The following is a 69,744-nucleotide window of genomic DNA, read 5'->3' on the forward strand; positions in this document are numbered from 1 at the left end:
AATCCCTACAATGTGCTGGATGTTTGCCTTGTTGGTTGTAGCCAGTGGCGGTCCATTCTCGCCCTTTTTTGACTGGAACTACCCTTCCCAACATCAATACCGGAATTTGCTTGGTGATGAGGAGTTTAGTAGTCGTTTCTGCCAGTAGATTGCTTCACATTGTTTTGGGATTCGTTTCCTTATTTTGCGAGTCTCTAGACTAACGACAGACGTTACAGTGAAGATATATGGCTTAGGATTTCGTTTTCTTGAGGCAAGGACTTCGATCAACCTTTTTTGAATCATGAGCTAACTAATCTCTGCGTAGGCCCTGAAGCCGGCACCGCTCGCTGGTTGCTTTGCACAGTGTTAGGAAGGGATAGTGGTAGCCAAGGTGCACATTCTACCCTCTGATCTACTTTTTCATTATCTCAATTTTTCTGCAGTCTTCCTTACACCGGCCATGTCGACGATATATCTCCCCCGCACACAGACATCCCGCCACAAGACGTGCCGTGCCGTTCATCTTGAGGCGGATTTTAAACGAGGATTCAAAGGTAAGGATAATCATTTTATTGTACGAACACAAGGCTAATGGTCTATAGTTAATGCGATGTGCACCAGTCAAAGTGGCACTGAATAGGGAGATTGACGAAAGTAAGTCCTGTCACTGCAAAGGTTTTCATACTAACGAGGCCGGTTCTAGTCTGTGCGGGCGTGTAGTTGGGATGTGTGTACGTGTAGAGTGCGACGAGGACGGGACATGCATGCGTATGAGAGGTGCACGGACACCCGGAGAGAGTGCGCGGGAGGGGAGGTAGGGTAGACGGACGAAGAGGTCTTTACGGAGAGAGGTGATCTGTTGCTGTACCATGGAACGGCCGTAGGTATATGGAAAGGGAAGGAGAGAGATGGCAGTCGGGAGTCGGATGCGGGTAGCAAGGTTACGTTCAGATCTTCAGAGGTGGTAGGCAAAGGGCGCAATAGGCGTGTTGGGATGCCTGGACAGAATATTTACTTCGTTGTCGTCGATGTAAGTCCTAGTCATGGTTTTTCATCGACATCACGGAGCTGAGCTCGCATATATACAGTCGTCGTTGTCATTACCGGTGAAAGAGGGAAAACAACAAGGACACACGGACCAGCAGGTCGCCATCCGTCGAACGACAAAACAGCATTACATCATGCCTGGTTGCCGACCAGCTGAGTACTTGCTGTGCTTGCCAGCAACGCACTCGAGTCGACTCGGATTTCGTCTGACTGACATAGCCAGGATTAACTTGGAACAAATTCGTGTGAACAAAGATGCGGCTTGAAGTATCATATATATCAAGCCTCAAGATTCGACGGGACAACTCTTTCATTGACGATCGTCATTCACCGTAACCGAGCCACCCTGCATGAACTTGGGAGAGTAATTTGAGTGGGAACATCATCCTAGTCCAGCTTATTACAAAGTAAAGTTATTACCCATAGTCACGTACAAAGATATTGACTATGTTCAACCAGATACGCCTGTTTTGGTGTCTCTAATATGCAGAAACGTATTCAAAGCAAGTCCAAATCTCCGGACCTTAAGACATCATGCATTTGCAACCTTACTTCAGGCCGCCAACTTCATACCACTCCCCACTCTCCTTTTGACCATGTTGTGGAGCATCTTCTACCTTCTCTCATTTCCGTTCCCCCATCGGAGCTGGAGGATATATACCAGTCGACGCCAAGTACTCCGAAGGCTAACGCGTTACACGCCAAACTTGTCACCTACTTCTCATTTTGCATTTGCTTGCAAATTTATTTGACAGTGAGGGAAGACGAACCGTGGCCGTACGTTGGCCCGTCCGGTACTCATTGATCTCCTGCTTGCTATGGCCATTGTTCACGGCTGGGCGAAAGTCATGCTGGGAGCACGTTTGACATGACTCGTCGGGTAAGACCCTTTTTTATAGTACTTTGTGCGACTAAGGCCTATTTTCACCTAGTATCACACCCGCTATCAGTACTATGAAGCTTGAAACTGTCGACGCCTTGGAGGATGGGCCGTGTACTTGAGGTGATGCCCAAAGTAAGCCAAGGAGGTCTTGGCGGTGGAGAAGAGGACGGAACAAAGGGGGGGATAGTGCCGTCGAAGACGAGGAAAGGCCGAGCTCGGATGCCAACGTCGCCTTCACCCTTGAGCTTGAGTCCAGCAGACGCATTCGCAACACTGTCGTTAACCAGATTCGATAATGTCACCTTTAATTTCATCCATGAGTCGTTGCCGACTTCTCCAGAGATGAAAATCAACTGGTTCGACGCCGGACACACTGAGTGCAGAACCATTGGAGGATATGGCCGTTGATTCTTGGGAGCGAGCCCCGCACTCGCTGTTGAAAACGTGTCTGGCTACTCCTCCCTGCTGTACACCTCGTCGTCGAAGCAGCGGGCTAGATCGTTTGTTCTCGTGATCATTATCGCCGAACTGGATTTTGTTCGTTGATAATACTATGTTTCGTAACTTTGACAGTGACCACGACGACACGGCGAGTCCTGTTCTTTTCCCCTCGGTAACTTCATTTATTCTAATCTTGCGTAGGGAAATCAACATTACTGGGGTGCATACTATTCAGTCCAGGACTCGACTCGTAGGCTACTACTCTATTTCAATCTGTAACTGCTCATATTGGCTGAAATTTCTCTTCAATTGGCGATAGGCTCGTTGAATAGGTACGAAGTACGTGTTCTATGTTATACTTTCCACCGTATCTGCTGACACTGTTTCTTGCTTGGTAGGATGTAACAAATGCAAGGCTCTCGGCTGTGGGCTTCGCGATTCGAGTGGTGTGATCCCAATCTCACGCTCCAAGGTAACGTCGCCTCGTTTCACTGTGTTTCCATCTGCTTACGCGTCGTTTGATATTACAAGACTCCAGGATTTGGTGTGCGTCGAGGGTTGCTAATATGGTGGAGATCGATAAACGGCTGAACGTGGTGAGTTGGGTTCGTTGTTGTTTCTCTTCTAGTATCTGACGTCGTCTATCACGACCTCAAGCTCGGCACATGGCCACTTTTACGAACACAAGTTCCCCTCGTTAGGATTGCCCGGGACACCGCGATGCTCCCTTTCCCATCTGCTTTCCTTATGGTAGAGGTAACATCTTGGATTCGGACTTGCACGATGATAGGCGTCAACGCTTTCCTCGCGGATTGGAAGGGATAAATTTTGGAGGCCGGGAGGGATGACGGCTCGTCGAAGGGTGTCTGTCGAATTGGATCCAAACTACGTTTTGGTTGCCGCACGTGCACAGGATTAATGTGGTGCATACGGTAGTAATTATCGCTGCCGAGGTGAAGCTATTGATTCCTCCAGATATGATTGACCTAAAAGCATAAATACAGACTGTCTCATTGAAATCCTCGAAGCTTGGCAATCACTCTTCCTCAGTGCTGAGCACTCGGGCTGGTGAATATTGAGGATGTGCTCAGTATCTGGACTTTGTTCGGCTCCGCACGCTTCTGACGTACTCGATGTTGGCGAGAGCGTCTCGTTCTCGCCATCATCTTGTTACTGTAGTCGGTGATGGCTAGTCCTCGACCTTTTTTGACAGTCCTTTCCCAATGTTAGCGCCAGGCATGGCTCGCAGATGATGATCTCTAGTAGTCGTCTTTAAGTCTACCTCTAGTGGGTTGCTCCACTGCATTATTTTTTCGTCCAAGAAAAAAAAGGGTGCGAAGAAGCGGCTCGAGAAATCCAAGAGAGATACCTGCCCCAGTCAAGCTCCGCGGGTTTTCAGCTTGGGACCCTATCGATTCGTGCGTCAGGGGGTCGTGTCCCTAGAGAATGATCAGCAGAATTTGGTGCTGCAAGAAGAGAGCACCATCTCGCTCGGGTGCTGCGATATCCCTCTTTCACTGAGCGAACTCTTCATTGACATGGTCATCACCATGTTCCGAGGCTATAGTGTCCATTCGCTACAAAAATACCCTATAACTATAGTGGAGCGACTTTTGTAAAAATCCCTATAACTATAGTAATGTCAAATTATACGTATCTTGTAGGGATGCCATCACTTTTTGATTCCTAATTATACGTATCCCTTGTAGCAGTGAGGCCATATAGCCAATATTGTGTACAATTGCCCTGTAAGCACAGGAATTAAATTGTATACAATCCCATGAGGCCTGAGTTGTATACTTATATGACTCCTGATATGTAATGGCCTAAATCCGCATTTTCTCAAATATTAGGCACATTTCCCATTGGGATGGGCTAGAATTTTCTGTGGGACCTTTCATAAAAATCTATAATTAGCCTGTGAAGTCAGCCCATCAATATCTGGCCGAAAACGGCTGGATGCGACCAAATGAAAATGGATGTAGTGGCAGTGCCGAATTTTTGATGGCATCATAGGGGCTATTTTCCGGTCAGAATAGGATTTAGGCTGGTTTCTGGGTGCTCGGTGGGTCAGGGAATGGTACTGGAATATTCATAAACCTGAAATAACATAAGATCTGACCTACTGATGAGGTATGGGGGCTCTGGAGAGCATGTAATATAGGATTTTCGCAAAAATAGCTGCAATATTTGCTTTTTGGGGGTTTTTAGGGTGATACATGCATTGGATCGACCGGGGGACTTCACCAATGAATTTCCTGACCTTTAAAACCCCAAAAGATCCCTCTATAGCACTTGTGGCACATTTTATTACCAGGATTAGACGAGCATATTGGATTTTTAGGATGCAGCATGCTTTGGATTGCTTTGAAAACTATACCAGTCAATTTGTACACTATGAAAACCTTAGAATACATTGTCTTCTATAATATTTGACCTGTATAATACTGTAAAAAAGTGGGGATTGGGGTGCACATATGGTTTATTTTGTTTTCTGTGCTTCGGATGAGTCTGGGACTATCACCAATAGATTCCTTGACATTTAAAACCCTTAAACGACTATAGGAACCTTTTATTGGGCTCCATAAACGATGGTAATAACAATATTACAGTTTAGGAGGAGCACATATGGAAAATCACTTTTCTGTACCTCGGAATACTTCGGAACTTCTACCAGTGTATTTCTTGACCTCGAAAACCCTCGGATAACACAAGGATTTAAAGAAAACCTACAAAAATACATGTTAAAAAAGAGTAATAGGGGATGGAGGAGATATACCTTGTATTACGCATTTCTAGGTGGTTGGAGAAGGTATTCCTGTTATATAGAGACGATATGTATTGTATAATCATTTGTACAAATTCCCACATTCATCCGAAATGTATTGGAAGAGATATAAGTAAATCATTCTGCAAATGATGAGGAGCACATCCCCAATTTCGATATTCTGATCATTCTATAGCTTGGAGAATGTCAGAATCGGATTCCTTGACCCAAAAAAGGGTAGGATCACCAATCATCCATGGTCATTTTATCAAGAAAACATCTGGTGGTAAGAACAAATCAGACTGCAGCAATTGTCAAGGAAAGTCCATATTGTACTTCGGAGTGTTGACACTTCACATCCCATGGATGATTGGTGATCCTACCATTTTTTGGGTCAAGGAATCCGATTCTGACATTCTCCCAAGCTATAGAATGATCAGAATATCGAAATTGGGGATGTGCTCCTCATCATTTGCAGAATGATTTACTTATATCTCTTCCAATACATTTCGGATGAATGTGGGAATTTGTACAAATGATTATACAATACATATCGTCTCTTCATATAACAGGAATACCTTCTCCAACCACTAGAAATGCGTAATACAAGGTATATCTCCTCCATCCCCTATTACTCTTTTTTAACATGTATTTTTGTAGGTTTTCTTTAAATCCTGGTGTTATCCGAGGGTTTTCGAGGTCAAGAAATACACTGGTAGAAGTTCCGAAGTATTCCGAGGTACAGAAAAGTGATTTTCCATATGTGCTCCTCCTAAACTGTAATATTGTTATTACCATCGTTTATGGAGCCCAATAAAAGGTTCCTATAGTCGTTTTAGGGTTTAAATGTCAAGGAATCTATTGGTGATAGTCCCAGACTCATCCGAAGCACAGAAAACAAAATAAACCATATGTGCACCCCAATCCCCACTTTTTTACAGTATTATACAGGTCAAATATTATAGAAGACAATGTATTCTAAGGTTTTCATAGTGTACAAATTGACTGGTATAGTTTTCAAAGCAATCCAAAGCATGCTGCATCCTAAAAATCCAATATGCTCGTCTAATCCTGGTAATAAAATGTGCCACAAGTGCTATAGAGGGATCTTTTGGGGGTTTTAAAGGTCAGGAAATTCATTGGTGAAGTCCCCCGGTCGATCCAATGCATGTATCACCCTAAAAATCCCCCAAAAAAGCAAATATTGCAGCTATTTTTGCGAAAATCCTATATTACATGCTCTCCAGAGCCCCCATACCTCATCAGTAGGTCAGATCTTATGTTATTCAGGTTTATGAATATTCCAGTACCATTCCCTGACCCACCGAGCACCCAGAAACCAGCCTAAATCCTATTCTGACCGGAAAATAGCCCCTATGATGCCATCAAAAATTCGGCACTGCCACTACATCCATTTTCATTTGGTCGCATCCAGCCGTTTTCGGCCAGATATTGATGGGCTGACTTCACAGGCTAATTATAGATTTTTATGAAAGGTCCCACAGAAAATTCTAGCCCATCCCAATGGGAAATGTGCCTAATATTTGAGAAAATGTGGATTTTGATTGGATCCAGGCTTTCATACATGTGTATACTTATCATGCCTGCAGGCCTCACAGAATTGTATACAATCTAATTCCTGAGCCTACAGGAAATTGTATACACAACTGGCCTTATGAGGTGTAGCAGTCTCGCCAGCCCTAGCTAGGTCTAGAAACTGTTGCCGTATGGCTGCCGAGTTAGGGTCCACGGGCACTGGATCAGCGTTCGTTGCTTGGGCCTGAAAAAAAAATCGCAGCCCAGAAAAATAATATTTAATGATTTACTATTGCCTCCCGACCCTATTTTGGCTGGATGCGCCTGTGCATACTTGGACATATAAAACTGTGGGAAAATATCATTCTCAATGCGGTAGCAGCTCTGTCGGCTTTGAAAGCTGGGTAAAATTCTGCATTGCACATGGATTATTTAGGCTCGATTTAATTAGAATACATTTATGTGATATATAAATGCTTAATAGAGTGCAAATACTGTCATTCAACTGATATGCAAACAGGAAAATGCCACTCTCACCATGGTCGGAATTTGCCGGATGTACCCCAATTAGGGGCGTAGAATAGAATACCCTTGCAATCCCGTACTCCTAGGGCTTTCTGTATCTCGAAAATATGATAGTCATATCTACATTTCATGATTTTACATTTTAGGCCAATAAATTAGCCTTTAATTCATGTTTATTCGACCAATAAATGCGAATAATGGTGAGACAATTGTTGAATTCAACTTTTACAAAAGTATGCAGCACAATGTGCATCTAAATAATGATATAACAAATGAGAAAAAGACTTCTTATGTGAATTTTCAATGATACAAATGCATATATGGATCTGCCCTGAAGTGAATATATTATGAACACTCGTAATATGCAAAACGAGCTTGTGAACTTTTGTCTGATTCTGTTTTCACTTCTTATGCATGAAATGGTATAATGGTGAGACTATAAGCAGATCGGGGTGGATCGGACCATTATTTTGACTTATACTAGACATAACCTTGCATTTTCAACAAAAAACATACCTATTGAGATGGTGCACAGATATATAGAACTGGTATTTGCTTACAAGTGCCCTAAAATGTGGGGCAACCAACGTAAATTGAGGATTATCATGAGATGAGGGTATTCTATTGCATTAAAAATTATATATACACAATCCTTATACCTATAATACAAGATTCCGATACACTTTGTGGCATCGGAGAGTGTACATCGAGCAGTGGAAGCATCCCGATGATGGATTCCACTCAGTCGATCACCCCGGACTGCACAACCGTACTGTGATTGAGTGGCTGTGCAGCACCATTTTCTGTTCCTCTCCACCATGTCCACTTCCTTTCCTGCCCTCTCACTCGTCTGTTTTGCCCATTGTCATGGGTATATGGTACGTTTGAATTGTTTTTTATACTGACATGTCAAATTTAGGTCTTTTTGGCATATCTGGCAGCCCCAAGATCCCCGGGTAGTGACCATTTCATCCCCACCCCACACGTAAGCCCTTGCCCGAGGCAGCACTGCCAGATATGACTGCAACACTGTACGTTGACGACATGACCCATGCACCCCTGCCATTGCCCCGATACGACTCATATTCTGCCGTGACCCATCCCATGCCCCCCACATGCACATCGACCTCGATCGTCATTGGACATGCAAGCGCGGCACGATGATGACACAGGATATCACTAGGGTTTCCATATTGGACCTCATTATGCAGCGGGATGGCACCTGTAACAGTGACAACCACAATGACAACGACGACGGAAAAGCCAGGAGACTTCGAGCACGATGAGGGTTAGGGTGGATCTTAGGCTAGGGATGTAGAGGGAGACTGGGCAGCATACTGGGGAGGAAGGGGGAGGGCAGGAGGGCAGGATGGAGACCGGGCCGCCAACGTCCAACAACAGCAGCGACACTGACGTCCGTTTGGGCATCAAATGTCCTCCAAGACATGGGGGATTCGATGGTGGTCTCCATTTTCTCTCACAAGCCTGCCATGACGTTCATTAGTGCCATCGATCCCTAAATCGCTCCCTAGCCCATGCCGCCTATATGTTAATTTATTTTTGTATTATATAGTATTTTATATTTATTTATTTGTTTTACAATGCTTTAATTATGAATACTAAATATTTTATTACTGATACCCGTAAATAGGGAGTGCAAGAGCAGCAAACCCGAGGTGGGAATTGGTTGGGCACGTGGTGGGGAGAGACCAAGAAATGGATTGCATGTGAAAATTCATGGCTACGTATAACTTCGCTTTCTAGTGGATACATGAAGTTGACAGGCCTATAGTTATAGGGATTATTACAAAAGTGGTTCCACTATAGTTATAGGGATTTTTACGTAGAATGGACATGAAGGGATGATGTTCCTTTACTCAGACCCAATGGAAGACCCCCAAAAAAGCTCTGTTATTGATGTCGAAGGCTATCGGAGCCACACCCTAATATACATCCTCTTTATAGATGTGGAGATCTTCTCGAAGCTGGTCTTTGTGCTCGCCGTTCGTCAGGGCATTCAGTGGCAGTGTATTCCATCAATGATAACGAACGCGAGCACAAAAAGCCCGATTTCTTGACAATGATGAGCGTGATAAGGAATTGGAAAGCAGCGAGTTGTCCTTAATACTAGTCGCATACACAAGTAAAGAGAAAATGTCAAAGAATAGTTAAAAGTTAGGAATGAGATCCCACTGTATGCCCCAAAAAAGAGTGTCAGTTGGGAGATTATGATCCTACATGCTCTGACTTGACTCTGACTGGAGGGTGTTTCATCGCGTTTCTGTGCAACAGGGATCCCATCCTGTTTTTTATTGCCTTCTGGCACACAAACTGTGAGCCAGCCTCAGTTTCCCATTGGAATGGTTTCAAGTGGAGACTACGCTTGGCCGGAGCATAAACGGGAGGACACCCCCTCCTTACTTAGGCATGACACACAAAATGGGGACAAACGAAGGTGCAGCTCCTGCTTTCAAGCTTACGACAGAGTCGAGTAGAGTCTGAAAAGGTAGCGTAAGTTAAGATTCAGGATTTTGGGTACAGAAAAGCTCAGTCATCAGGAATATTAATTTAGTTCAGGGACTACACAGCTGAAGAGAGTGGGGGTTAACATTGAACAGCAGGAAAAGGATGGGACGAAGATCCATGCTGATTTCCTCCTGGTGGCGCCGACACTGGATACAATTAGTAAGAAAAAGTACCATCGATGGAGATCATTAGCTTTAAAGAAGTACGACTCTTCGGAAACATCTACTTGCCCATACCGCATTTGCCGGACGTCGATACATCGTTGCAGTGCAAAGGACGTCATTAAAAGAGAGTGTTGGATGGTAAATGCGTCGTTCCTGTTGAACACAAGCCTTGAAGCTTGACACGTGACGAGTTAACCTGGATTGTAATGATTAACAACGAAAACAGCTACTGAAGTGGTAGGTACATACCGTCTTCCTGCACATCCTCCCCAGACTCCACACACCTCAGAAACACACAGTACAGCATTCACAACGTCATGCCTTTGCTCGCCAGATGTTGACACGTCATGGTGGCGCAAAAGCCATTGTTCAGGGAGAACCTTGGGTGGGAGATGTATCGTTCGTGTTGAAAATGAGTCTTGCAACTACCAACGCTGCATCCTTGCTCGCCCGAATTCGAAATGGCATTGTGGTGCAAAAGTCGGGCCAACCTATCCTGTCAGAAAAGTGTATTTTCTCCAGTAGTTATAGTGGAACCGAAAATACATTTTCTCCAGTAACGATAGGGAGCTGACAGCATGTCAAATACCAAATTAAATCTGAAAAATTTGAATTTTATCCAATGATTCGCAATTTCACGTGCTCCAAACCAAACCCACCATATGCCATGGTGTTATCCCGACACTTGCCTAGTATGTTACTATCCCATCGAGATCTGCTGCCTCAAGATCTATCTAGGCGATCTGTGCAGGCAGGAATGACCACTGTCAGATCTTGCTCACGGAAGCCGCTCTCAGGTACGTGACTGACACGTTCGGACACGTGCTTTGCACCTAGATCTTTGAGGTTTCCAGCCTTGTTGTCCGTTCTCAAAATTCGGGAGAGTGAAGAGTCCATCGAAAGCTTGAAAGTAGTACTAGTAGTACAGGGAGTAACAGAGAAATTGTGAGTCTGTCACTGTGTGATTATCTAAGCACGTGCTCTTGACCATCGCCATTACTGTCACTCTCGCTCTCGACGGCGCTGTTTTTGACACTACCGCCAACGACTCTGATATTCACTCGTCGTTGGCTCCTAGCCTCTCATCTCCAGCCCCTCCACAGTCACCAGGCCTATCTGAGTCTGTAAAAAAGGTGAGTTTCACCATTTTCATCTGACATGTCATCAGGACTTACCATTTTTTCAGAATGTCCTCGAAGTTCAAGTCAGCATTAGAGTAAGCGAACTTCCGTGGTACGCATCGTGGTGGTAGACTGACTGGCGCAGGCATGTGAAGGTTTTCTTGAAGGCTGTAGTGCGTCATCCAGGTTCGGGTTCAGGTGAGTCCTCCATTGTTCTTGTGTCGGCAAAGCTGAAGTTATTGTGGGGAAAGGCAACTATATTCCTGCCGCGCTGATCACCCACACCGCTACTCCCATCACCACCGATCCAGAACCATCGTCGTCTACACTACCTGCACCCGCTACCCAAGTTGTTGCGTCCCTACCAAGTCTCATACCGTCATCCACCAGCATTAACACTGTCACTGCATCCCCGTATCCTGCTGCAGAACTGTCGTCCGTTCAAAGTTCCATGCAGCCATTGACCACTATTGAGATCGATACTGCGCTGCCCCCATATTCGTCCATTCCCATGCAGCTGTCCACCAGCAATGAGTCTGACACTGCGCCACCCCCATATTCTGCCACTCAAAATGTCGCATCTCAGTTACTCATTCTGAATCCCGCACCGGTGTTCACAGCCACCAACTCTGTACCGTCGACGCATCCTGCTGCTCAGGGCATCACGGCTCAGTCATTCATTCCGACTAATGTTCCCATCAACATCCGCCGCCGTGGCACATATTTCCCTCCCGGCTCGGTGCCCCAATTTTGATGAATCAAAGCAGAGGACCACAATTTTGAAAAGCGTTGAAGGAAATATACCGTTGATTTACTGTTGATTTACTGTTTCAGATGTGTTCTGTTAAAAAAGAACAAAAAATATACCTTTGATTTCGGGTCGCCCTGCTCTATCCCATTCCTGTAGATTATTTGAGGACTAGCCGATGCCCAGAGAGGGAGGAGGACCGGAAACCAGGACAGTTTCTTTCTTGGCAAGTCGGCCCTGCAAAAAAATGAGGCAGCAATTCTCATTTTGGTGGTAGCTGTCGATGCTGCTGTCAATACCGGCAAGTGGCACGCATATGCCAAATTAAGGTATGTCGTCCCGACAGAACGACAACGCTAGGGGACCGTGTTGCAGGCTTTAACAGACTGAATATCAGACACCAAGCCAGAGAAAATGATACTGAAAACATACCTTTGCGCTGGATGACAGTAGATCCCGCAGAATAAACGTAGTCTTTATTAAAGCTCCCAGTACCTTTCAGCACGGACCCCAAAGAAATGCTTCCTAAATTTTGCAGCATTAGACTATATGGTAAACAGCACAAGCAGAGTCTTCTTACACAAGATCCAGTAGTTCTGGGACACCAAACATCCAGAATCATGATTGAAAACCCCACTGCAGCAGTGAACAAGAAAGCACAGAAATATAGGGATGACAAAGTTTAAGCTGGCGACGAGAAAGATTGCACCTGAGAAGGTGAAGTAAACTAATCCTATCCTTTCGAGAACCTGAAAACTGAAATGGAAACTTTACATCAATGAGAAGGTAGGGTGAAGAGAAAACGCACATGTACTATCATCATGGTTCAAAGCCTTGCAACAGAGAAAGCACCGCTAATGATAGCGGACTCGGCTCGCACACTAAAGCATGGTTCTTGCGTTCTGCTTTCTGCATAGTCATCTTTGGCTTGCCACCAAGGCTGCGAGAACAGTCGTAGAAAGTGGAGAGGGCAGGACAAGTATACTGTTTATACATTTTTGGAAAGCCCATTTCCTGCCTAAGGGACTCTTTTTTACAACAGCACAAGTATATTTATTTGTCCAAAATAAAGAGATTATCAACCCTAAAAGCTATGATGAGAATATCTACAGCAAGTATAAGAAATGTTAGAAGCCAAGAAGTGAAATTTGTGTTGTACATTATGAGTTCCAGTATGGTAAGCAAGACAACAGGGGGGAATGGACAGTAATCACGTACTGTGCAAGACGTCGAATGTCGAAAACAACCAAGAAGATATAGACAAAAGCAATAACTTACATATACGCCATCTCCTGTCCCGCACTGGAAGATGCACTGCCTCGGTCTTCTCTGAGCTGTTACATGAGAACGTCGATCGTCTTCGATACATCCGAAACCATTCGAAACCACAGCTGCTCCATTCCTCTACATGCGTGACCCCACCAAAATAAACCAAAAATGACAGTAACAATGCCTTGACGCCCTCCTTTCCGAAGACACTTCAAAGGCTTCGAGTAATCCGGCTTTGGAAGCCCGGAATTGTCGTTCGAACGTCTCCAGGCAGGGTTGAGGTGGTTCCACCAGTCAACCAGCTGTCTACCATAACAAGATGCATCCACGATGAAGAGTTCAACATTGAAGTAACGGGTCCCATCGAGCCACTGGGTGAGTTCTTGAGGTCGTCGCTTCCCAAGGGAGTACTTACCCTACAAGACAATCAGTTAAGATCATACATGTCGAGTGTGGAATATATACCTCTGTTTTTGCCTTGACTTTCCACATGTCAGATTCCAGTTTATACCACTTTTCGACAAGACTAAGCCACATGGGGCCCAAAGATTGATCTTGCATAGCCATCAAGCTCTCTTGATGCCACTGTGGTGGACCCAAATCCTTCTCGGCACCACAAAGGGTGATCACTTCCCTGGGAGGGGGCGCTTTACGCTGCCTCACTTGCCTGGGCAAGTTCGCGATGTCGGGAAGCACTGAAGGAGCGGAAAGGGTCGAGCGAAGGTCTGACGTTGGTGTCGCTGTCATGTGGTAGTTGGCGGCCGGCTCGCTCTCATGCATAATTACATCAGCAGCAAGTTGGTCCGACAGGGCCTGTGAGTCAGACAAGGTAGCAGACAACACGGTGGCAGCATAATGAGATTCGGTAACAGTTTGTGCAGATCGATCAGGAGAGGCAAATATGTCAGACAATCCTAAGGACTCCATGAATTGAGACAAGTCACCATCGGAACCAGATACTTCAGCATTCCAAGATGAATTGGATTCGACAGTACCCAAAAAGTCAGGCCATTGCGACTGGAGCAAGTCCACATCCATGTCAAAAGAAGAGTTGGCTACATTGGCACCGAAATGATCGTTGTTGATGCCTGATAAAGCCGGTGAAGATGACATAATCAAATCCAAGGGTTTCATTGAATCGTCAGAATGAGAATATCCCCACAAGACATTGTGCAAATCAGGGTTGGTATCCATCTCGACGCCCTGACCTCCGGATTGGGGAGAGATGAGCGCTGTCTCTCGGGGGGGAGCTGCTTCAGTAGTGATCAGTGACGAAGAAATAGATGCTGAAGATGTTGTGACTGGCGAAGAATGAACTACTGGTGATGGGATGCAGGACCAGGGCAGGGGTTCTGATGACATTTGAGCTGGTGGTGCCGTTTGTGACTGGGCAACAGGAGCGGTTGCTTCTTCAGGAAGCTGGAATGAATCCTGTTCTTTGGAAGCTCTTGAGACTGCAACACCATTTCCAGCAGCATCGTCATGTACCAATGTTGCCGGATCAACATCCGCAAGACTCTCGATGTGTGCCTCTGGTATAACGGCAGGTGCAGGTCCATTGCGACCTACTGTATCCCTTGGTTAGAAGGCTAGTAGGTAAAGACGATAGCAGAACACATACCCTGGACTTTTTTCATGTGATACATGAAGGGGAGACCATAGTACTGACTGAAAGCCCTGCTCTCTCCCTCGGGGGTACCAGGGATGTGCCCAGTCTCTGCAGCGTCATTGAACAAATTGATGAAGTCCTTGCCATCACTTGTGGTACAGCCATAGTTGAATCTTTAAGATAGTCAGTTTGATAACACCAAGAAAGAAATGACTCCACCTATGCCATTGTTCTGATTCTTCCTGTGCGAGGATCAACGCCGCCAGCAATAACTATGACGCCCCACTGGAGGTAATTGACTAAATTTTTGGTCATGCCTTCAAATTCGTGATCAAGAGAATCGATGACACTGTGAAAATGAGGGTTAAAATAGCGGCAGAATTAGCATATGAGACATGTACGATGCCTTTTTGTCGCTGCTGAGATCTGAAGCCCCCAGCTTGCCTTCCCTGAATGCTGTGATAAGCTCTCTTTCCTTCTCGACGCAATCGTTAATATCTTTCTTGATCTCTGGTGTCTCATTGTCCCAGATATACTTGGTCATGTCTTGAACGAGCAAAATATTGTTGGTAGGGATACCGCATCGAGCTGCCTCCACGGCAACGTGTGGATAGACTCTAGTCAGGTAATATTTGCCCGAATACAAGTGAACGGCTCGCGGGATGCATGGCGGGACGACGTTAACTTGTAGTCATCCGATTTTTCCTACCTTGGGGATAGCACGAGTGATGCGATTGTTATTAAACCAATTCTTCAGTTGCTAGCAAAATATTATGAGTATGGAGACAAACAAGAGGATGACTGAGCTCACATTGCAGCGCATCACAACGAAACGGAGCAGGACAGCAAGGACTCTGTCGTAGTCGGGTAATTGGGTCTTGTTGACTAGCGGACAGTTGTCATAACACAGCTTCATGGCGGGACCAAAGTCCAGACACCCTTCCGACATCCTTGGGTAGCTCGCACCAGGAGGAGAGTCATGCACACCTATGAGGTAAGATGGAATAAGGCGAATTTTGTCGTCACAATCCAGGAGGTATGACCCGAAACTCTCTGGAAACCACCTGTGCCATCTTCCATTGGTGCGGGCCCTAAAAACGCGCAAGAGGCCATTAGCAGAGTGATAGTGGTATTCAGGCAAGAGTTCTTTCAGAAGCCCGGTCTGCATATGGCTCGTCTTCCTGTTCTTGTGAAATTGGATGGAAGCGTTGACGTCCGTCGAGGTTGCCGAATCTGTTAACAGAGGGTCGGAAGGATTGTAGACTTCAGCAGTCTGCTGCTGCTGTAGGCATTTTACAAGTGAGCGCCGGGAATTTTCATGCGATATGCTCCGATCCAAATTACTCTTCAGCTGCTTCCGAGGGACACGGGTAGTAGGAATAGCCTGAACTCGTCCCATGGCTGTACAGAATCAATTGAGCTAAAGCCTCAAGAATTATGATGAAAGACTCTACTTACTTGCGCGTGGTATATTCTGTTCTTGGTTTTTGTCTAATATTTGTCTGACTGTCGCCCTGTGAATACGTGATCAAAATAAAATCTGCGACTAGCGAGAAGGGGACGAACCGCGAGGAATGTCTGAAAGCAAGAACGGGGAATCGACTCGGACGCTTGCCATTTTATATTCACAGGATTTTTGGAAGACGTGCTTTGCTCTGTCAGACCGAAGCATGCGAGTCCATCACAGATAAAGTGGGTTTTCAAATTGTACTTCACTGTGTACAATTGAATTAAATTCAATGGTACTTCGCTTTGAATTGAATTCAATTGTACACAGCGAAGTGCAATTAAATTCAATTCAATTGTACCCCGAAACTGTATATAATCTCGTAAAAATACGACTGGTGCCCATCACCAAACTTTCCTGTCTACTGCAAATCAGCCTTCAAGCTTCAATCATGACACCGATCACCACTGAACAACTTGTGGCAGCTCTCGCTACTTTGGGAATCCGCCCAAGCGGTGCATGTTTGTTGTTATTCTAGTCATTTTGTGCTGATCCGTCTTCACCAGCTTCGGGTCCTGCCATCCACGACGCTCACAACAACAACTCGTCTGAAGTTGTTGAAGGCCCACTACACAGTTTCTATTGTCTTAATTGTGCTTATCCGAATGTCATCTCTCTAAACGCTATTCCAACACTTATCGCCATCGCCAACCATCACAAGGCCCCGCCCTCAGCGTCTCCTGCACCGCGAAGCAGTGTTCAACCTTCAGCCCCATCCGCGGGTGTAGCTCCCGCTTCCGCTGGAACCCCTGCCACCAGTGCCAGTGCTTCCCAGGTCGCCGCCAATGCGCCACCCAGTACCCATGCGGTTCATCAGGGTTCAGCACCTCCTTCCATTACTAGCCCTTCTGTTCAGGCAAACATCGGACCGGATGGTCCTTGGTATACCATCACTAAAGGCTGTGCCATTGGAGTCTACAGTGGCTGGTATGTTTGGCCTCTCGCCTATCCTATTCAGCTGCATTCTCACAAATATGCTAGGCAAAATGTAACCCCCCTGGTGACTGGCATGGGGAGGGCTTGTTTCTTTCGTTACCCTACTCAGGCAGCTGCTCAGGCCGCATTCGATGAAGCAGTCTGCACTGGAGTTGTGGAAATCCTGTAAGGTGTGGTATTTCTTGTTTCCCTCTGCCTCCTAGCACAGATATCCTTCATATTTCACACTCCTTTTCAAGACAGTCTTTACTTGATTTTTGGTATATAATGTTCAGTATCTACGCTTCTTGGACCTAGTGTTACGTACCTCCCCAGTTTGTCCTTCCATACCTACCGCCGATCAAATGTTATCCTCTTGTCTGCTATACCTCTTCTTTCCGATGTCATCCCTAGGTCGGGTTTGCCATATGCCGCTGTTCTCGCAAGTGTCTGCCACGTTCTCTTGGCTTTACTCCCTCTTTTCAGATGTCGGAATAGCCTACTCGAATGGAAACCCGAAGGAGGGGACAATGCGCACCAATGATGCAACCTTTGTCTGTTTCATCTGTTTTCATTGCGTCTCGGGTTCTTCGAAGCACCGGTATCGGGTTCCGCTTTGTATAAGGGATTCTTTGCCTTGTGCTGATCGCCTGACATCTCCTGACAGATACTGGATGACTCTCGAACATGATCTAGAGCAATAGCGTTCTGAAGCCTTCAGTCTCCTTAGGTAAAAAGCTCCAAGATTTATTTATTTTACTTCATGGAGAGAGTATATGCGGTGCAACGTGCTGTCAAGAAGTATCTATCTGTTGGGAAAATATAGGCCCCAGCGAGAAAGTATGCAAGTGGCACAGCGCATAGTTAAGACATATCTTTTTGCTGACAGGCTGTAAAAATATGTACTCAGAGAGTGTGTATGCAGTGCAACGCATTGCCAAGAACCATCTATTTGTTAGGAAACGTGTAACCCGTCAAGAGTATATGCACGCGGCGCATTGTCAACTTGTTATATATCTTTATTGAGAAAATATGTACCCCATTGAGAAATAAGAAGTTCATCGAGACACCAACACGAGCCCAGACACGCCTGATTCGAGTATACGTAGTTACTTTGTGCATCTAAAGTAAGAGTCTCTCATTAGGAAGAAAGAAAGTTTATTGGTCGTCGTTGCTCCTGGAACATACAGCAAGCTATCGTTAGAACACAGGGATCATTCTTATTCAGAGATACATGTAGACATAGACATATCAAACAGAACAGTTCTCTGCTTCAAAAACAGTAGCCACCCAGAGGGCAATAGCAGCACGACGAGCTTCATCTCGTTGCTCCTTGAGTTCTACCACGAGAGAGAGTCGGCTCTCAAAGTCCTTATCCACCACACTATCTGTAGTCTCATATGCCGACACCCTCCAACTCCTAATCCATGCGGTCGTACCACTATCAACCGTTCCATCGGACTCATCAGAGACAGAACCTTCCACAGTCACTCTCTCAGCGTCCACGCTCTGCTCATCTTGAAGGCCTTCCGATGCTTGTTGGGTGCTTGGGAGAAGCATATGTTGCTCGAGGGCATGCCCATCTTTGGCCAGGCCACTCCTTTCATAATCCATCTCCTCCTCTAAGTGCTGGCAGTTGTGTCAGCAGAGGAGTATCAAAGAAGCTAGAAGATACTAACCACTTGCAGCGACTGGACAGTGTCTGGGTAAAGTGCAATAAACCGTGACAAAAAGAGGCTCTGCCACGCCCTTCCATGGCCATCAGAGACAGTGTGAGCGTAGTCATTTATGTTATCCTGGAAGGCGCGCTGGTCATATTTGAGTTGAAGAGCAGCCTGAATTCAACCATCAGCAGTGCACTACGAGATTGGATTCAGAAGAGGACCCACCAGTAATTGTTTCTCGTACTCTTGTATCAAGCAGAAGCCCATGTCGTTGCCTGGTGAGAGAACATTTCTGCCGGAATGCGCGTGCTCAGCATTAGTAAAGTAAGGTGAGAAAAGACTCACAGATTCCATGCTCAGAACAGTCGCTTCGACGCGTGAGTGAGAGACAGCATATACAGGGAGACGTGGCGAAGTTGAACCTATACAGGATCACGTGAAATGGCACCATGAGGATTCCTTCGAGAAAGTGAGAAACTCACTGTATGCAGCAAATAAGTTGGTAATCATAATCAACGACGATGCATCTCAGACTGAGACCACTACTGCCAACTCACCCAATTAATCTCCTGCTCCGATGAGTCCAGCTATGACCGCCATGTCAACAAGCGAGCCATTTCCTTCAAGTTCTTTGCCAGTGAATGATATGTTCACGTGTAAAAATAGGCGTCCATGCTACCGTGATGAGATGTCCCGATTTCCAGGTAAATATCAATAAGAAAACCGAGCTTGAAATCCTCTGTAGATCGCAAGGAATAGGACCTTTAATAGTACTAGCCACTCAAAGAACTTGAATAGTGTTGATACACCGACACTTGCATTAGCTTCCAACTGAAGAGAAACACCTTTAAATCTGAGTCTTCATGCAACTATATTCACCACTGTGCACCGAAACTTCGCCAAGTAGTCCCGACAGAGAAAAGCTGAGACAGCCTTTCCTATGCAATTAATCTATCGGACTGGGTTAAATGAGGGACATACCGAGCCCTTGCAAGTATTAATGCATTAGAGATGTATAATTTAACTCAAAATAAGTTTAACTGTCACCAAAGGCAGTAGAAAGATGGCATGAAGAGTTTCGGTGAGACAATCAGATGAAAAACCCAAAATGGATGAAAGAGAGTTAATAGTCCCGCTTCAATTCTTCTTCCATAACTTCTTCTCGCATGGGCCGTCCCAAAAAATATCACACTACAGAAGAAAAGCTACGCGCTATTCAAGATAAAACTCAATGTTATTATGCAAAGTAAGTGTAATTCTCTATGTATGTAGTATTCAAAAGTAGTGCTTATTTTTGCTAGTCATAGACAGGAGATATCTGCTTGGCGAAAACTTAGCTATCAACCCCAATCCAGTCGCTGCGATAGGTACACTCTTAATCCTACTTTGACGTTCTGATATGGAATACACTAGGGATAAGCAGGAAGCTTTTCGGACTGCCCCACAAACTACATCACTCTCTCAAATTCGAAACACAAACCGGTCAGCCGCCCACCAACCAGTCCCATCTTCGACAAGTAAATTCACAACTCGACTGAAGAAAATACGGAATATCAGCCAATACGAGGTTACACCAATGTAAGACACTCATTTCTTTCTGATTACTTTAATCTGAACTCATTATTTCTAGTCCTGTCACCATACCTACGCCTGCCCCTCCCCCAGACCCCTTCCCAAAATTCAATGCAGAAGCCTTGACGGTCCTACAGGAGTTTGAAGATTTCCTTGTAGGCAAGGCACCTTCCGACTACGTCAAGTCTCTCCTCTGTCGCTATTTCAAGGACAACTCTCGGCGGCAAGGCGAGATAGGCCTCTTTGTGGAGCCTTTGGATGACCTTTATGAGATGCAGAAGGCATATGAGTCTATTTTGGCGAAGGCACTACAAACGGACAGCCCCAGTGAGCACCAAAAAAAATTGGAATCTGCAGGAGAGAAGATTGGACAGCTTATTTCGTGGTTGGAGGACATATGGCGCGTTGCAATCGATGGTCCTTATAATTTACATGTCACATACAACAACTACAGGCTAGTGTGGCAAAGAGAGGCGAAGATGTATATAGCTGTGTAGTGAATACATGTTGAATTCTTAATCTATCAGAAATGCGAGCTCCCCTGTTCTTATATTTCTCCTTTAAACCAGCAGGACTGATCATCGCCTCCAAGAGCATCTCCTCCAACCAGCCCACCAATGTGTGAACCGGATCTAGTACCATGCGAAGCCGTCTCATCTCCTTCCCGACACCCATCGTATTTAGAATAATGTATTTGTGCTGCAACATTGACCGCTCGATGGCGGATATCTCCAAAACGGCATTGTCGAGGAGACTGCGGTAGCCTTTAGGGCAATCGACGGTAACAGTTCACTGGTATTGCCGATACATGGAGTTGGCGAAACCTTTCAGCGAGTCCTGTGTAAGCATTCTAAACCTAGCATAGAGGCGTTCAATCTGATCCATCGTTTCAGCTAGTGATGAACAATGCCTGTGAAGCTCAGAATGACTATATGATAACTGCTGAGGAAGAAACATGCACTCAGCATGTGAATGACCACTGTTCACTTCGATTTCGACAAGGCGTGCCGCCTGTCGAACCAGCGGCTCAAGCCTGTTAATTTGGTAAGAAACGACTGCCTCCATGGAGGGAATTCATGCACCTGCACCTGTGTCTTTGGTTTTTCTTCTTTCGATAGTTGTCCCGTCGTTTCTCATTGATCAAGTTACGGTGCCTGCAAAAGAGGTCAGCAACCCAATAAATAGAAAGAGTAGGCGTACTTGGCAGTAGCTGCGAATGACTACTAGCATTGTGCTGCTGCTCAGCGCTCCTCCGTATAATCCACTGCGACCATCTGAAACGGTGAAAGAGAACCTAGTCGAGACCAAAAGTGGCTGGTGTCCCCCAACCGAATAACGAAGTTGAATCCACTGGAAACGTCAAAAATTGACTGCTGGAAACGTCAAAAATTGAATCCACTGGAAATGTCAGAAATTGAATCTGCTGAAAATTGAATTTACTGTAACGTCAAAAATATATATTTACTGTAATGTCAAGGATACATCTCTACTGGAGCAAATTTAAATCTTACTTGTGCCTGATCCCCGGTGGTTCAGGCTTTTAAAAGGGGACAACCAGCAAAAATTAGATCAGACTATCCACTTTTGAAGCGGCAAGCAAAATGTACGTACTCCTCCTGGTTTTCGCTCTGCAGAGGCTGTTGACATGTCGACCAGGTCTAGATCTTCGTGGGTCGGCACCACCAAAGAACAGCGGGAATTCTTGGAGCCGTATATCGCCTACTATCACCGCCTGAAAGCAGATGCCCGCAAACATCCAAAACCATACTCTGTCTTTCAATCCCAGCTCTGGCTACTCTGGAAGGATCGTTTCCGTGCCCAGCTGCAACCGCCCGACCCTACCGATAAGGATGCCTGTAAACACTGGTACGCCTGCCGCCAGAAGGTAAGCCCACGAGCTGGTTGTGTTTGAGTGCCACTGAAGTCATTCACTCCCTTCACAGGATCTTGCTGCAATCATTCGTACCCTCGAAATGTGGGAACCCTTCTATGCCACAGGTCGTAAACGGGAGATGGCCCAAAGAGTAAAGATCAGAGTGAAGGTCGCAAAGGCTGCAAAGGCTGCAGCACAGACGCGTAGCAATGGGCAGGAAGAAGGGGTATCGGGTGTTCAAAGGAGTGAGAGGATGCCCAAACCATGGAAGCTCGTTGATAACAGTCGAATCAGAACTCGCATAGGCCCCTATCTTTATCTCTATATAGTAACATCATGATACCAACACGTGTAATCATGCTTATTCGGACTTGCCCTCTTACTGCTCTCTACTGTGTTGCTGCCTCACATACTCTCAATGCATCTGCGTGACTTGAAGGTACGACACATGGACTAGGAAGATTGATTTCAGATGACCATGTGTTGGTGGTAAGATGGCAGATGCCCGAAGTTCTGTTTGTCTCTCGGATTCGGATTCTTACCATTGGGTTACAGGATGTCAGTAGTTTCCTACTCTTGTATAAGAGAGATACGTTCTTTCAATAAAATCACGAGTTACTTCTCCCATCTTTCTCAGAACCTACCAACCCTTTCCTTTCATCTACCAAATCTACCAATATGAATTACAATCCTCGCAAAAAGGGTCGACGGGCTCAAATGGATATCCTCGATACCGCAGACGATGACAATACGGTGCAGATAAACATTGATCTCCCACTGACACAAGAATATCACTGGCATACTGACCACTCACTATCTGCGTCATCCGCCACAAAGCGACATACCGGCAGAAGCGCTCGCGTTACAACGACCCATCTTCCTTTAGAATTGGCCTCTGACAATATTGTTCCCACTTCCCAAGAAAGTTTGGCTTCTTCTGCATGGGATGGCTCGCTTGCGGTGGGCATGTCCGCATTATCGTTCCTTGATCCAGACCACGAAGTTCCTACTGAGTTCGCATTGGCATCAAATGACAGCGAGGGGGCACGTCTTCCCAGACCAATGGGCATGAGTAAATTCTTGTTGCTGACCTGCTTCTTATAGTGCAACTTATCTCATAGGACCACCCATTGTTGGTCTGGAAATCCCAGCGCAAGGAATTTCTCGAGGAGGTTTTGCAATCAGAGTCGCCGGAACATACAAACTGTACTGACTGCGATATGTGTGGGTTAGAGCAGGGTAAACATCGCTGTCTATCTTGTTTCGATGGTCAGATGCTGTGTCGTGCATGTATCATTGAGCGTCATTGGGGTATGCCCTTTCATAGAGTGGAGGTAGGCCCTTACACCTCTTTTGTTCGCTTTTCTCATGAAGTTTTTCAGGTCTGGAATGGGTCCTATTTCAAGAAGATTTCGTTGGGTGACCTTGGTCTCGTTGTCCAGCTAGGACACAAACTAGGGCAGACATGCCTGATTCCTGCGGTTGTTCATTCTTTTGTCGTGATCGACGTTGATGGGATCCACATGCTTCAAATGGGTTTTTGTGAATGCACGCGAAACGTTGACTTGGACCGCTATCGACAGCTTCTTTGAAGCCATCTCTGGCCTGCCACGACTGTCTATCCTCAAACGGCGGCAACCTTTCGAGTTCTTAATCTGTTTCAAGTTCTATCATTTATGTCGAAGATTTCTGCTTATGAGTTCTACCATACTCTAGCTCGCTTATCGGATAACACAGGACTCCATCCACCACCGGTATGAGTGTTATTTATCAAGATGACAGATAACAGTCCTAAACGTATTCTAGGATCGCTATGATTCATTTCTTCAAATCATGCATGAATGGTGTCACTTCCGCGCACTGAAATGCTTTGGCCTGAGGACACGAGCAAGGAGGTATTGAAGAGACTCAGCCAGGCGAACTGGCGCTTCATTGTCTGGCATGTCCACACCCGCACGTTAACTTGCCGGATGGGTGGTCACACAATTTGTAAGGGAATAATATCCGCTTTATGTGTAATCAAACTAAAGAATAATGGTTCAGGCAGAAGTGATGGTTGTACCGCTTATTCATCATGGTCGATGCGAACTTCCATCTACGTCGTCTCAATGTATCAGATGAAATCAATGATCCGAGCTTGAACCAGGGATATGCCTATTTTGTGGAGGAGGAAAGTTTCAAAGCTCACCTGGAGAAATATAGTGGTGTCATTCCCGAGGAGGAGAAGAGTACGTGCAACAATCACGACACAGTGAAACTTGCAAATAGTCACGGAGGGAAGGGTGCTGTGGCAACAGGTGTCGGTGCCATTGTATGTGGACGCCATGACATGAAACGCCCTCTGTCTGTTGGAGATCTGCAAAAGGGCGAGAGGTATATCAGGTCTTGTGTCAAGCATTCATGTCACTGACTGTCAATCCCATAGATATATCAACATGGATTACTTCATTCTATCGACGCTCTCATATGACATGCCCCCTGACCTGGTCATCTCCTACGATATAGTGTGCCAATGGCACAAGAAGTTTTTCGCTCGCATGGAGAAATATCCGGCTTCTTTGAGACTGCATCAAAGTGAACATAATATCTTGTATCTTGTCCCGAAGTTCCATCTCCCAGCGCATATCTTGAGCTGCCGCAACGACTTTTCCTTCAATTTCTCGGCTAAGGTTGGATGGATGGACGGGGAGGCACCTGAGCGGGGCTGGGCTACGACGAATGCCTTGGCTAATAGTACGAAAGAAATGGGTCCAGAGTCTCATCGGGACACGTTAGATGATCACTTTGGCGATTATAATTGGCGAAAAATCATCATCATAGGTGAGTATGCATAAACACAGGAAGTGCATGCCAACTGATACCACAATACCTAGCGTCGACTATCTGCAAGAAATATAAGGATGCTGTTACTGCCAGAGCTCAACATGTTACCGAGTTTATCAGTTACAAAGATGCTTTGTGGGCTGACCATTCGACCGCTCTTCATCAATGGAGAATGATGGTCCTTGCATGGGAAAGTGATCGCACAAAACCAAATCCATTCTCTCCTACATTACGTCATGAGTCTGTCCATGATCTGAAGTCAGTACACATGCTGACGGTTTTTCAGCGGTAACCGAAAATGCTGTACGATTAGAATTGGCTCGAGAAGAAAAAGCCAAAAAAAGCATTGAGATTCACCATGATGTGAGTCCTAGTGAATTCATTGCTCAAGGTTTACAATTGGAGGAAGCACAGTATGTCTATTCATTGAAAGCTCACCTGAATATTACACTGAACCGAATACGCTTGCAGGGCATGCTTAATTGATGACATCAAGGAACTCGGGACCCATTCAACTGACTTGCAATGAACCAGGATCCAACAGCAAACCAACCGCATCTCCCGCAAAATCGAAGCCTGGATCGAGATTCAAAAGGTGTACATGCCAAAGACAAGTCTACTCTGCACCCGGGATGATGATTGGTGCACTCCTGGTGTTGAAATCCATCCTACCAAGATTCCATTGTATCTGCCTTTGGCAGCCTTGCGACTCGGTGCAGTTGATCCCAGTCCAACCAATACTGTTCTCAACGACGAGTGTCGCTTGTGGCTAGCACAAGTGCATGACACGTTAGCCATTTTACGTGATCATTTACTCCTCAAGTCTTATCTCATGATATGGCATGAGCGGTTCTCACGAGGTCAACGATATGGAACGAGAGCCAACAATCTTATGCGTAGGGTGGAAATGAAAGTTTCAGCAGATGCAGCCCGATATTGAAGAGTGTACGCCGCACTAGATGCGGTATCAACTCATCTGGGTCGACACGAATGGAAGTCGGGTCTATTTCCCTTAAGAGATGAGGATATTCGTGGTCTGGATTCTTATGACGATATGACATCAGAGGGTCATCGTTCACTGTCATGGATCTGGAAGACAAACTTGCAAAGCAGAGAGGAAGGGCTCCAAGAAGGTCAGATTCTTCTCAAATCCTCGTGCCATGACTAACATGCATTCCACAGCCTTACGTATCGAGTGGTGCAAGTCTCGTGCTCAAGCGCAGCATTGGCAGGAAGAGTGTGAACTTTTGACAGAGGAGATCCGTTGCATCAAGGTGACGTTCCAGTTCTACAATAATGTATGGAATGATAGGGCAAGGAAGGTAAGCTTACCTGGTGCGAGAGCATATGCGTTGAAGCAGGCTGCTCTCTGGCAAGAACTTGGTGAGAATGCCAGCAAACAATGGAGCGACACACTGGCCTCCCTTCCTCCGGTATCCCATGAAATGCCTGACCCAACGTTGGACCTTGATTCCCCTGGATGTATCTCGGCATCGTCCTCCTAGTGTATTGATTTAGCGTGTTATGGACTTTGGTCGCAATGTTATTAGTGTTTACTAATGCTTCTTAAATACATGACTGATTTTATCATACTCAGCAGTGATGATCTCTTCCAAACGATCCAACTTTTCGAAGACCTGCTCGATAGTCCACTGCCGGGGTTTCAGCCCATGATCAATCCATCTGTATTTGAGTCCCATGATGTAAAGGGTGAAGATCTCCTGATTATATGTATTAATGTTGTATTGATGGGCCTAGACATTGTAAAGACGTACTATTTTTCGTTGCTCTCGTTCAGCTTCGTCAACGGTGGGCCACTTATGAAACCACAGCAAGTACAGACATTTAAAAAATGTCAACGTGCAATCGGCAAGTACAGCGCTCTCGAAAAGAGGTCCCTGATCCGCCAGCCATAGAAGCTGTTCACCAGAATAGTCCAAGCGAACGGCATAGTGATAAAGACCCGGAATGGGCAGCACACCAATGATCAAGCTGCCGCAGGAATATGTGAGTATCAGATTGAAGATTAAGCGAAAAGGACCTACTCTTCAATGCTGCCAACATCCAGGTAAGGATGGCACCCATGGAGATCCCCACTGATGGTTGGTACAGAACTCTCGATGCTGATCTCGAAATCACTGTCGGAGTCCTCATCCAAAAAGAAGTAAGTCAAAGATCTGATCAAAACCAAAGGGGTCTGGCTTGTCGGGTGGAACGCCAGTAGACGGATTCTCATGGGGGGCTGGGCGAGACATAACTGCCGAAGAGTTGCGCATGCATTCTCTTTTATAAGACCTAGCTATCCAAGAAGGGATGTCAGAAATATATATTTACAGTAACGGACATATGTTTCCATAAAATACAATTTCGATCAAATATAAATTTATAGTAACGGACGTATGCTCCAATGAAGTACAATTTCGATCAAATATAAATTTATGGTCACGTATGAACGCCTAGGTTTCAATGAAGTACAATTTCCATCAAATATAAATTTATTGTAAACTCACCATAGCGCTTCTGTTCAGCATTTCATTTGTCCGATTTAGATAGCTTTGAATAGGTTCATTGATTTTACATTGACATCTATATAGTACAGTCAACAGAGCGATCCATAATATGGATGTTTGCACATACCATCCGTGCTGACATTATTTCTACCAACGACTAACGGTGAAGGTATCTGTAGCACAAAGCTAGGGCACTCCTTCGTGTGGAGAAGTGAGTCTGGGATGGGATGTAGGAGGGTTACGGCTGATGAAGGGAGTACAAAGAATGGTGTCTGATGTACACTACAAGATGTTAGTATCCCATTAGAATAATAGGGAAATACTAGCACCTGTGATGGAATGCCGAGATCCTGCCTGTAGAAAACCTGCGGAATGGTACAAAGCTTGATGCAGTTGACGTGGAGGCTGGGATGCCATACGGTCTTCCAGAGAGCATCAAGGTACCTGAGCAAGCGAGAGAGTGGAGAGCAGTAAGAGCGCAGCAGAGAAATGGATAATGGGATTACTGGAGCAGACCATGATTATCCCGATGCTCATGACGCAAGCAACATCTGGGGAATTCTCGCTATAGGATAGTAACTTGAGGCATGGCCGTTAAAGTTGTGCATGGAGGGATAGGGAAAACTGATGAGAATGGTGGGAAGGAAATGGCATACCGCTCCAGTACCGCCCCACATGCATCGATGACAAAGCCGAGAAGCTGGGAAGGGTTGGATCTACAAGGTCAAAGGTACAAGATCAGATGTGGAGGAGTGAGAGGAGACGGGCAGAGATCCCATCAAGGGAAGGAACAATGCTGGATCGGTGACAAATATAGGATACAACGGAAAGGGAAATCCAAGGCGCATCGGTCGGCCAACAGGCGGGGGCAGGAGCGGTATACGAGGGTCATGTGACAGCCGGAAGAATACAATTATTGGAAACGTGTCAAATATTAATATATATTTGAATCTCTATAATGCATGTATTCTGACAGCTTCTTGACAGCTTCAGTAGTTACTGGCTATTTTATATTTCACCTTCCCCAGTAGTTACTGGGATAAATTGTATTAAATGGACAGTATAGCTTCGGCGGAGGTGATACTGCTATCGGGAAGTATACCGGCGGGAGTGTCTTACCTCGACCGAAAGTCATTGGCGAAGAGGGCGCAAAGGTTCCGTTGAGGATGAGGCGCGTATGATGTGACACCTGATCTCGCGATGATGTAGACAAAGTCTAAGAAATAAATGGACAGCCTATACATTTCGTCCTGCTCCAGTTTCTGACGTTCAGTCTCTTTGAGATGCCCCAGAAACAAGAGCACGTCGACGTCAGCTCCCCTTTTCCTACAAACATGGTGGTCGGTATGTGGTGTAGTAGAGATATGTAACGGATCATTATGGCGGTTAGCACAAAGTTAAGGCGTGCATAATTCTTTAACCCGTAGCGTCGGAGAAGGACTAAGACTGTGCGAAGACTTCGGGTTTATAACAAGATCTCTATTTGAGTACATCTAAGGACTTTCCTCAACATGATACGGACAGATGTGTAGCCCACACAAGACACTATTAGCCATAACACGATCATTCATCCGTGGTAGGCGTGATATCGGAAAAGAGTGCTACTGTCGCTCGTCACCGACGTATACCTGGAGATATCACTTCTTGAGTGTGCACTTTTGGGGGGAACCATCGATAGGATCCATGCAAGTGATGACGGAGACTAGAATTTCTTGTCCTGGAACAAGCGTAGCACCAACATAAGTACGGAAAAGGTGACACAAACCAAAAGAAAAACATATTGTTTCATTTTCCCTCAGCGAATACCCAAGGTGTGATCGATCCGTGATATTATAGCACGATTTGTAAGGCATTGCCGGCACCATGCCCTATCCGCATATCGCAACGATTAGGTTCTGCCGTCTTTCGAGCCGCAATTCCTGGACGCACATATACATCTTCAGCAGGATAACAATCGAGCATCCCTCCCGTCCCCACTCAACTAGGCGGTTAGCGTTGGGTGTGAGTACGAGTATGGTGCTGCCATGTCCGGTGGGGATTATTGAACAGGTGATGCCGTTGCTGGAAATTGAGGAGTTGGGGGCGAACGTGAAGGGGAAACTTGAAGGTGAGTGAACCACTGATGGAGTCCGTGATGACGTCTTTCGAAGAAATTGAGGGGGAGGTACTGCAGATGGATAATATCATACGGTGTTTTTCCAAAGGGTGCGCAGATGGATCGCGGCAACGAAATGAGAGGGAGCATCGAAGATCTAACGGCGTCGTGGTGGGTGCCGGATCAGGCTCTGAAACACGAGTGAATAAGCACATTGGAGTGCATGAACGTCGTGGTCGAAGGATGGTAGCGTCAACAAGACATGGAGAAGGACATCGACTACGCGACCCAATCCTGCCTACCGTCCTCGTCTCGCCGCCGAGTCTAACGTCCTAGACGTGCACGCCCCCTGTTAGAGGATCCTCTCGTGCATGGCGCGTCCCAGATAGCCTCTCTCCGTTTGGATTACGTGTACTTCGATACCCTCTCGGGGTTCTTGGGTGTTTCGGCGACATTTTCGGGGCCAAACATATTGACACGGGCGGTGATTATGGCGCCGCAGGGTGCTTTCAGAATAGGTGACAGTGCCGCTGGAGACTGAGTTAGACGTGAGCATGGGGGGAAGCGTGGGATTGGTTGATCTGCTGATAGCGAGTCTGGATGATGTCGCTTGGCAAGTTGAAGAAGCTGAGGGTCAAGGAGTGCAGATAGAGCTGGTAAGGGTGTAGGCGGATTGGTTGAGAGAAGGAATGGCTGTGCGCCAATCAGAGTCGATATCGGTAACGTTGTGGTCGGATTGTTTTCCAAGGTGAGGGCACTGGGAGGGAAGGAAACGTCGAAGATCCAGCATAAAGCATATAACGCTGACAGCGGAGCATCGCATGACATAACATCGGGACGGCGGAGAGACTGATGTTCCTACGCGCCTAATAGTGTTGGCTCCTCCTTCTCCTCGAACAGAAATGACATCTTGAGTGGGGTCGACCTACACAACCATATCTAGATAGGAATGAGTATAAGATTCAGAATGAGTTAACAAGCTGACGCACAAAACAATACTAGTCGCCGCACCAGCTAATAATCACCCTCTAGTACCATCGTTCGCCCATAGTTTATCGCAAGTGAAGAAGCTTCTAAAGACCCTTGCTGAACTGATGCTGACGTAGCTGAGATCGAAGCAAGCAATTTCGCTCATGTTTGAATGCACGGTGAATTACTAGTCGACACAGATAAGATTGGACGCACTCAAAGGACCGAATCATCTACTGACACCAGTTATCCCAATCCTCGATCCTTGCAAATCGCGTCGTGTTTCAGTGAAGGTTTACGATGGTGCTAGTACTGACGCGGACGGTTGAAGAGAAGAAGTGTGGCGTGAGAACACACGTCCTTCCGGACATCAACTTCTCATTTTCATCTGTTTGCACGAGGTAAGAATATATCTTTCTTTTTATCTCTTCCTCACGTCAATGCCTGCTAGAATAAAGTACAGGAAACACGTAGTCTACGGCATTGATGGCGCACGAGACGATCACGTTGAACCGACAAATACTCAGACGAGGACACCCTCGAACGCACCCGGCGTACATCAAGGACGTAACCGCAGAGGGAACCCTCGAGTTCAGTGTGATGGCTTCGGCAGAAGAAGGTGCGACTACACCAGCGCACGCACTGCTAAATATCTAGCCTTGCTTACAACATAACCATCGGTGAGTTCGCTCCTTCTTCGCCTCCGTCCTCCTTTCCTTATGGACAAGCCAGACCCTTCCGCTGTTACACATAACACTCGCTCTTGGCCTCGGGTAGTCTATAAGTACCACCAACACTCGGTCAAGAAATGGCGTCTCTTCTGCTTCCATCGAACAACGTTCACTACCGAATGCTCAAAAATGTCTCTCGTCAACGAGACAATGTTGAACTAGGCGCGATTCCGTGGTGGGTGGAGATGGAGAAGATCAATATCAGGGTAGCACAGCTGCAGAGCGACAAGTTGGGGACGGAGCAAAGCACAAGCGTAGTCCGCGAGCAAGTGGGTTGCGAGCTGTCGAGGACGACCTCACAGGAGGAGAGTGGTCTCCCAAGTGTTGTACGCTCTGGTTCCCCTTCCCTCGAATACTCATTGAAGCGTTTCGTAGGGCCGAACATAGCCTAGGTCACAGGTCATCGATGCACAAGGGAATCATTATGGACATCCTCTCTCTCTTTTTCGTGGAAGAACTTGCACGATTTCGTCGTGGATTGAGAAGGCGAAGATCAACATCGGGGCTGGAGATTGACAAGTTGCGGATGGAAGGATGGGTTAGCGTAATCGAGCAAGTCTTCCTGAGGGTGGGTCGCAGTGCCGTGGAGCCGTCGAGAAGGAGGAAGATGATGAGTTCCCTTGCCACGAAATCAATACATGCTCATCCAACTCGTAGGGGCGAACGTGGTCTGGGGAGTAGATCATTGGTGCACGAGGGAACTACAACGGGTGTATGAAAGCATGCAGATTTCGTTCAGAGCTTTGTGAGGATGGGCGAAGGGTGTGAAACGACGTGCTTCTCTTGCGAGGTATAATCGTCGATGTTCGTAAAAGACGGTTTGCCCTAGAATAAAAGTGATCTGTATTGCCATTGCTTTTGTCCAGGAAGACACAGTAAAGGCCTTTCGGAACGATACGTCAGATTTAGACAATGCGACACCAGACAAATACGACACGTACCGTGGCTCTCTTCCCACTGAAATGAGACGAATTCTCTTTCACCGATCCCTATTGACTAGACTGATTCCCCGTAAAGTCGGTGAGGTAGAGCAATATGCTTGATACAGCCTTGCAGCGTGTCCATCCGATCTAGCCGAGATTTATACGTGTATCGATTCGGTTGATGATGGTGCAGAAGAGACAGAGATGCGTCGCATGTGGTCTCTATCCAGGCCTCTGATCAACGCGTCATATCGAGCTTTGGACTAGCTATACACGGAGCCTTTGCAGGCACTCGATTGCTTGGTGCAGGGAGAGGAGGCATACGATCCCAGCAAGCAGTCAGAGGCAGCCGGTGACGGAGTTTGCTAAATTGTCGCTCCATCGTAGGAGCGATATCGCGGCGCCTATGCTGCAGGTTGACGAGAGCCATCTTCTCCATCTACACGAAGCACAACCATCGAAAGGAGACCGTAGATCGAGCCGCAATACGACCAATCTCGACCTTCCTATCTGTCATATCCCCGAGCCATAACCCTTTTCCTTCTTTCCACCACGTTGAAAGACGTTCTTCGAAGCAAATAGCGATCCTCCATATCTCGATGATTATGGTGCAGATAGCATATGCGCTAGCAGCTAAGATGGTGTTGTCTGTGAATATATGATGAGGAGAGATTATTATGGCGAAGTTAGCGAGGAGAGTCAGGTCTTGGGCAATAAAAGCGTGCTCCAAGGCTTCGAAGCCTCCAAAGATGGTGATACTTGTGGAATGTGGTAGCCAAAAGCAGAGTACGAAAACGGTATTCTCCTCCAACGAGCGGTCGCTATCCTTCTGAGCCTGACGAAATGACACGTCAGGTATGGATATGGGAGTCAAAATAATAAGATACGCACCGTATGTTCCTTCAGAAAAAGAAACAACTTCTCCTTCGTCTCTTGGATCCACGGCGTATCCTTGGCTGGATAGATGGACGAGTATCGGGGATATGTGCGATGAGGTGATTGTTGTGATAGTAGCAGGCCAAGATTTCGCAAAACTTGTATGTGCATCGTATCACGTAGGAGAGAGTAGCGAACTGAATGCGTGGCTTCGAGATCCCTTCAACCCTTGAACGACCATTCCTGCCACCACCGTGCCATTCGAGCGCCAGACCAACTGTTCACGGTACATCTCCATCGATAGTTTGAGCCTCCGAGCTTGAAAGTCGTCACTCGAGGATGGCAACAGCTGACGACGCCCATGAATTCGCGTTATGCAGAGGTGTTCGATGGTCGAGGTTGAACGGCAAGAAACCTTGATACGTCGTCACTTGGGAGGAGTTAGTCTGGAGTTGTAAATACAGACACCGTAAAAACATGTTCATCTTGCCGGCCTCAGTAAGAAATATAGGTAGAAGAGAAAGCCTTACATGGATTGCAACACCTCAATGGAGGATGGGAGATCGCGATAGTCGTATGGGGGGAGGGGGAGGAGGGGCACTCCCTACGTCAATTTCTGACGTCGTTCCGCCATTTTCCATTCGCAGAGCGCATCCTTCAAGGCCCGCGATGTTGCAACTGGACTTGGGCGAAGGGCTCGCCGTGACGGTTGATGTAGGAAGTAAGGACATGACTGCGAGCGGCTGATGGGTAGAGAGAGTGAGACCAGAGATTCGTGGGTCGAGCACGGGCGTCCAACAAGAGTAAAATGAGTGTTATCCGTCCCTTCTACTGATGACCCTCTGGACCCGTTGCCTGCCGTCGAGACCACGGTCGTCGGAAAAATGCACGTGTTGCTTGTGGTCGATGGAATGGGTAAGATGTAGAGCCCTGAATGCTTCAGGCCTAGCAGGATCGAGACACGAGAGTTCGTAGGAAAGGATTCTGCCACATAATGAGACTGCAACCCAGAGAAAACACGAAATAAAGCAGGACGCACCATAGCACACAGTCCTTATGCACAGTAAGTAACTGCCCGACAGAGCACACATTCATTATCGAAGCGTACGATGTGCAATAGATCCTCCTTATCCTCGAACCGTCTTGAGCGGGCGCATATCGATGGCTTTTCTTGCGTCGACACAAAGGATAGCAGCAAATTCCGATAGGAAGAAAGATTATAATAATTGAGCGATCTTCCCTTCGCCCCGGGGATGTTGATGAGATTTCGTCCCGATCGACATAAACGTCCCCGCATAACTTGGTCGGGCACATCGACGAGCGGCTTGCACCGTGCTGTATTCTTCCGATGACGCTCTGCTGACTCTGACAACAACAGTACCGGAGGACGGAGAAGTGTAGCTATCTCGCTTCAATGCGGGGGGTCTCATACACCGGCCTAGTGAGAAGTGCTTGCATAGAGGAAAACAGAATTTCCACGATCTAAACAAGCGCCTCATCATCCTTAAGTATTGGTGACGGCGATCTGACTTTGGATCACGACTATTGCTGGACCAACCGGGCATAGCATCGGGGCGAAAGTAGAGCGAGCCCAGTGTTTTGCATAGCAAGTTACAGTTCGAGGCCAGGCAGGTCACGAAATCGTTTAGGCGGTTACCACTGACCACCGACTTGAGAGGCCCGGGTGACCTGTTATGACGAGAGGCAAAAGTTTGCATGAGCTGGAAATCTAGATGCATTATATCGCATCTAAGGATATCTTTTCATTCTCGTATGCGGACCTGCGTATTAGATTAGCTCCCGACATAGATTTATACTGGGCAAGAATTACTTACATTACACCCCATACACCGTCCTGGCACCTTCCCTTGTTACATCCAGCGAAAACGGAAACCTCGACTGTTTAGGCTCTAACGCGCCATACACGTTTGCCGGGACCAAGGACGACGCGTCGGTCTCCAGCAGGATCCGCTTATCGGTGGCCGGCATTGTTCGGCAGCGATGAGGTTTGCTGCGTAGCAGAGGGCCTGGCCTGTAGCAGAGGACGCCTGTCACATCGATGTGAAGTACTCCAGGAAACTGCGGCCGGATGCGGCGGTGTCGGTGAAGCAGTGAGTATGGACCTGTACGGTAGATTTAGCAAGAATGCATACAGTGAAAGCAGACGTACTCGATGATCCTTGGGCACGATGTCCTTCATGATTCTCGCTCTTTTCTCCAGCCTCCCGTGCGTGTAAGCACCATAATAGGTATGCGTTCCACAGCTATCCTACCCTTGTAGAACATCTGGCGGCGACAGCGTGCAGTGGTAGTCGAGTCCGATCTCGCCCAGGCGGACGCACTATGAATGTGATAGTGTAGTGAGAATCTCGGATTCCTGTCTGGACGAGAGCCGTGGTAGAATGTACGGGTGAATGCTTGCTTGCGAGTTAGCAAGAAAGTCAGAGAGGAAAAGGGATGAACGTACTATGTAATAACGAATCGATAGTGAATGCCCTCCCACCAGCCCTTGGGCCTTTTCACATCTCTCGGAACACTTCCGGCTCGTACCACGCGTCGACTATGCCTCCCTCCGTTATCCACATACACGCCCTTGACAAAGTCAAACGTGGTCTCATACCCCCTTTCTGGGTATGTTGAGCGATACAAAGTAAACGTGGAGAGAAGATGTATATGGGCGTCGATTATCGTGAACTGTGAAGTTCTGAGCTGCTGATAGCGAGTCTGTGACGTCGCTTGGCAGATTGAAAAAGCTGAGGTCAAGAAGTGGAATAGGGTGCAGATGGGACTAGTGTGCGGGTGGATTGTTGAAAGAAGGAATGATCGTGATAATTGTCGTAGAATGTGCACCAATCAAAGTCGATGTCGGTGACGCCGTTGTCAGACGTGATGTGGTGGTGACTGACGCGCTTGATGGCATTAGCTGCTCCTTATCCTCGGCGGAAGACAGGGATACTACTTCAGCGAATGGGGAGGGGATCTGTAGAGAATCGGTGGAGAAGTGGGCACACATCGATGCGTCGACCTATGAATAAGAATGAGTACAACATTCAGAAAGAGTGATCAAGCTGACGCACTGGACCAAAACCATACTATCAAGCCGCTGAGCCCCCTCACACCAGACTCCAACGTCACATTCCTAATCCATACTGATGTGCTGAGGTCAAAACGGGCTATTTTGACGTAGATTCGCAGTAGCTATTATCAGCCGTGTCTGGATGCACCATGAATCGCCGGATGACAGGATCAGGATTGAACGCACTCGAAGAGTCCAATAATTTGCTGAGACTAGCCATCCGAATTCACGGTCCTTGCATTCGCGTCGAGGGCCGGTGAAAGTCAAGGTGCCATGGAGGTCGAAGAGAAAGAAGGGTGGCGTGAGAACGCTCTGGACTCCGTATAACTCGCTTTACGTCTGCTTAAACAAGGTAGGAATATATACGTCTTTTATTGCTTCCTCTCCTAGAAGTAACAAGGAGACACGTTCTACGAAACCAATGACACACATTGAACTGACAAAATACTCGTACTGCTCACAACGTGACCGGTAACCATCGATGCCCTTCTCGACTATCCGCACCTTCTTCGCCTCCGTCCTTCCTACAAGCCAAACCCATCTGCTGTTACACAGAACACCAGGTTTCGGTAAATGTTATAGTCTTCAAGCCCAACTGACACTCGGTCAAGAATCGATGTCTCTTCTAGTCCCACGCCCGAACGACGTTTCCACGAATACGTCTCTCAAGGAAGAAACGACGAGGACTGAGGTACGATTCCGCAGTGGGTGGAGATCGAGAAGATCAACATCAGGGTACAACAGCGAGAGTGACGCGTTGGGATGGACGGAGGCATGAGCGTAATCGGCGAATCATCGAGGACGACATCACAGAGAAGCAATCCCAAGTGTGTTAATACGCTCTGTTCCCCCTACTTCGAACACCCTTCAAAGTGTTCATAGTGGCGAACACAGCCCGATCGGTGCAGAAGGGAATATGACCGGCAATCTCTCTCTTTCGCAGAAGAAACAGGCACGATTTCGTCGTGGATGGAGAATGGCGAAGGCGAAGAGTAACATCAGGGCGAGAGATTGACAAGTTGGGGATGGAGAGGTGGGTTGGCGTAATAGAGTGAGTGTTCCAGAGGGTGGGTTGCAATGTCGTGGAGCCGTCGAGGAGGAGGAAACTACTCCAGGTGCAGTAAGCTGTGGTTTCTCTCGCCACGGAATTAATCTATGCTCATCCAAGTGCTTTGTAAGGGTGAACGTGGTCTGGGGAGCAGTACAACGGATACAGGAAAGCGTGTAGGCATCATATTCGGAGCTGTGTGAGGATGGGCGAAGGGTATGATACGACGTGCTTCCCTCTCTTGCGGTGAGGTATATCGTCGATATTCGTAAGAGGGCTTGTTTGAGAATAGAAACGTTTCTTTCCTCAGTTTAGGAAGACACAGACAATGCCTACCAGAGTGAAGTGTCAGATATAGCCAAGATGTCAAACGAATAAGACACTTACGGCGGATACCGGTCAAGTAAACAAGACGAATTCCTTCGAAACGCCAGTGATGTAGAGCAATATGCTTGATACAGCTTTGCAGTCCTTCCGTCCGTCCAATCTAGCCGAGATGTATCATGTATCGATTCGCTGATGATGGTGCGGAAGGAACAGAACAACGTCACAGGCAGGTCGCCAGCCGGACCTCTGCACGAGCTTTAGACTAGCCGGTACACGGAGCTTTGGCAAGCACTTGCGAAGCTTGTGAGGAATATGATCCCAGCGAACACTCGAAAGCTGCTGACGATGGAGTTCGGTAAATCGTCACTTCAGCATCATAGGAGCGTGCAGGGACTGACGAGAGACCCGTCTTCCCCATCTGCACGTGTAATGCACCTCGTGATGGCACTATATCGTAGAAACGAGTGGTAATGGACTGAGACTGAGCCACGTATGACCAGCCTCGAAATTCCTATCTGTCAAATCCTCGTGCCATAATCCTTTCTCTTCTTTCGGCCACGTTGGAGCATGCTCTTCGACACAGACGGCGATCCCCATGTCTCGACGATTACGGTGCAGATAGCACATGCTCTAACAGCAGAAGCGGCGGTGTCTGCTCTTTCGGAGGGATGCGTGCGAGGGATTAAAAGGGTGAAGCCAGTGAACAGGTTCAGGTCCTTGACAATGAAAATGTGTTCCGAGGTTGGGAGGTTGAACAGGGTATCCTAAGCCTGCGAGACATGTATAAAGGGTGACGCGGAGCTCCTCCAACAAAAGTTCTATGTGTAGTGAGCCTAGTGGAACGACACATCAGATATGGACATGGGAGTCAGAGCGATAATGCACGCACCTTCAGCAAAAGACAACATCTTCTTCATCTCTTCGCTACACGGTGTATCCTTGGCTGGATAGAAGCTCGCCATCCCATCAAAACGTCGGGGATGTGAGCGACGGGGTGATTGTGGGATCGTAGCATTTCCGTCCTAGCATACGAATACACGAATGCATGGTCTCAGGGTCCTTTCATCGTGTTGGCGCTGTACCATTCGAGCTCCGGACGACCTGTTCAGAGAATGCTTTTGATAAGTAGTCGAGAGTTAGACGCGACACGAGCCCGGCGAGCTAAATCTCGTCACTTGAGGACATCGGCTGGTAACGATGCTATGCAAAAAAAAAAGCCTGGAGGACAGGGTTTGATGCATCGTTACTTGGTCGTGGCAAGGCTCGTACTTGAGAACACGGGTACCATAGGAATACACCTATTCGATCGTTAATCAACAGAAAATGGACGAGGTAAGATAGAAAGCTGACATGTATTGCAGCACCACGACGTGGAAAGGGAGATCCTGACCATCGTCTCTATCTCATCGTTGCGCGACATCCGAAAGGAAAGCCGTTATCTCTCGACCTCCCATACCAACCCGCCTTTCCTCTTCAACTGAGCACTGCGGACTGCGTTCTCTGGGGTGATGACGTCGCAGGTTATGTGCATGGGCACGTCCTGATGGTTGTCGATGCAGGAAACCTGGCAAAGAGGACGATGCGACTAGGGGCTGCTGATGGACCGAGCTGGAGCGAGTTCAGAGATTTGTGGGTCGAGCCCAGGGTGTCCAACAAGAGGAAAACGACGCCGTTCGTCCCCGTTACTGATGATCTTCTGACCCCTTGGCCTCCTCGAGGGCCAGGCATAGTCGTTAGAGAGGTACATGGATTGCCTGTTGTCGATGGAAGGAGTAAGAGGTAGAGTCAAGACATAAATGCTTCAGGAGCGAGGACTTGGAAAACGAGGTTGCAGTCATTGCAGGAGCGCTTCTGCTGCATAATGAGAACGCAACGCAGGAAAACAAGAAAAAAAGCAGGACGCACGATAGCACACCGTCCTTCACGGTAAGAAATTCCCCAAAATAATTGCTCGTTCAACTACCCTTGCCATCGCCTCGGTTTCTAGCAATATTTGGTCCTCGACTCTATCGAAACAAACCACGTCTTCATCGGAAAAAGAACGAGACAGCATGAGGCAATAACGGCCCGGGCGCCAGATAAATGATGATGGTGGTGGAAAGCTGTGAAGCGTGGGTGAACTCGCACAGCCCGTAAATTAGTATCACCACAGCACATACTACTTCCACTCGTACCCTCACCATCGACCATACAGCGTAATTCAAGAATGCAAGCTCCATCCCAATCTCTCACTCAGTCTCCAAGTGCAGTGGCACCTGGTCGATCTGCAATCCTTGCACCTCCGAATCTTGCCTCTGATGATACAGACTGGATTTCGAATGCCAGTGTCACTCTCAAGGTGCTTGCAGGTGCAGGTGAACTCGATCACACGGGCATCACAAAGACAATTGCAAATATTGCTCTCCCAATTCTGGAGCTGGTTCAGGTGCAAATCTATGGCTATTTACATCAATGGAGCATACTAAAAAGTTCATGTCATCCAGAATAATAAGAAAGCTCATGAAGAGCTCAAGGATACTATCAAGTACCTTGATCATATGCTCAGCTATGTCTCTGAGGAGATCAAGCTCCTTCAAGAGGGTCAATCCTTGACAGATGCTTCAACCTGCCCACTAGCATGCCTACAGCAAATGGGTGATGAATTTGTCATGTCCGTCTTTGCTTTTATGTTGTTTAAGAGCCTAGGAACTGACATCTGCTATCATCAGTCACCTTGGGGCTTTGAAGGATGACTTGAACAAGATTTATGGGAAGAAGGGGTTTCAGGCTACTATGAAGAAAATGTTTCAGAGAGAAGCTATTCTCAAACATATCAACCAGCATAAAGAGTATATCAAGGAAGCTCAAGACCAGCTTGTTGTATGTTCTTCTCTATTATAGCTTATTAAAAGGATATTGACATTTCTCTAGACAACTACTGTGCTTTCAGTTGCCAAACAGGTTGGAGAGATTCATGATCATCTGGTAAATCTTTTTCATTACTGCATTGATGTATACTAATATCCTCATAGATAAGTTCTTTAAGAATGATTCAACCTATCAAGTATGTTTCTGTATATATTTTAAAGTATAATAGATCTCATAATAATCCACTGATTAGTAGCTTTATGCTCTCTGCTATTCCACCACCACCACCACCACCACCTCTTATATTTAAGGGTCGAGATAATTTAGTCCAAGAAGGCATAGCTAATCTTCTTGCTGACTCTCCTCATCCTATTATTATTATGGGATTTGGATGTATGGGAAAAACATCATTAGCACTGAAATTGCTAGATGATGCAGCTGTACAAAACAAATATGGAGAATGCAGATACTTCATTCCTTGTGATGAAGTCTGCAGTGTTGAGTCTACTATTGGAATATTAATGCAGAGTGTAATGAGATTGATGAGGTTGCAAACTACCAGTGATCCTATACAACAGCTATATGCTATATCAAAGCCAGTAGTCCTACTTTTTGATAATTTTGAAACTGTTTGGGATAACAGTAGTAATCAAAGTGTTCAAAGACTTTTAGAGCAGTTGAATACTATAAAACATATTACTCTGATGATTACTATGAGAGGAAGTGTTTCTCCAATAGACAATATTGATTGGCTAGAACTACCACATAATGGTCTATCACAACTAGCTGAATCTTCATCATTAGATGTGTTTATTGCAATTTCAAGATATAGTGATAATATGAAAATTGTCACAAAGCTACTTGAAAAACTAGATGGATGGCCATTAGCTCTTATATTAATGGCTCATCAAGCTAAAATTATTCATCCAGAACTGCTTCTAGAGAGCTGGGATAAAGAAAGAACCTCATTATTAGAAAAACCAGGCATTCAATCTCGGTTAACAAGTGTTAATATTTCAATCAAAATAACTCTTCAGTCACCATTGCTTTCAAAACCCAACATTCTCAAGTTGTTGAGTGTGATATGCTATCTTTCTGATGGTATTCCTACATGGTCAAAAATGTTGAGCAAAATGCTACCAGATCTTTCAGAAAAAACAGGAATTATATCTAATTTGTTACAGTCTGGAATTATATACAAAGATAATAAAGATGGATTGAAAATATTGCAACCAATCCAGGAATATCTGAAAGTATATTTTCCACAGCCAGATATATATATAAAACAGCAGTTTTGCTCTTTTTATTTGAATGAAACTAAAGACAAACAATTACATTCCTTGATTTCACCAGAAAACACAAAGTTTGGTTTAGCTCATTTAAACAATTGTGAATGGATATTCTATGAGATTTTAAAGAGTTGTGATACTGAAGAAGAACTGAACATAATATTTAACTTTTGCTGCTTTCAATATTTTGCTGGAGGATCATATATTTTATTGCAAAAAGTTATAGCTATAACAAAAGATCTAAATATACTATATTTGAATGCTTATGCAATATTATTATTAGGCAAAAGATTAGATATATCTGATCAACAAGTAGCACAAAAGAAAATAAGTGAGGCAAAGCAAATATTTGAGAGCATTGATGATTCTTTTGGAGTAGCACAGTGTTTGCAAAGCTTGGGAAATATCCTGCAGATGATGAGTCAATATCCAGAAGCCAAAAGCAAGCTAGAGAAAGCCATGAAAATGTTTGAGACCATTGATCATTCTCTTGGAGTAGCACAGTGTTTGCAAAGCTTGGGAAATATCCTGCAGATGATGAGTCAATATCCAGAAGCCAAAAGCAAGCTAGAGAAAGCCATGAAAATGTTTGAGACCATTGATCATTCTCTTGGAGTAGCACAGTGTTTGCAAAGCTTGGGAAATATCCTGCAGATGATGAGTCAATATCCAGAAGCCAAAAGCAAGCTAGAGAAAGCCATGAAAATGTTTGAGACCATTGATCATTCTCTTGGAGTAGCACAGTGTTTGCAAAGCTTAGGAGATAACCTGCAGATGATAAGTCAATATCCAGAAGCCAAAAGCAAGGTGGAGAAAGCCATGGAAATGTTTGAGACCATTGGTGATTCTCTTGGAGTAGCATAGTGTTTGAAAAGCTTGGGAAATAGCTTGCATATGATGAATCAATATCCAGAAGCCAAAAGCAAGGTGGAGAAAGCCATGGACATGTTTGAGACCATTGGTGATTCTCTTGGAGTAGCACAATGTTTTCAAAGCTTGGAAGATATCTTGCAAATGATGAGTCAATAGCCAGGAGCAAAAAGCATACTGAAGAAAGCCATTGTAACATGCATGCTGACAGAACTCAGATATCAAGCCAATTCCAACAAAACATATTTTGGAATCCTATGGATCCCAATTTCCACTTTCTATTTCATATTCTATTTTATATTTCATCTCTCCATTTTAATTTATCAATAGCTCAACATTGGTAGCATAGCACATCATCAGACTCCATCAGCTACTGACTGGTAGACTATAACTTCTGACAACCCTAGAATGTAGACCACACCAAGTAGAAACTAGATTGGACTCCTAGCTAGTATATAAACTGTAGAATTACACTGTAGATACTTAGTTTAAATATCAACTTGGTTCAGCCCAATCTCTCTCTCTCTGACTCTAAGTCTAAACCCTCACTCTCCAGTCTGCAGAACTCCAATCCATTGGACTTATCTCTTACCCTGTCTCTGTCACTCTGCAGATTCTATCCATACTTATCTTAGGGCTTTGGCTCAGGAGTGACATTGCTAATAGCTTTGCCTATGCCCAATGCAATCTATGGCTTCTGCTATATGCAACTTCTGCCGCATTCCTATTGGCATGATCCTAACAGTATATTTGAACTCAAACCATTGAGTTGACATTTTTCTCACCATGTCTTCTACCTTTACTGTTCCTCCAGAAACCAGCTGAAACTTCACAGCCACCTATACCATGGATGACATTCTCACCTCTGCCTTGAAATCAAGTTGTCTTTCCTTTGGATCAGATTCCACTCTGCCTCAATATTCTTATAGGGAAACCTGTCTTCATAGTGGTTTTACTGCCCACCAATCCGATGTCAACAGCAAATCCCTGAACCCCTTCATAGCCTAGGAATCAGAATCCACTGGTTGGAGAGAATATTGCAGTAACCCCCCACAGAATCTGCCTTCTACTTCCTTGTTCGACAACAACCAAGGTTGAGACAATAATGATCTAGGCTCAGATGACAAAGGTGATGTCTCAGAAACTCCAATGAATAGCCATGGACATCTGTCAGGTAACTCTGGTGGCCCTGGAGGAGGTCCTAATAACAATCCTGATAACAACCCTAACCCTCCTAACAATGCCCAGATCCTCATTCAACTCATGAATGTCCTTTGTGGCATCTCTGATGCTGTCAATAGCAACCATCAGCATGCTGTATGCACCAAGGTCAAGGAACCTGATACCTTTGATGATTCAGACTCCTGAAAACTTAAAGCCTTCATTGTCTCCCTCCAGTTGAAATTCAATGACTGTCCCAATGTGTTTTGATTAAACACCGTGAAGGTCAACTATGCTATCTCCTTCCTGTCCAGTGTTGCCCTTGATTGGTTCAAACCAGATATCCTCCACCCTAATCACCGCAACCCTCCTGCTTGGGCATACTCCTATACTGCCTTCCTTTCAGAACTCCAAACCAACTTCAGCCCCTTCAACACTGTTGGTGATGCCAAAGATGAACTCGAAAATCTTCAGATGTGCAATGGAGACCACATTATGAAGTATATTGTCAAATTCAACTAGTATGCCACTATCATCAGCTATGGTGATAATTCTCTTCACCACGCTTTCTACCATGGACTCTGCCCCTGCATCAAGGATGATATGGCTCACCATGAAAAACCTAACAACCTCTATGATATGTGGAATCTCACTCAGGAGCTCAACACTTGCTACTGGACTTGGAGGGCTGAAATCTCCTGAGAAAATCACAGTAATCCCTCTTTCTCCAACAACAGCAACAAGGCAAAGGGTTCTAACTCTTCATCTTTCAACTCCAACTCCGTGAGCCAGAAGTCCTCTAATTTAGACTTTGCAGGTTCATTGTCATCTTCATCCAACAATTCCTCTTCCCCTTCCAACCCCAAGCCCTATGCTGACAAGCTAGGTAAAGATGGCTGTCTTACTCAAGAAGAAAAAGACCACTGTTGGAAGAACAACCTCTGCATGTTTTGTGGAGATAAACACAAGACTGAAGATTGTAACAAGTGCAAGGCCATGGCCTCTGCTTATGGCTGTGCCACTGATGTTGCCCCTGCTCCCAAGTCTACTGCCTCTATTGAATCAGTTCCATCAGAATCAGAAAACTAGAGAGCAACCCTGTATTCTCTGCACTAGGACAGAGTTGCATTGACTGTCATTGTGCATTGAAGATCGTAACCCTCAACACTGCCACTCTTTCCAACCATTCCCTAACTGTATCTCTCTCTTCTGAAGTTGGCTCTGGATCAGAGTCTGATGGTTCACCCATTTCCATTATTCTTTATTTTCTTGCACTCATTGATTCTGGCTCTAGCCACTGCTTTATTGATTTGAAGTATGTTGAGGATCACAATCTCCCTACCAAATTCATTCCTCCTGTCCAACTTCAGCTTCTTGACAGCTTCATCAGATCTCACATTTCTCATTCCATTTCTCTCTCCATCCATTTCCCTTCAGGAGACATTCTTCCTATTGACTTCTATGTCACTCATCTAGATTCATCTTGTAATGTCGTTCTGGGATACAACTGGCTCTCCTGCTATAATCCATTGATTGACTGGGTAAAGCACAGTATCACTTTCTGTTCACCATTATCAGTTGTTTCTTCTTCAAGTGCTTCCACAGCTGCTGACACATATGTGCCAGTCTGCTTAGACTCTTCCAGTCCAGTCCAATCATCCCAATCCTCATCCACTACTCCAAAACTGAGATCCTGATGGGCTCTGCCACCCTATAAGTCTATCTATTCCTACCCTACCACTCCTTTCTTCAGTGCTTTGGCCTCACCCAAGATATCCATTATTTCAGCTGCTGTATTTATCCAGGCTTGTGCAGAAGAAGGTGCTCAGCAGTTCATACTCCAGCCTTCTATGCCTAGTGTTAGTGGCAATGCTACTTCTGCAGCTCTTGCTGATTTGACTGATGTCCCTCCAGAGTACCATGAATTTGCTGATGTATTCAGTGATTCCCTTTCTGAAAAACTCCCCAAGCATTGCCCCTATGACCTCAAGATCAATATTGAGGAAGGTTCCTCTTCTCCACTTGGTCTCATCTGTTCCCTTTCTGAATCTGAACTAAAAGCCTTACATGAATTTATTGATGATAATGTCCATAACGGTGATATGCTAGCCATGTGTTCACACCTTGATTTTGCAATTTTGTAATAATACTAGTGCATATCTATCCCAGACTAGTCATAACTAGAGGACTATAGCAGAGGCTTCGAGCTGATAGTCAGGCCAGGAAGCTACTAGTCGAGCCAGGACTTAGGCACGATACCACTAGTGGGTCAAACCTATAAGCCGGCATGACTAGTACCTCGAATACTAGTATGAGTCAGTAAATAAAGATCACTAGTAGATGAGAGTAGCTATGAGAGCATCCAACAAGAGGCAGAATACACAGATCTCATGAAAGTACAGTCACTAGTGGAATGATCCGAGTAGGAATGCCTAAGATGGGTTGACTAGTCATGCGGCAGTCTCTAACAGGACTTAGAAATGAACTAGTAAAAGAAGCAAAGCAGCCTAGATCTGACTAGTGCGATTGAGATCTATTACAATTGGCACTACTAGTATAGCTGGGCTCCACCTTCAATCATGATCGAACAGCTATTACAGGCATGAATGCTGGACTTGGAGCTTATCTGTGACACTAATGGAGCACTGTTGGGCTGAGAGTGCAGAAGCAGACCACTCACAGAGTTCCTGGGCCCACTAGTAAGCAAGAAACTATCTCTAGACTACTTATTGCATGATCATTCATCATTTACTTGTGACTAGCCAAGAAATTCTTACCAATAATACCCCTTTACCCAGTTTATTTATACTTTGATTGTACCTTACTAGTTAGTATATAAGTAGTAGAGTAGGTGCACACACAGGCAGGCAAGCCATCCCTGCGATTGTGACCTACTAGTCAGTAACTAGTGCCCCAATTAAAGGCTTTTGTGCTTAACCTCAACAAAGTGGTGACTAGTCACTGAGTTACTCATAGTATTGAGTGAATAGAAGTGTTTTAGAGTCCACTGTTGCATCCTGCATAGGCTTAGAGTGTTTCAAAGTTAGTTTAAGTGAGTTCTCGAAGTTTAAAGTATTATTCTTAAGCCCAGAGTGCCACTAGTCAGCTGAGAGAGCGACTAGTCAAGTGTCTATCACTTGTAGGAAGCAGTATAGGGCCAAGAGAGCCACTATTTCAAAGCAGTTTCAGTCAGAGCGAGCACAGTAGCTCCAAACAAGTCACTATTTCATTCAATTGTGTCTTAACAACCCCACTAGTGTGAGTAGTACTTTTGTATAGCTCACTAGTAACAAATAAATGTCTTTATCACAACTTCCCTTGATTATTAAAGTCTGTAGAGTGCTTCTATCATACTTGAAACACCCAAACTCAATATATTTGGTGATTTGTGTAGAGTAGTAGAAGTTTTGTTGTTGTGGTGTTCATATCCATTCACTAGCCTTTTGTCACTCACCATTACCAAGCACATCATCGGAGGAAGCAACAATTATATCACCACAGACTATCCTAGCATGCCCAGCAGGAAAAACTCCCTCAGTAATGAGGAGTTCCCTGGAGGTTACACCCACACCAACTCCCTGCCCTGGGTCAACCCAATTTCATGGGTCATCTTCCCAGGGGCCACACCCAAAGGAGACAGACTCCTTGAGTGGTTTGCCAGGGACCAACCCTTTCTGCATGTGCTCTATCTCCCAAACCATGTTATGACAGAGCTCAATCAGGGGGATCCCCTTGACAACCTCTGCAACTGCATCATCTGTCGGCAACTATAGGACATGGCCTGAGCCTAGTTCAATGAGGTCATACCCTTCTCCAGGCTTGAACCTTTCCTCATCCCTGACGATGATGGCCTAGCTGATGACTACATTGGGGGCTTTGTTCTCCACTGAGAGTTATGGCCTTGGGTATGAGACCAAGCCAATTGTCTTCAGATCTGGCAGAGGTACTGATGATACTTTGCATACATCTGAAACTGGAACCAGATCTGGCTCGATGGGAACACGGTACTCCTCCAATACAATAACATTAGCCATCCCACCAATCCCGGTGACAGAACTGACCCCTGGGTATGAGCAGGACTGGAGCTTGACTATTGAGCCCAGGATGGAGAGTACAATGATGACCCTCCCTATGACAAGGGAGGAGACAAGTTCGTCCAGGGCTCCAGCATGAGGGCCCAGTGATGAAGAAATCTATAACTTTAATTGGAGCCAAATGCTTGACTGGATGTACAGGCACTTACTGTATGAGGTGATCTGGGCTATGTCTCCACAAGGAGAAGCCTATAGGGCAGCTGCCCTAGGCTCAGATCTGGAGGAGAGGATTCTTCTCCAAGAAACTCAATATCATGCCACAGAATACTGTAACATAATCTATCCTGACTGACAAGTGCCACTCGGGAGATGTTACAAACCTACCCCTGTCACCTCAAGTGATATGGAAATGGACTTCTCTCTCCCTGAAGTAAGTGCACTCTGACTCATCACTGATCCCCACAGGCAACCAGCCCAGCCTATATGACTCTTTGCCAGAGGAAGAACTAGCATTCCTGACCTCCACATTAGGAGTCTAGGTGGTAGCCAAGCAGGAGGTTCTGCACCAGCCACACTGGGTGGTGGTGGTGGAGCTGGAGGTGGTGGTGGAGGGCCAGGAGGACCTAGCAGTGGAGGAGGTGGTGATGGTGGACCATCAGCACCTCCTCCTCCTGCAGGACCACCCTCACCCTGCAGTGATCTGAATTTGTGATCACTTCCTCACCCTGCAAATCTCCCACTACCACCTGATCTGCTGGATGGCTGGGTCATTGCCACTGGACAGCCTAACCCCTGAGCAGATGTGAAACCCAAGTTAATATAAGTTCCTGCTGTATTCACTGGAAAGGCCAGCAACCTTGACAGGTTTTTCACTGCATGTGAATACTACTTTGAAACCTACTCCCAATATTTCTCCATCAACATCATGCACAGATATGGTCCAAACTGGGTGGTCTTCACTGCCTCTCTCTTTGAAGGGAACATGATGCAATGGTGGATTCACTAGCAGTGCCACTACTGGGATCCTCATTCTCAAAGGCACCACATACCTTCCTGGGAAGAATTCAAGAAAGCCATTCACCAGTGATTCTGAGAAGTCACTGAGGTCCAGATCAAGTGCATCCAGTGGAAGAAACTGCAGCAATCACAGTTCAAGTCCACTGTGGAATTCTTCAAGAGGTTCAAAGAGATGGCAGTGGAGGCTGAACACATTGATCACACTGAAGAAATGAAAGAAGTAGTTGCACAGGCCATCCAGCCTAATGTCAAGCAGATTATTATGGCCAGAGACAACACATGACTCATGATTTATTGGGAGTGGAAGGATCAGGTCAGCTGAATGGATGAAAATTACTGAGTACATGTCATGCAAGATGGATGGTACCCAGGTGGAACCGGCAGAACCAAGCCTGGGCTGGCAGGTGGCTCCTCATCAAGGAGCAACAAGAGGGATGCCATGAGCACCACCTATGGTGGTGAAGACAAGCCCATGGACATTGACCACCTCAAGCAGGAGAAGCAGTGTTTCTGATGCGGACACACTGAACATGTATTGTGGGATAAGAAATGCCTGTCAGAGTGAGAATGGTTGCTCAAGAAGAAGAAACCATCTGTGCAGCACCTATGAGCTATGTTGGCTGAGGCAGAACAGGAGGGCCTTGCAAAGATCGAGAAGGTAAAAGAAATATTGGCAGAGGACTTGGCAATTTGCCTCTGTCAACCAGGACTCAAGTTTCCTTTAGTATGCACTTACTTATGACTGGTCACACTCAACATATGTGTGTAGATACTTCTATGGACAATACATCTCATTTGTCACATTCTAAAGAAACTAGGATTGAATCGCAGGAACACAGCATAGAAGGGGATTACTGCTGCTTTATGAGCATTGAACCCCTGGCCAAGAAAGAGTGGTGATGAGCCTCATGGCTCTGTACACTCAGAATTCATGCATTTCACACTCTATAGTGCTATACAATGAGTGCAACACTTAAAGATTACTACTGTATCAGTTTTCAAGAAGCAACACACCCACTATATGCTATTGTCCATCTTATCTTAATATGCTAGGTACTCTGATTGCTGATCTCTCATATATGGCCCATTCTGATCACATCACACAGCCACCATGACTATGCGATAGTACTTTAATTATGGAACTGCATTTACTATGATGCATAATTCCAATCAGTCATAACTACAGAGGAGTCTTGTGCTTTGCTGGAGCATGGTCATACCAGAAGTCACTACCAAGCTAATACTGTGGCTCAGTGACCATGGCCAGTAACACACAGTGTTAATAACTGTGATTAGGAGAGCATTCAGTCATTGAAGGTAAATGTGGAATCTAAATGTGGGGAATCCCTTCCACATTTGAATATTGGTAGAAAGCAAGATATATAAATCTGTTTGGCATGTATACTAGATAAACTACATACAGTATTGAGTAAAACTATGGTATAGGCACAGTAGGTAGTATAAAAGAGTAAGAGAATATGGAAGAAAGGAAGCAATACCTACCCTAGTAAACATCAATGCTTTATTAGTATCTGCTTGATCTAATAAACATGCTTATTTTACACTCTTATTCCCTGGTCCATTCACAGTTCAAGCTCAGTCATCATCTACTCAGTATCAGTCTATTCTCTAAATTTGGGATCTCATAAATCCAGAATCAGCACAGTCACAGCTACCAGTTAAATTTGGAATAACTTACTACAGTTATATTGAGACTCTTTTCAGCATATGCTTAGAGGTCATTCTAGCACATTTAGTCCTATTATTCCTAATACTCACTAATTCAGGTACTACTTCACAGACTTTTAGTTGCAGTGTGTACTACATGTTATTGAAGAAGTCAATCATACAGAGGTATAAAGAACTACTCACACATACAACAAGCCAAAACTATTATTGTGCGTTTTACACTTAAACTACCAATTGTTTTTGTGTTTGCTATTGCCATAGAAGTCTAGGCTTATCAGTGGAGGGGCTCTCCTCAGGTACAATTTTCCCCAGGAGGAGATGAGTGGTGGAATATGAGTGCGAGTAGCCTAATGGTGAAAGACTCAGGCAAGTCACCTCATGAAGTGGCAATGCACCAGATCAGTGCCCTGGGGCCTAACTGGTGATGAGCCTCCAGGCTCTGTATGCTCAGAATTCATGGATTTTACCAGATAGCTAATTCTCCAGCCACCACACAAACCTACTATTTCAATCCCAGCAATATTGCTTAATGCTGCCAATTATCCTTCCCCACTTGTACCCCACATCAATTGCATGCACCTTCCATTAATTCTGCCAGTCTTCTTTCATTAATTCTGCCAGGCACCTGATTATTGATCTCACAGATTTAGAATCCCATCTGATTGCCTAGCACAGCTGCAATTCTGCAGCTCAAATAGCAATTCCATGCTATTAGCTCTAATGCCATGACCTTTCCTCAGTCTTTACTAAGGCTGTTATACCACCAAGAGATTGCTGCAAGCATCTACTTCAGTACACTTGCTTCAATGTACTTTGCTGCAGCAACACAGCAGCTCAAAATTCCAAAGATCGGTGGCATTCTTGCTAATCACTTCATCTATATGTGGTAAAGCCATATGGGTGCTGTTACTTTAGAACCTTGGGAACATGTGTTTTGTATCATTTCTTACCAATCTATGTACTACAGACTTACTAAGGACTCACTTCAAGTATGCTAAATTTATTCTAGACTTGTAGTATAAAAGCTAGTATACACCATGGAAAATAAGTAGTTGCTGGACACAAGTTACTGAACACAAGTTATCGCAACTGTTATTGACCACCATCACTGCTTGTACTCACTAGGAGACAGACAATAGAACCCTGTCACTCTGAGTTATACTCTCTGTCATGGCTTTTCTTCTAAATGGTATTGGTGTACACTCATATTGTGCCAATACACAGAATTTCATGTCCACAACTCGCTTTTACCTTTTATTCCACCAGCATCATTTCACTCTCACCAGCCAGCATTGTTTTACCAGCCTTCACTTTCTATGTCGCCATTGTTTTACCCCAGTTCAGCTCAGTACAGTTACGTCCCCATGTGGACACAGATTAGGATCATTATTGCTGCCAGCAGTGTCTGTCATGGAATTTCAGTCAACATAGGACCTTTAGTCACAGTATTTGGTATCTTGCCATCAGCTTCAGTATAGGATAGTCTCCATGTAGACTCAGGATCAGGATCAGTTTCGTTTTACTGCAGTTAACCTCAGCACAGTTTTAGTCTCAGCCTCACCCAGTATCAGTCATCGTTTTTCTGCCGCTAGTCTCTCATCATATTTCTATCAGCCAGTCTCTCTTCACTTTACCACCAGTTTCTCAACTACAGTCTTTGTCTATTGCCATCACAGTATTTGTTATCTTGCCAATGGTATTTCTCTTTGACAGCATTTCTATTAATTCCACCAATTCTGCCCACGGCTTTTACTAGTTAATTGCCATCACTTTGTTCATGGCTTGCCAGTATTCCCAGTTATACCAGATTCCATTCCTTCTCGTATATTGAGACCCTTCCCAGCTTACAGCCAATGCTTCCTAGTATTTGATCATTAAGGGTATTACTTCGCTGACTGAAAAGTCACAGTATATACTTGTGTTCTTAAGGAATTCATCGCACGGAGGTGCACTGAAACACTCGCACAACAACAAAGCCTTTATTGCCACTATGTGTCATTTGCCATAAACCTCTAGAATTTTGATTTTTGCCATTGCCACGGAAGTTTAGGCTCATCACTGGTGCAAGGTGGCTCCTCTGCAACAGACCACTTCAGTGATGGTGAGCGAGAGGAGTCCAGGTGAGACTTGGGATGAAGCCAAAGGTAGATGGGGCCTAGCAGACCCAATGTTGAACTGTTTTAAAGCAGAAGGGAGACCCCCAGAATCAGCACATGAGGGTGTGAGTTCTTTACAGGAAACTAACCTGGCCACCTTCTTAATGAAGGACACTGGCCAAAACCAAAACCTTAAGGTAAGGGACAGCAGAGGTGGGTCAGAGAGAGTGGGTGAGTCAGTGACTCAAAGGGACTCAAGACTGGGAGATGGCCCCAACTCTGGGCCTGGAGATGAGACAAAATCTATGCAGTATCCCATTCTGCCTAGTACTGATCCTTCCAAGTGATCCTCAATCACTCACAAGGATTAAGAGGGCCAAACTGGGGGCAGAGAGCCTCCTTTAAAGGTAACCACCATTGAAGAAATCACTGATGAAGAAGATGATTTCAGTTACCAGCAGAGTTTGCAGAACTTTAGAAAATCTGACCTATGCAGGCCATCCCTGACAGGAAAAGTCTTAAGTAGCCACAGCAAACAGGCAGGAAGCTCAGTAACCATAGAAGAACAAAGGGCCACAAATCCTATGATGAATGGCAACAAGGGGAAGACCCCAATGCTGAAAGAGAGAAACCTCAAGTACTCATCAGTAGAGTACCCTTTGGACAATCAGTACTTGAAGCTGTTTCAGGCTGCCTGGACCAGATGAGCTATGTGTCTTGCTAAAACATGTTATGGTTTATTTGGTTTATTTATTTGGTTTATTCATTCTCATTACTCATTTTTGCTTACATGTATGCGATTGCACCGGATCTGACTTCTCACAGTACTATGATTAGCTCTACCATAGTGTATTTAAGTAGTAGCCTTTGCTGGCCTAAACCCCAGCTATGGCTAAGGTTTAATCTATCCAAATCGTACTCCATTCTACGCGACTATCTGTGCTTGCGACTGACTCTCATAATTAACTTTGACCTGCAAGAGTGTCGTCCACTGAAGTGCGAGTGGTGATCCTTGTTTGATCTAAGTTGATTCAAGTTGGTTGTTAACATTTAGCCATAGCTTGTCCTTAACGTTCCTCATCGTTGTTTAACGACAGTGACTAACGTACCTATGCCCATTTCTGAGCTACTTCCCACTCTCTCAGTAGCCTTCACCTTGTTCACCCTTGCGGTCCTGATAATTGTCGTTAGACAAGTATATCGGTGCTGCCAACGGGCTCGAGAAAGAAGAGCTAGACTTCCCTTTCATCACATCCTGCTAGTCCCCCACCTCCTGGTCCCATACCCAACAGTACCAGTCCCTCACACTACTGCACCTCCACTGGACAATCAAGATGGACAAACCCTCACACCCCGAACCTCAGGGGAGTCCCCCACCCTCACCAGAACATCATCTGTTGACATTACCGACACCTGAGGAGTCGATCTCGGAAGTAGCAATGTACCACTCCTGGGACTCTTCAGTCAGTCTACAGACAGAAGCAGGACAGGACCCAAAGAGGGAGGGCCTGTGGAGCAGGACAAAGAAGGCCCTTACAACCTCTTCGACTCAGAAGGTTGGAGGCTCCAAAACTTCCTTGAAAACGATGGCGGTGGGGAAGAAGAGCCTGACCCCTATACCAGAAGCGAGTGGCTTGCAGCAGAGGCAGACACCTGAGAGTACTGCCACAGAGACGACCTTGCAGAAGACAGTGGAGAGCTCAGCCTTGGGGCCTCCGCCACAAATCCCTCCGGTACAAACCCACCAAACCCCGTTCGACATAGAGTGGCAGCAAGCAAGGTGCAGCAAGGAATCGCTGTCACCTGGTACCCCCACACCAGCTGGGTCTTCACAAGGGAAGAAGCTCCTGTGGCCAGAGTATCAGCCTCGAGGACCAAGAACCACACCCCTGTGCAAACCGTTACCCTCCCTGCCAAAATCGAGCAGCGTATCTGGGACACCATTGAGGACTACAACCCAGATACCCCTAGAGCACATCCCAGCACTGGCGAGCTCCCCAGTATCCCCGCTTTCACCATGTCGGTCGCACCACAAGCCTTCGCCAGCCCCATCCCTCTCCATCAGCGACCATGGACTCATCTCTACCACATGCTCATCAAGTCCACACTCATCCCTCGAGATGCCCAGATCACCCCAGAGAGAGAGGCCCAAATGGAGCAGGCAAGAGCAAGTGATGCACGCTGATACACCTGGTATCAGGCTACCCATAGATTTTGCGATTTTACATCAGTTTATGCAATCTACAAGTGGTACAGAGAGCTACAGTGGAGGCTTCACGCTGGTAGCTAAATACTACATAAAGAATGAAAGCACAGCAGTACAGAACGGACTTAGAAACGACGTCTCAAAGAGTCAATTCTACCAGCCATCAACATGCCAAGCTAAGCCCCACCTAAACAAGACTATTACAGTCAAATCTCGGGGACTCGTCTGTATGGAGTATAAAAACCAAGAAGTTAAAGAATGGAATGAACTAGATGCCTCATTGCCTTGACGAGTAGAAAGAACCTGTCAAGAAAAATTGCTAAGTCGAGAAACAGATCAGCTTTCGAGATCAACTCAGGCTAGGAAAGGAATAACCTTGGAAGAATGAATAGCTGCATTGGGTACCGAGATGACTGACCTTGATCACGCAGTGATCAACAGAATATAATCTCGGACCTGCAGTCAATCGCGATCGGTGGTTACATCCTCAAGATCCTGCGCATACTGCAGTATTCCATACATACGGCATGCGGCAAGCCTTGCAGATGGAAGAAGGAGCACCCACGGACTAGTAGGGCACTCCTCGGCGACAGAATAACCCAGCGCAGTCGCGTTGAACTGAATAGAAACTATGGAATGGCATGATACATGTAGGATAGTGACTCACCATTTGTATTAATTCCAAAGCTCGTACCATAATTACTGTAGATACGGGCTCCTATACCTAGAACACGAATCGTATAAATTAGCAGCGACTAGACACATAACGGAAGGAAAGCATTCCCCCGTGTTTGTGCTAGTAGCCTGTATAGCTACCTAATCAATCACTGGTTTTATTGCATATCCTCAACTGAAGTGAATTAAGTTACCAAAGTCAACCCATAAGGGTGACTACAGTAATCTAGAAGAGTTAAGTAGGAAGTAGAGCTGTCCCTGCATTTGCGCCTTGCTAGTTAATTGAACTGCTCTGCAGACAAAGGCCTCGTGCTCTCTCTCTCCGAGATTAGCGATCTAGACATGCTGAGTTGACTTTAAGTCAAAAGACCTCATCTAGTTGAAGTAAAATAAGCCCTAGAATGCTTTAAGTTCGAACAATCATCAAGTTCAAGGAACTCCAGAGTCTGTGTACTCTTTGCAAGTCTTGTACTTGAAGTCAGAACCTGAGCGTTCTTTGTAGAGTGATTTTGCACTCTTTGTAGACCTCGGAGTCTTTGGTTGTTTGATTATTTGAAGTGTCCGCTAGAAGCACTTCTAGACGACATCGAAACGAGTATAACTTGCTCGACTATACCTTACCAAACAAGTTCATAAAACCCCGCTATCACGGACTAGTGTACTCTGTGTAAAACACATCGAAAGAAGAATTGAAGTTGGTTTCAGACAAAACCCCACTAGATTATCTAAATCTAAGTACATCACGAGTGCTTCTATCGTACTCACCCTCGAACTTATATACATTGGTGATAGTGTGTGTGTATTACGATTTCGCGCTCTATCTTATCTTATCGGCTCTCTCGTAATCCTGCTATGCTAACTCTCCAGACTTGATCGCATTAACCATGCGGGTTTAGTGTGTATACCACACCATTGCAGACACTTGTAGTATATTTAGCACGACCCAAACTGTATTTAAGTAACTCAACTGCAGGTCTTAAACCTCAGTCTCGAACTAAAGTTTATTCACCCGATAACTTAGTCTGAACTCACTCTCGCTCAACTAAGCGATAGCTCCCTTGACGCAAACCTGCAGACAACATACAGTGCCTGACCGAAGTGCGAGTCACGCTGAGTTGTTTGATCTTGTTTGTGAAATCGGTCGCTAACAATTAGTTCGAGACTTTCTTGCTCCTCATCAACAACCACGTTGACGAGCAGTAACAAATGAACCCCATCGAACAATACCTCACCGACCTCTTTGGACTACAAGGCTTCATAGCCGTAGCCTACCTTGCGTTCCTATATGGATACGAATACAGACGAAACCAGGAGCCAGTCTCCAAAGAAGCTATCCCCGTCGAAGCCCCCAACCCGGAGGCTAGATGACCGCACACACCCCCTCCCAACTACGTCGACGATAGACCCGACCCAATCATCCATTTCATCTTTATCACCGACGACGAGTGGATCACAGAGGACTCCGACACAGACGAGTCCAGTGACCCCGACACCAAAATGGAAGGATGGCCCACACAAAGAGGCCCAGTCATTGAAGAAGAGGAAGAGCGAAGAATCTACGAAAGGGGGGTGGACCAGCATGTTCTCTCTCCCATTACCGAGGAGGAAAGCGAAAGGGAAAGTGAGGGAAGTGATCCCTGGGACGCCCCCTCCCCCACATCAACAGAAAATTCAGCCGCCAACCCCGGATATGACTCATACGGACAGCGCCTCTATCAAAGAGGGCTTAGATATCATCTGGGAGAAAGAGGAACGGTTGAAGATGGAACTGGAAGCAGTTCAGATGAAGAAAGCCACTATACAGAGGAAGACGACCAAAGCAGCGAGCTCCCAGGGCCGCGCAACGACTGGTCCCCTCCAAGGCTGGACTCCAGAGGAGAAACTTGGGGCAACTACTATGCCCACGACAACTCATCAGATGATGAAGGAAGTTATCTCAACCTCGTCACCCGCCCGAACACCTCAATCATCATCAACGATAGGGCTGGGGAAGCCACTACTGAGCTCGACAGGTGCGGGCCCACATACGACGCCGACGCCAGCTGCGATATATGCCGACAAACACAGGACTACGCCGACGCATGGCTCATGTACGAGGGAATCGAAGCCCCTGCCTCCGTCGTCCCCTACGCCATCTACCCACTTGCACCAGAACACCCCCACGCAGCCCCCATTCCCTTCATCGCACCCTGGGTATGGGATAGACCCCGAAGACCCGATTTCGAACAAGTCATACTCAGGGTCAATGAGTGGGCCCGAATCATCAGAAACTGGAACCGAATCGTCACAGGAAGCACGGAGCCTTTCGAGCGAGTCCGACCAATCGGAACTAGAAGAAGGCGAAATTTACGAGAGCCCTGGAATAGGGCCGACTTCGATTTACAGCAGCAGCATTGGGTCGGGGAGTATGGAGACGAAGACATCATACCGGAGTTCATGGAAGGATCTAGCTCGGGAGCCTACTGAGGCCGAGCTAGAAATATGACTTATTTGGAAATGCTACGCTGGACAGAGAGGAAGTTACCATGGGAGCTATCGTGGAACAGCTCACCACAAGGGAGATACTTCCAGAAGGAAAAGAATTCAACGATCAGGGCCCAAATAATCTATCGAGAAACCGTTTTCCACACAAACACACTATGGAACCAAGTACATCCGGACGACTACATGGACCCCGGAGAACGATACCAGGTACCAGCCTTATCAGAAGCATCAAGCGGAAGTACGGTGGATTTAAGCCACCTGTCCATTCTCCGAAGAACAGGGTACATTGACCCTAGTCGATTATTCGCGGCAGCAGGGACCCCAGGAAGCGCGGGCGCCGCAGCAGCAGCAGCAGTCGTTCCCCCTGTGGTCCCTGTACCAGCTCCACAAGGACCTCTATCCCCGCATCATAACCCCGCGTTACGATCACTACCACGACCGGCAGCAATACCCATCCCTGCAGACCCGGTACAACCCCCCAACACGCCACCCCCGTTTATTGTGGGAACGGCAAACACAAATCCATGGGGACAGGTAAAACCCCAACTAGCGGAACCCCCGGAGAAGTTCAAAGGGGACTCCAGCGACGTGGATAGGTTCCTCAACCAGTGCGAGGATTACTTCAACGTATTCCCGCAGCAATTCACAATGAACGCATACGGACAAAGCCCTAATCGGGTAGTGTTCTGCACGTTCCGACTCGCGGACAAGGCATTGCACTGGTGGAATCACGCCCGGGACGAGTATTATGATGAAGTATGCGGTTACCTGCGATATCCAGCATGGCAGACGTTCAGACAAATAATCGAAGACCAGTTCCGAACTGATGCGGAAGTAGAACTCAAGCTACAGGAGTTCAAACAAATCCGCCAAAACACCTACAAATCAGCGAAGGAATTCTTCCGGGACTTTGAACGACTAGCGAAAGAGTCCGGGAAGCGCCGCAACGAAGAGTACATGATCGAAATACTCAAACCAGCTATTCGAAAGAATGTCAAAATGGCCATACACGCCACCGGAACCGCGTTACCATGCACCTATGCAGAGTGGAAGTTCAGAGTGGAACAAATGGACTATAACTACCGCGTGGGACTAGCGGAAGATGCAGGCAGAAGTCAAGGAGCGCAGGGTCAGCAGAACAAGGGAACGGGAAAAGCTGGAAACTCCGGGAATTTCCAGGGTGACAGGAAGACGGGAACGGGCACCACGTACGGGGGCCAAGGACAACCCATGGAGATAGATCGTCTCCACAAGGAAGGGCGATGTTTCCGCTGTGGTCACAAGGGACATCGGAAGCAAGACAACAAGTGCCCCAAAGACGAAAGTACGTGGCTGGTCAAGCACCAACCCAAGTTCTCTCGAGCCCAAATTCGCGCAATGTACCAGCAAGTATTGAAGGATGAAGAAGGAGAAGCCTCCACGTCGAAGATCGAGGAGGTAAAAGATGAGCCGGCAGCGTAAGCGACAAACGCGCGTCGGCTAAGGACTTAATTTCATTTGATGGTGCGTCATTAAAAACCGCCGGTCGGACTAATGTACCGCATGTAGTACCTCGAGGCAATGAAAACATTTTCACGCATTCACAAAATGAAATTACCAAGTCACATAAGAAGAACGGTGTACAGGGGATTTCCACCGTGCTCGAAGAAGAACCCCACTCAAGATCCTTGGCCACCGGTGCGAAAGCACAAGCGGTTAACGCTGCGCAAGGCGGTGGGACACTCGGGATCAACCTCACTCCATCGGGGGCAGATGACGGCGCGGGGAACAGAGGAAGAGCGGCTGAGCCCAAGGCGAGCAGTGAAGAACCCCACTCGGGGGCGGAACGTATGCGCCAGCCACGAGTGACCAGCTGCCCCCATCGTGGAACGGAGCCGCAAGAGGGAACGCGAATCCCCAGCAATAAAACCGCTGCCCCGAAAAGAACAGTCAAGATGACCGGGGACCCCATCCCTTCACAGCCGTACACGGTGCGTTTACCCCCTTCATCGCTAACACATAATGGCACCGGGGGCCCGTGTTCCCCGGTGGGCAGGTCGGTGGGACCATTATGTGAACCCTCCATTTGTAATAAAAAAACCGTTTCTATCGAAGAAGTGCCCGATGAAGAAGACGACTACAGTTATCAACAAAGCCTCAAGGCACGAGGGGAAGACCCGGTGATCCACACCGAGGAGTACCCAGAAGACTATGAAGTGACGGAGCTAGAAGAGGAATACTATGACGACAAGTGGGACCAGGGGTGGCTCAAGCCACATAGCGCCGAATGGGTAAGACGAAAGATGAGGCAAGAGAAGACCATGGAAGGAAAGCTCGCTACCCTCCGAATGTGGGTACACCCCAGACGCCTGATAGAAGTAGATGAGGACCTCGTTCTAGACCTCATCAGTTCTTCCCGGGAGACCTACCGACAACGAGAGCAATGCTTACAAAACATGCAAGACCTATGCATACCTCCGCAATACATCCAAGGGGGAAAAGGGAGGAGTGTTAACATCCAAGTACAAATCGAGACCCTGGACACCAGTCAAGTACGTGCTGTAAATGCCCTGGTAGACAGCGGTTGCACCGGCAGCTGTATAAACCGGTCGTTTGTACAAGAGCACCGACTTAACACCATAAAACTCGCCAAACCTCAAGCGGTCTACAATGCGGACGGAAGTTGGAACAAGGGAGGAGACATAGAGGAAGTGGTGGAACTCCGAATGACCATCGGAGATCACTATGAAAAGATCGACTTTGCAGTTGTAGATCTAGGGAACATACCCATGTTCTTGGGACACGACTGGCTCAAACGACACAACCCAATCATTGATTGGAAAACGGGAGCGGTATCTCTAGTGCGTTGTTCGTGTCGCAAAATACCTTTTCCCCTTCCAGACGAGGATCCTGAACAGAGCTGGGGAACGGAAGTGGAAGAAGGAGATACCATTCTAATCATCGACTTCGAGGAAGCCTTCCACGTCCGAGCCATGAGGAGTAAGGCAAACGAGTTAGCCGCCAAAGCCAACCAAGCGAAGGAAGCCAAAACGTTTGAGGAGATAGTACCGGAACCATACCGAGGATTCCGAGACGTATTCGCAAAAGAAAACTTTGACGAACTACCACCACGAAAACCATGGGACCATGCAATCGAACTCATCCCAAATGCCAACGCAAGCCTAGACTGTAAAGTGTACCCGTTGAACCCCGCAGAACAAGAGGAGTTGGATAAATTCCTGGACGAGAACCTAGAATCGGGAAGGATTCGACCCTCCAAATCCCCTATGGCCTCTCCGTTCTTCTTTGTCAAAAAGAAAGACGGGAAGCTTCAACCCGTACAGGATTACCGAAAGCTGAACGAGATGACCATCAAGAACCGGTATCCTCTCCCGCTCATCGGAGAATTGATGGATCAACTTAAGGACGCCAAATACTTCACGAAGTTAGACGTGCGATGGGGATACAACAATGTGCGAATCAAAGGAGGAGATGAATGGAAGGCAGCCTTCCGAACCAATAGGGGACTGTTCGAACCAATGGTGATGTTCTTCGGGCTCACCAATTCACCAGCCACCTTTCAATGGATGATGAATGACTTGTTCAAGGAGCAGATCGCATGAGGGGACGTCACCGTGTACCTGGATGACATCCTAATCTGCACCAAAGACAAGGACAGACATCAGGCAGTGGTACAAGAAGTCCTAGCCATCCTACGAGCAAACAACCTATTCCTAAAAGCGGAAAAATGCGAATTCGAGGTATTAGAAACCGAATACCTTGGAGTAATTATCAGCCAAGGATCTATACGCATGGACCCCATAAAAGTCAAGGGCATCACGGAGTGGCCCCAACCCACCAAGAAACGAGAACTACAATCGTTCTTGGGGTTCACCAATTTTTACCGAAGGTTCATACGGGACTACAGTAAACACGTACGACCCTTGACCCAGCTCACGGGAAAGGCGGAGTGGACATGGGGGGTGTCCCAGGAGAACGCGTTCCAAGAAATCAAGAGGAAGCTAGCAGAAGAAGTGGTATTGGCCATACCAAATCGAACGGGGAAATATCGCGTGGAAGCAGACGCAAGTGAAGGGGCGGTGGGAGCGGTGTTATCCCAGGAGCAGGAAGGAAAATGGAGACCCGTAGCGTTCTTATCCAAGGCCCTAACGGTTACGGAGCGAAACTACGAAATATACGACAAAGAACTCTTGGCCATCATGTTAGCCCTAGAAGACTGGAGGCATTACCTCATGGGGGCACATCAGGATTTCGAGGTTTGGACAGACCACTAAAATCTCCAGTACTTCCGAAAACCCCAGAAACTCAACCGTCGGCAAGCTCGATGGGTAACGGAGCTTGCCGAGTACCATTTCACTCTCCACCACAAGCCAGGAATGGCAAACAAAAAGGCAGACCTATTATCCAGAAGGGCAGACCATGAACAAGGGAGCGATGACAACGCCGAAGTAGTAATCCTAAAACCGGAGATGTTCCGAGCACTTATCATGCCCAGTGAAGAGGAGATTCACAAAAAGATACGAATCGCACTGCGGGACACTACCAGATGGGACAAAGGGATCGAAGCATCCACTCACCATCCGAGAGGGATAACCCAGGAGGACGGGTTAATGTACTATGACAGGCGACTTTACGTTCCTCGAGATGCCAATCTACGAGGGGAACTAATCGCCATACACCACGACCACATCACGGCCGGTCATCCAGGCATCGAAAAAACCAAAGAACTCGTACAACGCGATTATTGGTGGCCGAAACTGAAGCAAGATGTGGAAAGATACGTAAAAGGATGCGAAGCCTGCCAAAGGACAAAGACCAACACCCAGCGGAAGAGAGCACCACTACACCCTCACGCTGTACCCTCTCGACCATGGGAGCACATCACGGTCGACATGATAGGCGAACTACCAGACTCCAACGGATATAACGCCATCCTTATGATCGTGGACCGTTTCTCAAAAGAGGTTATTCCCATACCATGCTCCACAGAGCTGACCTCCACAGGATGGGCAAAAATCCTCAGAGACCACGTATGGGCCAAACACGGAATGCCTCAAAAAGTGATCTCGGACAGAGGACCACAATTTGTGTCCAAGTTCATGAAAGAACTCTACGAAATGCTGCACATACAAGGAAATCCGTCAACAGCATATCACCCACAAACCGACGGACAGACAGAGCGAGCAAATCAAGAGATTGAAAAATACCTCCAAATTTTCATCAATCACAGACAAAACGACTGGAGCGAATGGCTACCCCTTGCGGCCTTTCAACACAATAACCGGAAACACTCCGCAACCGGTTATTCCCCCTTCGAAATAAATCATGGACAGAAACTGCACCTTGCCCCACTTACCATAAAGGAAGGAACCAACCCGGCCGCAAGGGACTTCGTGGCGGACATACAGAAAGTACATGAGCAGACCGCCAAAGCTTTGGAAAAGGCGGCCGAAACCATGAAACGACAGTATGACAAACACCAACGGCTGGCAATGGAGTACCAACCAGGCGACAAGGTATGGTTGGACTCCACCAATCTACACCTTCCCCGACCAATGAAAAAGCTGGGAGATAAACGAGTCGGACCATTCGAAATAATATCCAAACATGGCGCCTCTGCATATAAACTACGCCTTCCGCCCTCCTGGAAAATCCATGACTGCTTCAATGAGAACCTCCTAACTCCCTACCATTCGCCGGAGTTCCCAATCCAAATACAGCCCTTAGCCCCGCCACCAGATCTCATAGATGGACAAGAACAGTATGAGGTGGAAGAAATCGTGGACCGAAGAGAGTGAACAGTCGGAAGGGGACGAAGGCGACACACAAAAACAGAATACCTCGTCAAATGGAAGGGGTACCCAAGAGAGGAGAATTCCTGGGTAGACGAACAGGAATTAGACAATGCAAGAGAGGCGATCAAAGACTTTGAACAGGTCTCGTTCATAACTCGACCACCCGCACAATGGTGGAAGAGCGAGGACGAATCAGATTCGTGGTCGGAAACCGAATCCGTCACAGAATCCGAAATCAACCACCCATTGGTACAGGCAATACAAGAATACCTGATAAAACCAAACGCGCCTTCCCTACTAGGAGCCTATCTACCCAAGCCGAGTCTTACTACAGTCGGGACGACTGCCTTAACAGGGGGGTAATATTACGATTTCGTGCTCTATCTTATCTTATCGGCTCTCTCGTAATCCTGCTATGCTAACTCTCCAGACTTGATCGCATTAACCATGCGGGTTTAGTGTGTATACCACACCATTGCAGACACTTGTAGTATATTTAGCACGACCCAAACTGTATTTAAGTAACTCAACTGCAGGTCTTAAACCTCAGTCTCGAACTAAAGTTTATTCACCCGATAACTTAGTCTGAACTCACTCTCGCTCAACTAAGCGATAGCTCCCTTGACGCAAACCTGCAGACAACATACAGTGCCTGACCGAAGTGCGAGTCACGCTGAGTTGTTTGATCTTGTTTGTGAAATCGGTCGCTAACAGTGTGTGTGTGTGATTTAGTATCTAGATTGACGATCTAGATGCTTGTTTCATTTGCGCGCTGCCCGTTACTGAGCACATCAATGCAGTCGAGAGGCAGAGTGCCTCGCCCTCCAAGGGTACCAGCACCTTCCCCTTGGGCCTGATGCCATGGATGCAGAAGCAGGAGGAAGAATCAGAGCTGCAGGGCTCAGATATCAGGATGCACTCAGAAGGGCCGGAGCTGATCTTGAGGAGTGAAGACAGGCCCGCTTCAACTACCTCTGTGAGCTCTATGATGAAGACTCTGACCTTGCCGAGTGGAGGCATTGGCATGCCACGATGACCCCCCCACACGGCGATCAGGGGAGAAGTGATGAAGCAGGTCCGTCGTATGCTGCATAGGGAAGTTACCCTAGTGCTGGCCATCCTGGCCTTTCTAACATGGGAAGCTCTGTATGAAATAATGGCTGAAGACATGGTGGAAGACCTGCAGTGGCTTCTTATGGAAGCTGGGGAAGACTACTTAGATGCACGAATGGTAGGGGACGTCATTCTGATGAAGAACATAGTTGAAGTGGAGACTTGGCACCAAGCTGTGACTGTGTGGAACCTATACCATGATGAGGAGGATCAATGGCCAGGATGTGATAATTACTGCAGGCCTGCGGTGATGCCTCACCCCTGGGAGACAGAAGGACTCCGGGCTGGGGGAGGAGGAGATACAGCAGCGGGATCCAGTTCTGCTGGAAAAGGGAAAGGCAGTTCCTCGCCTCCACCTAATCTGCCACCCCCTACTATCCCCCATCATAGCAGACCCAGGGGATATCTGTCCCCCAGACATAATCACATGCTAAGATTGCTCCCCAGGCCACTGAATCCCCCTCTTCTGCCAGTGCCACCGTCACCCCCAAACATGCCTCCTGCCTGGAAACTGGGTCTGCAGGACCCCAACCCCTGGGACGATGTAAAACCAAAGTTGATCATGGTCCCAGAGTTTTTCTACAGAGTATCCTCAGACATCCGGCGATATCTTCATCACTGCGAATTATATTTTATGGTGTTCCTGAAGCATTACGCCCTTAATGATGCCAGACAAAATCTGTTTCGAATTACGTTCACGCAGTCCTACCTAAGGGGAGAAGCCCAGAAGTGATGGAATCGACAATACTACCTCTTTCGGGACCACGCCACAGGACACTGGCAACTTTCCTCATGGTATGAGTTTACAGAGTCCCTCACTGCTCACTTCCATGAGGTGGCTGAACTAGCCATCAAGAAGCAGCAGTGGAAGAAGCTCCATCAATTCGACTTCAGAATGGTGATAGAATTCTTCTTGAAGTTCAAAGAGATGGCCCATGAGTGCGAGGAATTCGAGGATGAGAAGCAGATGTTCGAGACTGTAGAAGCGGCGATGAGACCAATGGTGCAAGACACCATTATGCATGGAGATAACACTCACCCAACCACATATGCAGAATGGAAGTGGCGAATCGAGAGGATCAACACCAACTATTGATATGGACTCATGCAGAAGAGTGCCAATAAGCCCTCCTTGAACCAAAGCGGTGGTTCAGGTTGAGGCAATCAAAACACGTCATCCGGAAAAGCCAGCAGCTCGGGGAGTTCCAGTGACAAGAATGACACTACAGGAGTCACGTATGGTGGAGCAGGGCAGCCAATGGAAATTGACAAGCTGCGGAGTGAGAAGCGGTGCTTCAAGTGCAGCAATACCGGGTGGAGCCGGGATCATAAATGCCCAGAGGACAAATCGAAATGGGTCCCCATCAAATTGCCCCCACGAAGGAAGATACCTGCACAACGACTCTGCCAATTACTCATCGAAGCCAAGAAAGAGGAGTTAGGGAAGGACATGAAGGTCGAAGAAGTAAAGGAGGATAAGGACAAGGCATCAAAAGACAAGCCGGCGTTGCACTAAGTGATTCCACAACATCGGCTAAGGACTTAGTTTCTAATGGTACGAGCTCTCCTATCACTGGTCAGACTTATACTACATATGTAGGTACTCCATATGAACAATATATCAATTCTTTTGCACTGCTCAGTACCGAAAAAACAAAGGAAGAAGAATCGCAAACTGCTAATGGCGTAGAAGGGGATTCCTGCCACTCCGCATACACTGCACCCAGCAATGAACCCCTAGGGGCAGTCCCATGGACACCCCCATCTGGTGCTATGGGGAAAGTTCCTGAAATAGAGGAGAGGCCCCCTCACCAGAAGAAGACTGGGCCCAGTCGCCCTGATGGAAAAGAATGGATAATGGCCAGAGGAAAAGCAGCTGAGGCTGGGATCGAAGGGGATCCCTCCCATCTAGTAGCCTCGGGAATGCAGAATGTGGCAGCAAACGATGCAGAGCCCCTGAGTGAGCCAATATGTGTGCCTCTCCAACGGATTTCCAGGAGTACCACCAGGTCCGAGGATAAGGATAGGATCGAACAGGGGGTTATAACGCCGCACACAACCGCCCATGGACGAAAGAGCTGAACAAGGGACAGAGAGTCCTCCCCTCGCACCTCGACGAATAGTGACCAAGTCCTGCTCCAGAGCCCTCCACAGCTTGGTGACCAACTGCCATCATGAGGATCAAGTAAGCACTTGTCAGTTACCATGGAGGAAGTCGCCGACAAGGAAGACCATTTATGATCTGACATTTCAATCACCCCACCTAAGGGGATGTCCCCTGTGACCCCTGCCAGACCTGAACTACCTCCCGAAACCATAAAAGCAGTTCTAGACACCTACTATGAATCCTTTGGCACGCATTGGACCTGATGGGCACTTCGGCTCGCTCCTAATGAGTCAGCCACCTTGGCCACCTTGAATGGTTGGATTCATTCACAAAGGTGTGGAGAAGTGACTCGGGAGTTATGCGAGGTGCTCAAGGAGCAACCGGAGACGGCGTCCGAAGCAAGGGACAAGTGGGAGTGGATGGAAGACCTTAAAAAACCACCCATGTATATAAGGGGAAGAAAGGGACAAAATGTATCCATTAATTTTCAACTGGAAACCTTGGACACAAAAGATACATATGCGCTGAAGGCCCTGGTGGACAGCAGGGCTACTGGAAGTTCCATCGATCGAACCTGGGCGAAAGAGCATGACCTCAACCTTAAAATGGCAGCATGCCCTACCCCAGTATACAATGCCAATGGAACTCACAATAAAGATGGTGACATCATCAAGTATGCCAAAGTATGTTTGCATATTGGGGACCACGTCAAGAGGATCAAACTAGCAGTGGTAGACCTTGGTACTACCCTGCTATTCTTGGGACACGATTGGTTGCAACAGCATAACCCCCTTATTGACTGGGGCACAGGTGCCGTAATCCTAGCACACTGCACTTGTCAAAGTGTGCCCTTTTCTCTTCCTGACATGGACCCCTCTGCCCGCTGGGATGAGTATGAAGAAGGAGACACCATCCTAGTCATAGACTTCAAAGAAGCTTTCCACATACGGGCCATGGGAACTAAAGCCAATGAACTGGCTGCCCAGGCTCACGCCAAGAAAACCATGAAAACCTTCAAAGAAGTGGTGCCAGAAGAGTATCGTGACTTCAAGGATGTCTTCGACAAGGAGAGTTTCGACGAACTCCCTCCATGGAAGCCATGAGACCATGCCATCAATTAATCCCCAACACAAACGCTAATTTAGACTGTAAAGTCTACCCTCTCAGCCCAATGGAACAGGAAGAACTAGACAAATTTCTCGATGAGCACCTGTCTTCCAGCCAAATCCAACCTTCCAAGTTCCTGATGGCCTCACCCTTCTTCATTAAGAAGAAAGATGGGAAGCTTCAACCAGTACAAGACTATCGAAAGCTGAACGAAATGACCATCAAGAATAGGTACCCATTGCCGCTAATCAGAGAGCTGATGGATAAGCTGAAGAAGGCCAAATACTTCACTAAGCTGGATGTGCAGTGGGGTTACAACAATGTCCGAATTAAACAGGGGGACAAGTGGAAGGCAGCATTTTGTACAAACCACAGCCTCTATGAACCCCTGGTGATGTTCTTTGGGCTCACCAATTCTCCGGCCACTTTCCAGTGGATGATGAATGACATCTTTAAAGACCTCATATCTGCTGGAGAGATCACTGTATATTTAGATGACATCCTCATCACCTCCAAAACCAAGACGGACCATAAACACATTGTACAGAAGGTACTAAAGATCTTAATGGAGAACAACCTGTTCCTCAAGGCTGAAAAATGCGAGTTCGAGGTAGAGGAAACTGAGTATCTGGGGGTAATCATCAGTGAAGGAAAAATCCGAATGGATCCCATGAAGGTTGCCAGGTTGCTGGAGTGGCCTATTCTCCGGAAAAAACAAGAACTGCAGTCCTTTCTTGGATTCTGCAATTTCTATCGACATTTTATCCATAACTATAGCAAGCACGTCAAACCCTTAACTTCCCTTATGGGAAAGGCAGAGTGGAAATGGGGAAGGCTCAATAAGAGGCTTTTGAAAAGCTCAAAGAGTTATTCAAAGAGGATGTGGTGTTGGCGATCCCACTTGACAAAGGGAAATTTTGAGTAGAGGTGGACTCTAGTGAAGGGGCCATTGGGGCAGTACTGTCCCAGCTGCAAGATGACAAATGGCACCCAGTGGCGTTTCTTTCCAAAGCCTTGTCTACCACCGAATGCAACTATGAAATTTATGACAAGGAGCTTCTGGCAATTATGATTGCGTTGGAAGAATGGCGCCACTACCTCATGGGGGCCCAAGAGGACTTCAAGATTTGGACTGATCACCCCAACCTCCAGTACTTCTGCAAACCCCAAAAACTCAATCAGAGACAAGCTCGATGGGTGACTGAACTGGCCGAGTATCAATTCATATTACACCACAAACCCAGAGCCCAAAACTGTAAGGCAGACCTCCTTTCTCATCAGGCAGACCATGACCAAGGGAAGAGCAATAACCAGGATATAACCGTCCTAAAAGCTGAGCATTTCCAAGTGTTGGTAATGCCCACTGCGGAAGAACTACACGAGAAGATCAAGCTAGCCACTCACGACCCCTGAAAGTGGAATCGAGAGGTCTCAGACTTCCTCAACCATGAGAAGGGAATTTCTTGTGACCAGGACTTACTGTGGTATGACGGACATATTTATATCCCTCTAGACAGGCGACTACGAGGCGAAATTATCGCCCTCAAGCATGATCACACCACAGCCGGGCACCTGGGGATAGAGAAGACCAAAGAACTCATACTTTGGGACTACTGGTGGCCCAAAATGCGGAGAGATGTAGAGACCTACGTAAAAGGATGTGAGACCTGCCAGCGGACTAAGGCAGACTGACAACCCAAGAAGGTGCTGCTCCACCCCAATGAGGT

At 46.6% G+C, this 69,744-nt stretch overlaps 15 protein-coding genes across 15 annotated transcripts; 9 read left to right on the forward strand and 6 right to left on the reverse strand.

The window, feature by feature from the left end:
- Positions 1-10: 10 nt before the first annotated feature.
- On the forward strand, positions 11-1,295 carry EV420DRAFT_1485119 (uncharacterized protein; the record flags this gene model as incomplete). The annotated part of the gene is made up of 7 exons (XM_060470161.1): positions 11-128; positions 308-373; positions 426-536; positions 604-636; positions 724-780; positions 867-1,012; positions 1,071-1,295. The coding sequence occupies 7 exons, from the start codon at positions 11-13 to the stop codon at positions 1,293-1,295; spliced, it is 756 nt and encodes a 251-aa protein (XP_060324503.1).
- A 6,854-nt stretch (positions 1,296-8,149) lies between these two features.
- On the reverse strand, positions 8,150-8,628 carry EV420DRAFT_1485120 (uncharacterized protein; the record flags this gene model as incomplete). Its single annotated transcript, XM_060470162.1, has 2 exons — positions 8,150-8,403; positions 8,520-8,628. 2 exons carry the CDS (start codon positions 8,626-8,628, stop codon positions 8,150-8,152), a joined length of 363 nt encoding a protein of 120 aa, XP_060324504.1.
- Positions 8,629-10,533: 1,905 nt separating this feature from the next.
- On the forward strand, positions 10,534-11,746 carry EV420DRAFT_1485121 (uncharacterized protein; the record flags this gene model as incomplete). The annotated part of the gene is made up of 7 exons (XM_060470163.1): positions 10,534-10,563; positions 10,610-10,668; positions 10,709-10,816; positions 10,950-11,004; positions 11,058-11,087; positions 11,124-11,190; positions 11,223-11,746. The coding sequence occupies 7 exons, from the start codon at positions 10,534-10,536 to the stop codon at positions 11,744-11,746; spliced, it is 873 nt and encodes a 290-aa protein (XP_060324505.1).
- A 1,331-nt stretch (positions 11,747-13,077) lies between these two features.
- Positions 13,078-16,017, reverse strand: EV420DRAFT_1649429 (uncharacterized protein; the record flags this gene model as incomplete). The annotated part of the gene is made up of 8 exons (XM_060478311.1): positions 13,078-13,425; positions 13,475-14,574; positions 14,631-14,791; positions 14,838-14,860; positions 14,892-14,967; positions 15,020-15,153; positions 15,328-15,378; positions 15,430-16,017. The coding sequence occupies 8 exons, from the start codon at positions 16,015-16,017 to the stop codon at positions 13,078-13,080; spliced, it is 2,481 nt and encodes an 826-aa protein (XP_060324506.1).
- A 499-nt stretch (positions 16,018-16,516) lies between these two features.
- On the forward strand, positions 16,517-17,230 carry EV420DRAFT_1485123 (uncharacterized protein; the record flags this gene model as incomplete). Its single annotated transcript, XM_060470164.1, has 3 exons — positions 16,517-16,586; positions 16,632-17,052; positions 17,107-17,230. The coding sequence occupies 3 exons, from the start codon at positions 16,517-16,519 to the stop codon at positions 17,228-17,230; spliced, it is 615 nt and encodes a 204-aa protein (XP_060324507.1).
- A 1,061-nt stretch (positions 17,231-18,291) lies between these two features.
- Positions 18,292-19,214, reverse strand: EV420DRAFT_1485124 (uncharacterized protein; the record flags this gene model as incomplete). The annotated part of the gene is made up of 5 exons (XM_060470165.1): positions 18,292-18,669; positions 18,720-18,875; positions 18,930-19,013; positions 19,050-19,126; positions 19,187-19,214. The coding sequence occupies 5 exons, from the start codon at positions 19,212-19,214 to the stop codon at positions 18,292-18,294; spliced, it is 723 nt and encodes a 240-aa protein (XP_060324508.1).
- A 656-nt stretch (positions 19,215-19,870) lies between these two features.
- On the forward strand, positions 19,871-20,773 carry EV420DRAFT_1649432 (uncharacterized protein; the record flags this gene model as incomplete). The annotated part of the gene is made up of 4 exons (XM_060478312.1): positions 19,871-19,950; positions 20,012-20,071; positions 20,118-20,282; positions 20,335-20,773. The coding sequence occupies 4 exons, from the start codon at positions 19,871-19,873 to the stop codon at positions 20,771-20,773; spliced, it is 744 nt and encodes a 247-aa protein (XP_060324509.1).
- Positions 20,774-21,921: 1,148 nt separating this feature from the next.
- On the forward strand, positions 21,922-23,741 carry EV420DRAFT_1649433 (uncharacterized protein; the record flags this gene model as incomplete). The annotated part of the gene is made up of 6 exons (XM_060478313.1): positions 21,922-22,161; positions 22,220-22,394; positions 22,787-23,221; positions 23,271-23,321; positions 23,383-23,483; positions 23,532-23,741. 6 exons carry the CDS (start codon positions 21,922-21,924, stop codon positions 23,739-23,741), a joined length of 1,212 nt encoding a protein of 403 aa, XP_060324510.1.
- A 482-nt stretch (positions 23,742-24,223) lies between these two features.
- EV420DRAFT_1649434 (uncharacterized protein) lies at positions 24,224-26,477 on the forward strand (the record flags this gene model as incomplete). The annotated part of the gene is made up of 7 exons (XM_060478314.1): positions 24,224-24,522; positions 24,575-24,969; positions 25,023-25,205; positions 25,259-25,385; positions 25,507-25,868; positions 25,932-26,105; positions 26,155-26,477. The coding sequence occupies 7 exons, from the start codon at positions 24,224-24,226 to the stop codon at positions 26,475-26,477; spliced, it is 1,863 nt and encodes a 620-aa protein (XP_060324511.1).
- Positions 26,478-26,528: 51 nt separating this feature from the next.
- EV420DRAFT_1726654 (uncharacterized protein) lies at positions 26,529-27,208 on the reverse strand (the record flags this gene model as incomplete). Its single annotated transcript, XM_060479834.1, has 3 exons — positions 26,529-26,693; positions 26,748-26,964; positions 27,018-27,208. 3 exons carry the CDS (start codon positions 27,206-27,208, stop codon positions 26,529-26,531), a joined length of 573 nt encoding a protein of 190 aa, XP_060324512.1.
- A 2,774-nt stretch (positions 27,209-29,982) lies between these two features.
- EV420DRAFT_1649436 (uncharacterized protein) lies at positions 29,983-30,405 on the reverse strand (the record flags this gene model as incomplete). Its single annotated transcript, XM_060478315.1, has 1 exon — positions 29,983-30,405. One exon carries the CDS (start codon positions 30,403-30,405, stop codon positions 29,983-29,985), a length of 423 nt encoding a protein of 140 aa, XP_060324513.1.
- A 627-nt stretch (positions 30,406-31,032) lies between these two features.
- EV420DRAFT_1485129 (uncharacterized protein) lies at positions 31,033-31,995 on the forward strand (the record flags this gene model as incomplete). The annotated part of the gene is made up of 3 exons (XM_060470166.1): positions 31,033-31,165; positions 31,440-31,603; positions 31,693-31,995. The coding sequence occupies 3 exons, from the start codon at positions 31,033-31,035 to the stop codon at positions 31,993-31,995; spliced, it is 600 nt and encodes a 199-aa protein (XP_060324514.1).
- Positions 31,996-34,912: 2,917 nt separating this feature from the next.
- Positions 34,913-36,372, reverse strand: EV420DRAFT_1485131 (uncharacterized protein; the record flags this gene model as incomplete). Its single annotated transcript, XM_060470167.1, has 8 exons — positions 34,913-35,199; positions 35,247-35,340; positions 35,419-35,497; positions 35,544-35,703; positions 35,927-36,056; positions 36,088-36,101; positions 36,154-36,249; positions 36,339-36,372. The coding sequence occupies 8 exons, from the start codon at positions 36,370-36,372 to the stop codon at positions 34,913-34,915; spliced, it is 894 nt and encodes a 297-aa protein (XP_060324515.1).
- A 3,940-nt stretch (positions 36,373-40,312) lies between these two features.
- On the forward strand, positions 40,313-42,999 carry EV420DRAFT_1068652 (uncharacterized protein). The gene is made up of 2 exons (XM_060465622.1): positions 40,313-40,386; positions 40,438-42,999. The coding sequence occupies exon 2, from the start codon at positions 40,554-40,556 to the stop codon at positions 42,525-42,527; it is 1,974 nt and encodes a 657-aa protein (XP_060324516.1). The 5' UTR covers positions 40,313-40,386; positions 40,438-40,553; the 3' UTR covers positions 42,528-42,999.
- A 10,865-nt stretch (positions 43,000-53,864) lies between these two features.
- EV420DRAFT_1485133 (uncharacterized protein) lies at positions 53,865-54,820 on the forward strand (the record flags this gene model as incomplete). The annotated part of the gene is made up of 3 exons (XM_060470168.1): positions 53,865-54,310; positions 54,352-54,701; positions 54,762-54,820. 3 exons carry the CDS (start codon positions 53,865-53,867, stop codon positions 54,818-54,820), a joined length of 855 nt encoding a protein of 284 aa, XP_060324517.1.
- Positions 54,821-69,744: the final 14,924 nt, after the last annotated feature.

Source organism: Desarmillaria tabescens (genome assembly GCF_030435595.1).
Source record: "Desarmillaria tabescens strain CCBAS 213 chromosome Unknown EV420scaffold_61, whole genome shotgun sequence".
Lineage (NCBI taxonomy): Eukaryota > Fungi > Basidiomycota > Agaricomycetes > Agaricales > Physalacriaceae > Desarmillaria > Desarmillaria tabescens.

Bases quoted from the DNA above. Each gene is read 5' to 3' on its own strand.
- EV420DRAFT_1068652 (XM_060465622.1), top strand. From the start codon at position 40,554: ATGATTCAACCTATCAAGTATGTTTCTGTATATATTTTAAAGTATAAT.